The sequence below is a fragment of the Drosophila mojavensis genome, unplaced genomic scaffold (genome assembly GCF_018153725.1).
Source record: "Drosophila mojavensis isolate 15081-1352.22 unplaced genomic scaffold, ASM1815372v1 contig_108, whole genome shotgun sequence".
NCBI lineage: Eukaryota > Metazoa > Arthropoda > Insecta > Diptera > Drosophilidae > Drosophila > Drosophila mojavensis.
In genome coordinates, this window is record NW_025318636.1 from 2,059,935 (window position 1) to 2,132,023 (window position 72,089).

Consider the following 72,089-nt stretch of genomic DNA (forward strand, 5'->3'; position numbering starts at 1 on the left):
CAGTCTCTATATATATAAAACAAAGTAGAATTTGTTACAAAACTTATAATTCGAGATCTGCTGCACCAATTTTCATGGTTTTTGATTTTATTGGATTTGTCTCTGCCCCGAATTGGAAACAGGCATTGTATTTTTGAGTGCTCGCTAGAAAAGTAGGGAACGCAATGGCTCTGGTGGCGGGACCACTAATGGCAATGCCACTTTACCACTAAGGCAGCACAAACCGGGCGTTTCACCAGCAAACTTCAATGCGCCACAATGCTGGCAAACAACGTCCATTGGACCAATGCAAACTAAACGATTCAAGCTATAGTCAATGGTGCAATCATATCGAAACGCTTCTCGATTCAAATCAATCCTTGAACCATTTCTTATTGCCATTTCACGGGCTGCCTCTCTTTGAGAAGCACGAATTAAGGCCCTTCTTTGCTGGGTACTAACGCGGAGCATTTCTCGGGCGATTTCTCGCTCTTCGTCAGATAATTGACTCGCGATATTCCGTTGCATTATGGGTCCGCCGGGAAAGATTAGATCTTCTAGGACGCGGCATTTTTATTAATAGTAATACTGCCCTCGCACAAAACCATATAAAACAATCGAGAAATATAAATATAAATAATTTACACAAATTTATGTTTGAGACAAACAAATACCTGAACTTTCGAGATATTTAGCTTTTGTACGCACGCGCACAATTATTATTTATATAGTTTAAAAGTCCAAAAATATAAAAAGCCAAAAATACACTTTTTAATAATTAACTTATTTTTCTTTTTAATTTCGAATTTTTTATTTATTTTTTGAACAGTCAGGTTTTAATCTTTTGATTTTTTTGAATTTTTGCAGATTTTTGATTTGAAATATTTTTCTTTTTGATTTGGAAAAAAATTTTTGTTTTTTTTTTTTTTTTTTTTTTTTTTATAGTCTTTTTTTTTTTTTTTTTTTTTTTTTATTTTGTTGAATAGTCTTTTTTTTTTGTTGAATAGTCAGGTCTGCTCGAGGCTGTGCCGTAGATTGACTGACTACATTTGTTTATTTACTTCTATACAGGACCGTAACTGTCACTGTTGTCAAGGCTACTGAGTATAAATGGATATTTGAATCTTTAGGGAAAAAACCGCGTTTTTCAAGGATTCGTCAAATTTTTTAAAGTTTTTTAAAGATCTACTGACCTACTCGTGGCGGAGACAAATCCAACAAATCAAAAACCATGAAAATTGGTCCAGCAGATCTCGAGTTATAAGTGCTAAGACACTTTTACACAACTCTCTTTTATATATAAGTTAACGATCGTGACGCCTTGTTACTCTAGTGGCATCCACGTCTAAGGGTTATACTTATCGTTATTTAGTTTCCCAGATTCGGATAAACCAAAAGAAAAACAATATCGGAATAGTTCGATTTAAATCGTTATAATTTCGCAATGAATTGTTAGTATTTGTTAAAAGTATCGTCTCGTCGAGTTCTCTTCTTCTCTTCCTTTTCGTTTTCCAGGTCGACGTCGACGTCACAGCAGCAGAGCGGCAACGGCCGCTGCCGCTGCCGAGACATGTTGGGAAGCAGAGGCGCCAAGTTGATGGTAGGGGAGAAGAGGAAGTGCTATGCATTGACTGGTGTGAACTTATATAGATTTACACAAATTTATGTTTCAGACAAACAAATACTATTGTATAATATGTGAGCAGGACCGAAAACTGTCACTGTTATCAAGCCTACTGAGTATCAATGGAAATTTGAATCTTTAGGGAAAAAACACGTTTTTCAAGTATTTTTAAGATCTACTATCCTACTCGTGGCGGAGACAAATCCAACAAATCAAAAACCATGAAAATTGGTCCAGCAGATCTCGAGTTATACATAAGTGGAGGAGCACTTTTAAACAACTCTCTTTTATATATATAGATATATGAGAGATTAAAAAAAAAAAGAAAATTCATTCACAATTAGCTATAGTGGCATCTGACTTGAACTTGAATGTTTTTATTCGATAAAAACATAACGGGATGATTTATCGAATTTTAAAAGCAAACTCGACATTCGCGCTGTATATACGGTCATTTAAAAAAAATTCAAGTCTCTGGCTTATATCTTCGGAAATCGACGCGTTTAAACATACGGACAGACGGACAGAGCTAAATCGACTCAGCTCGTCGCCCTGATCAAGAATATATATACCTAATAGGGTCTGCCACGCCTCCTTCTGCCTGTTACATACATTTAACAAAACCATTATACCCTGATTTCCCATTTCAGGGTATAAAAAGAAATGAGTTAACAAGAGACAATAAGAAATATAGGACGAATCAATGTCACCGCGAATCAATTTGTGCAGAAAAACAATTCCTAAAATTGTTCAGCGATTGATAACGATGGAAGATCAATGAGCTGGAGCCTACTATGGTAAGACGGTAATCGTACATACGTCTTTCACAAAAGTGATGGTGAGGGGGTGGATATAGAAGTGGGGGGTTAACTTTAACAAAACCGAAATTGAATAAATTGCAAATAGGCATACATGAAAAATTTTGAGACTCTAGCAATAAAGGTGTAGAAGATATAATTTTATAACTGGTTTTCGATAAGGTTTTTATCGATAAAAAAATCGGGATGAGTTATCTATATTTAATGATAAACTCGATATCCGCGCTGTAAATACGGACATTTAACAAAAAAACCGACGCGTTCATACATACGGACAGACGGACAGGCGGACAGACGGACAGACAGACGGACAGGGCCAAATCGACTCACGTCTGCCACGCCTCCTTCTCCCTGTTACATACATTTCAACAAAACCTGATTTCCCATTGAAAATGGGTTTAGGGTATAAAAAGGAAAAAGAAAGATGGATCCAAGTGGCTACCCTGAAGTACACAAGACGAAACAAAGATAAGTTTAGAAATAGCGGTTCTCAGCAAAACTCTTTGGGTTCTACCCATTAAATAGGATGAAATCCAAGACACAAGTCTAGGCGAAAAACCTAAGCGTTTAAGATTTAGATTTAGTATGTGATGATATACTGAGTCAAATGCTTTACTGAAGTCAGATAAATAACATCAGTTTGCATTTTTTTAGAAAAGCCGTCATTAACAGGCGAAGTAAATTCAAGTAAATTAGAGAACGTTGATCGATTTTGAACAAAACCATGTTGAGATGGTTGAATAATCGATTTGCAAAAATGCTGCAAGGCCGACGTTATAATCTTCTCAAATAACTTCGGAATAGCAGATAATTTCGCAATGCCTCTATAATTGGAAATATCAGATCTTCCACCTTTTTATACCCTGAACCCATTTTCAATGGGAAATCAGGGTATAATGGATTTGTTGAAATGTATGTAACAGGTAGAAGGAGGCGTGGCAGACCCCACAAAGTATATATATTCTTGATCAGGGCGACGAGCTGAGTCGATTTAGCTCTGTCCGTCTGTCCGTCTGTCCGTCTGTCCGTATGTTTGAACGCGTCGATCTTTGAAGATATAAGAGCTAGAGACAATTTTTTTCCCAGGTCCGTGTATACCACGCGCATATCGCGTTTTGCTTTAAATATCGATAACTTTTCCCGTTATTTTATTATCGATTAAAAACATTCTCGAAAACTAGTAATAAATTTATATCTCCTACATCTTTAAAGCTAGAGTCTCCAAATATATACCTATATGCATATTATACAATTTCGGTTTTTGTCAAAATTTACCCCTCACCCCTAATTCACCCCCTCACCCGCTCATTTGTAAAGTAAAAGCAAAATACTAGAGACTTGTGGCAAATATTTGCATATCCATATTATAATCATAATCTGAAAGTTTCATGAAAATCGTATGCCTACAAGAAAAGTTATTAGACAATTAAGTTCTCATAGCAAGCACACACTGCAGACCATGCGCGTTTAGGCGTGGGTGCTTGTGTACGTGTATGTGTGTGTGTGTATGTGTGTGTATGCGTGTGTGTGCGTGTGTGTGTGCGTGTGTCTTCTGTAAACAGAAAGAAGCAAAAAATGATTGAAATATCTATTGCTCGAAGGGTTCAGGGGATCTCGTAGTCGAGTAGTCTTGACTACAGCTTTCTTACTTGTTATTTCATATTCTTTGCTCTTTTTACTATTTCTTGCAATATTGGTAATGTTTTACTTTTTCTTTACTAATACTTTTACCTTAAGATTTATTATAATTGTAATTATATTAACTATAGTTAAGCTCTTTTAATATCTAATTTTAATTTTTCCATTTTACACTGTCTTTTCATAGTTTCAATAGTATCACTGACCACATTTGTCTGTGAAGTGGGGCATAGCCGGCCGGCAAATAAAATACCCCCATCGGGTTGGTGATACTATTGTTATAATGTGTTGTACTTTTTATAGGCTATTTTAATTTTAGTTGACTCTAGTTTTGTCAATATCTTTATATAAATAAATAAATTTGCCAAAGCACAAGTCTCTAGTATTTGAAATACGCCTTTTACAAATTTGATGGTGAGGAGGTGAATTAGAGGTGGGGGGTAAATTTTGAAAAAAAGCGAAATTGTATAAAATGCATCTTATACATATAAAGTTAGGAGAGTCTAACTTTAAAGATGTAGGAGATATAAATTTATTACTGGTTTTAGATAATGTTTTTTATCGATAGCAAGTTATTTAAACCAAACTCGATATGCGCGTGCTATACACGAACCTAGGAAAAACAAGTAAGAAGGCTCCAGTCGAGACTGCTCGACTAGGAGATACCCTGAACCCTCCAAGCTGATATTCTAATCATTCTGCACTTCTTCTATGTACACATACATACACATGCACTTATAAGCACGCCCTCTGCTAACTGCGCAGTAAGCAGCGGCTGCGCTTGGGCTGCGCTGCAATGTGTGCAATATTATGACAATTTATTTGTGGAATAATTTCTTTTGTAGACATACAATCTTAATGAAACTTTCAGAGTGTAATCATATGGTTAAAATGTGTTCATGCACATGCATGAACATAGAAATATGATAAGTAGGGGAACGTACGCGCTATGCACTCGACAGCTAGCATAAAATAAATAACATATGTTTCAAGTGTGAACTGTCAAACTGGGCATAAATTATGACCCTGACCCTTAGCGATTAGAATACGGTAGAGGCGAGCGCTGAGCATTACAAACTCAGCGATAGCATAAGAATAGCTAATAAACCAATGCGGAGTCTTACAAACTACGCGATAAGTTAATAATATGTAATAGACCAATGCTGAGCCTTACACACTCAGCAATAGAAGCACTAGATTTAATGGTTGAAATTATACATGAGTCTGGGTATAAAAACCCGGGCCCAGCAGAATAAAGAATCAATACGAAACTAAACACCAACATAGTAAAGTGTATTCGTTCAAATGTGTGTACATTTCAAAGCACAAGTCTCTAGTACTTGAAATGGTGGCGAAGGGGGCGTGGTATCCAAAATCTGTAAATTACAAAATCTTTGCGTCCATTAACTCTATATACAACGCAAATTTGAAGTCTCCAGGTTTAAAAGTGTTCAAACTAGGCTGAAAAAAACCAAGTCGATTTTTCGATTATTCTCGATAAAAAAAGTTATCGGATGAGTTATCGAAAAAATAAAGCAAACTCGTACTGCCTATGGTATACACGAATATGCATGCCAAATTTCAGCTCTCTAGCTTGTGAGGAGCAATATAGGTATGCACGTATGAGTGTATATGAACGTACGTATTTGCTCTGCGTTTATATGCATATACGTGCATATACATGTTACTCCACACAGCGACGCGAATACTGTAGGAGCGACCCTCGCACTGGAAAGGGGGTCAAAGTCCTGTTAGAGGCGGTCTCTTTCGCTCCTACAGATTCAGCAATGGGTTCGCGTCGCGCGCACGACGATCATCGGGGACCGTTAGCCGAGGTGCCGTTCGGACCGGGTGATAGCAGTGAACATTTTCACTCGCATGGCAACAACGGTACTTCGGCCAATGGGAGGCTGCCACGCAATTTGGCGGGAAAGTGGCGTCACCCAGATCACGCCACTTTACCGTTTTTATGGGCACGAGCAACAGAAAGGCCCCGCTCCAGAGCCGAACAGGCCCCGTTACCACACGAAGCAGAGCCTGTGGCTGGGGTATAAAAGGTAAATCAGGACTCCCAGGACATCGTGGAAACAGCAAGGACATTGTGGGAACAGCAAGGACATCCAGAGGGAATACCTAAATTCACAAGTGACTAATTAATATCGCAGGGGCTTCAACAAATAAATTTGTTTGCACGAATCCACAGTCAGCTGAAACTAGCCCAGCTTAGACTCGGGATAAACCGAAGGTTCGTTACAAGCTCTTATATCTTCTGAGATCCTTTTGCTCATACGGACGGACAGACGGACAGGGCTATATCGACTCAGCTCGTCGTCCTGATCAAGAATATATATACTTTATGGGGTCTGCGATGATTCCTTCTGCCTGTTACATACATTTCAACAAAACCATTATACTCTGATTTCCCATTGAAAATGGGTTCAGGGTATAAAAATTTCTCTAGCTCTTATATCTTCTGAGATCGACGCGTTCAAACATACGGACAGACGAACGGACGGGTGGACAGACGGACAGGGCCAAATCAACTCAGCTCGTCGCCCTGATCAAGAATATATATACTTTGTGGGGTCTGCCACGCCTCTTTCGGCCTATTACAACAAAACCATTATACCCTGATTTCCAGAGCTCGCAAATGAGAGTTGATCGTTTTTCGTATATGCTCTGCTTCGTATCATAACCGAAAAGCTTATGCAGACACGATCTCGTTCTGAGCGACACTCCTTATTTTCTTTTGAATCTGTTTCGGTCAGACGCATTGCAATGACTCATTCGTGTGACGCTCGCAAATAAGTGTCGCGTAAAAACTAATACGATTTTCGGTTACACAAAGACTCTCAGCAAAACATAGTTTGACTAAAAAACTCAACAAAAATGACCTTTGCCTTCGTGTGCATGTAAATACATGCATACATACATACATAAAAGAACGCAACAATCGTGTGTAATTACCCATACAAACTTAACTGACAGTTTGCTTCATTTGATTCAAGCAAACGATCAGTGTTTGACTTGAGCTCACAGGGCGTGAGCAGACTTAAGCCAGACGCGACAAAAACAGTTTCTGCCTGAGTTTTTTTGATTGTGTCAGTGAAAGACACTTATTTGCAGACAACGAAAAAGTGTTAACAGTTATTTGCAAGTAAGAAAGCTCTGGTCGAGACTGCTCGACTACGAGATCCCCTGAACCCTTCGAGCAATAGCTATTTCAATCATTTTTCGCGTCTATCTGCTGGCACAAGTTACACATACACACGCATACACACACACACAGAAATACGCACACACGCATAAACACGCATTGGCTGCAGTGGTGGCTTACTATGGGAACTTAATTGTATAATAACTTTAGTGTAAAGCGTTTTGCACACTTTTTTTCGGGAGTTATTAAATAAAGGCGTGCCTCTTCAATTAAAACCCAAAATCGTTCACACCATTAAAAGTTGAGGTAGGCACACGCCAATGTTCATCTCCCATGCATACAAACAAAGATATACACACACGCACATGTAAAGGCACACAGGCATACAAATGTTTCTACAAGTTATATCCCATAATTGTGAGCAGCGCATCCCATGCGTACACACAATCAATTGTATATACATACATACATACATACATATGTATGTGAGCACTCCACAAGATCGACCAAATGCAAATGCCTGGGCTTTAAAATTGCTACAGGCAGCAAGAGCCTCGCACACAGGCATACAAATGCTCATAGTACATGTAGCAAGGGACGATTTGAAGAGTTAGGTATACTCTTCACACAGAAGGGAAGAAACGGGAGTGTAACGCGACAAAGTATGAATTTTCGTGAGCTGCTGCTTGTGCTCACATGCATACATACATATACATATTAGAGAGAGCAGAAAGCAGAGAGAGACACACAGAGAACAAGAAAAAATTGAGCATATTGGCTTCTTTTGTTCAACATTTGACCATCTCGGTCGAGCGCATGAAGCGAAATGATTGTGCTTTCGTATCATTCACTCATTCAGTCTCAATTCGAATGCACTATATTTTTCTAGGCTATGAGTGCGGCCATGCAGCTCTCTAGTACATACCTACATATGTTTCCATAGACTGTAAGTGTGTGTGTGCTTGCCCGTAACGAAATCATATTGTTTATGCGCATCAACGCTTCAGTCCTTTCCCACGAATTACCATCGATATGCTTGTTTGCATGAGCGTTGCAAACGATTTTAAGATTTAGATATACACTTCACTCAAAAGGAAAGAGCTGGGATCGTCGCGAACAAATTTCGATAGAGTAAGAGAGAATAGGACAAATAGCGCATAGCTGTGCTTCCTATAAGAATGCAACCATTTCGTTTGAGCGCTTGCAGCGCTCTTACATTGTCGTGCAGTATTTTCACTGCTCGAGCCTCCAGGGAAGTATAATGGTCCATTAATTTAATATTAACATGTGTTACTTGGTTAGTACAACTATTAACGCTATTAATAAAATTATGTTAATAGCATAATTCCAGCTAGATCTCCTACTGGTTATTGGTACTTAGCGTCCCGTTGAGTACTTCGTGTCTCAATCCTTTGGTCAATTGCCACTTGCCTTTACTGGTATTGACACTCTATATCATACAATTAATACGAAAGACACAGCCATCTTCCTAGTAATGACGAGGAACTTACAAGCAGGGCGGCGCCATCACTACAACAATAACCATAATTATGACTTACCAAATCAACCTAATGTTTTGGATAAGAAACGATTGAAACTAATTTTTGCAAGCAATATTATTACATTTTTATTTGAACAAGTGTGATGGTGTGACAAAGAAATTTGGTAATGATTATTTTGTTTACCATTGCTTTCCTCGAAAATTAAGCTAGTAAGTAGATAATGAAAGTTGGTTTAAATTGTATTGCTCATGATTCCGTCAGGTTCCTCCGCAAGGTAAACTTTGTATCGAATTGGATTGAAATTGTCCACAAGACTTCAGCTCAGTAAATACTTCCGTGAAGAATGCTGGCTCTGCATTTATTTTCAGCATCTTATTACTTAGCCTGTTTACAATGAATAAACATCTGAAAAAACATACACAGATTTATAAATAAAATAGTTATTCATTATACCCCGAACCCATGGCAAATGGGAGATCAGGGTATAACGGTTTTGTTTAAAAGTATGTAACAGGCGTGGCAGACCCCACAAATATATATTCTTGATCAGGGCGACGAGCTGATTCGATTTGGCCCTCCATCTCAGAAGATATAAGAGCTACAGACTTCAAATCTTTTAAAATGTCCGTATATGCAGCGCGGATATCGAGTTTATCACCAACAAGTAAGAAAGCTCTAGTCGAGACAACTCGACTACGAGATCCCCTGAACCCTTGGAGTAATAGCTATTTCAATAATTTTTCGCGTCTTTCAGCTTACACAAGAAACACGCACATACACACACACACGAACGCACGCACACACACACAGGCATACATACACACACATACATACACACAAACACACACACACACACACACACATACACAAACAATTACATACATATACACACACAAGCATAAACACGCATGGCCGGCAGTGAGCGCTTACTATGAGAACTTAATTGCTTAATAACTTTTTTGTGGACGTACGATCATCATGAAACTTTCAGATTATGATTATGACATGGATATGCATGTAATTGCCAAAGCACAAGTCTCTAGTATTTGAAATACGCTTTTAAAAAAGTGAGGGTGAGGGGGTGAATTTAAGGGGGTAAATTTTAACAAAAACCGAAATTGTATAAATTGCATATAAGCATACATTAAAAATTTGGAGACTCTAGCAATAAAGGTGTAGAAGATATAATTTTATAACTGGTTTTCGATAAGGTTTTTATCGATAAAAAAAGATCGGGATGAGTTATCGATTTTTAATGATAAACTTGATATGCGCGCTGTAATTACGAACATTGTAAAAAAATTTGAAGTCTCTAGCTCTTATATCTTCTGAAATCGACGCGTTCATACATACGGACAGACGGACAGACGGACAGACGGACGGACGGACAGACGGACAGACGGACAGACAGACGGACAGGGCCAAATCAACTCAGCTCGTCGCCCTGATCAAGAATATATATACTTTGTGGGGTCTGCCACGCTTCCTTCTGCCTGTTACATACATTTCAACAAAACCATTATACCCTGATTTCCCATTGAAAATGGGTTCAGGGTATAAAAATGATAACTCATCCCTTTATATTTTTATCGATAAAAAACCTTATTGAAAATCTGTTATAATATTATATCTCCTACATTTTTAGAGCTAGAGCTTCCAAATTTTAAATATATACTTATATGCATTTTATACAATTTCGACTTTTGTTAAAATTTATCCCCACCCCTATATCCACCCCCTCACCCTTACTTTTGTAAAAGGCGTATTTCAAATACTAGAGACTTGTGCTTTGGCAAATGCTTGCACGTCCATGTTATTTTCATAATCTGAAAGTTTCATGGAAAAAGTACATCCACAAGAAAAGTTATTAAGCAATTAAGTTCCCACAGTAAGTCACCACTGCAGCCAATGCGTGTTTATGCGTGCGTGCGTATTTATGTGTGTGTGTGCGTGTGCATATGCGAATAATTATAGAAATATCAGTTGCTCGAAGAGCTCAAGGGATCTCGTAGTCAAGCAGTCTCAAATAGAGCTTTCATACTTGTTTTTTTTTTTTTTTTTTTTTTTTATCGAAACAACAGAAAACCGGGGCAATTTCGTGTCAGGTCAGGACACCGGGACATAACCTCCAAAAGCAGGACGTGTTATGATATTGCATTTATGTATGTCCCCGAAATTCAACTAAGGGCAATCCTTTTTTCTATGTTATGCATGTTGGTATTGGAAGTTATATAAGAGCGTGTATGTATTTGCCAAAGCACAAGTGTGTAGCATTTGAAATACGCCTTTTACAAATGTGAGGGTGAGGGGGTGAATTAGGGGTGGGGGGTAAATTTTGACAAAAACCGAAATTGTATAAAATACATATAAGTATACATATAATTTTTTAAATTTGGAGAATCTACCTTTAAAGATGTAAAAGATATAAATTTATTACTGGTCGATACTACTATCGATAATGTATTTAATCGATAACAAAAAAACGGGGCTAGTTATCGGACCTAGGAAAAAAAATTTCAAGTCTCTAGCTCTTATATCTTCTGAGATCGACGCGTTCAAACACACGGACAGACGGACGGACGGACAGGGCTATATATACTATATTCTATATACTTTATGGGGTCTGCCACGCCTCCTTCTGCCTATCACATACATTTAACAAAACCATTATACCCTGATTTCCCATTGAAAATCGGTTCAGGGTATAACAAGTAAGAACGTTGCAGTCGGGCGATACCGATTGCAGAATCCTCATTCAGAGCCCAAACGCTGTCAACCAGAGTATATAGTGCAATTTTCAAGTCTAGTGCGCAACGAAAAACAGGGCTTGATCCCATTAAAATTGGAAAATCATCGATAGTTATTGCAATCATCATTGCATCATTGCAGCTAGGATCTTCAAATTATCATTTATACAATTTTGATTTTTATTACATATATTTATATACAAATCTTGGATACAGGCTTCTAGCTAGCAGCAGTTCAGCGCGATTTTTCTTTACATGTGCATACACTCATCGTGTGCTCTATGCGTACAGACAGAAGCGTGCCTTTTCGCACATTCTCAGAATTTAGATTGATTTCTGGCCTTTCTAGCCGTTGCGATAGTTTTTCAGATGACGCCCTGTTATTAAGCTATTCTATTTTAGCAACTGGCTGATCAAGCAAAGCAGTAGCGCGGGTGATAAGGCGAAGTGCACTTGTCACTTTAGTTAGTCAGCTATTTAAATATAAGCGCGCCTCTTCAATTAAAAACAAAAATCGTTCACACCATTAAAAGCTGAGGTAGGCACACGCCAATGTTCATCTCCCATGCATACAAACAAAGATATACACACACGCACTTGTAAAGGCACACAGGCACACAAATGTGACAAATGTGTGTGTATGTGAGCACTTCACAAGATCGACCAAATGCAAATGCTGGACTGTAAAATTGCTACAGGCAGCAAGAGCTCATGAGCTCATATGCTCATAGTACATGTCGCATACTGTAAGTGTGTGTGTGCATGCTCGTCGCGAAAACATTTTCATTATGCGCACCAACGCTTTCATACCCTTCCCACAAATAATAACGAAAACGCATGGCAAACGGTTTAAAAAGTTCGGTATACTCTTCACACAGAAGGGAAGGCAAGGGTTCTCGCTGCGAAGAAATTTCAATTTTTGTGAGCGCTGCTTGTGCTCAAATGCATACATACATATACATATTCAGCGCAAAGGGATCTTTTGTTCAACAATCGACCATCTCGGTCGAGCGCATGAAGCGAAATGATTGTGCTTTCGTATTTTTTTGTAGCCCGAACCCAAAAAGTGAGGAGCCGAGCAAATACGAAGTGTCTGGGAGATAACTCCCGAAAAAAAGTGTGCAAAACGCTTTACACTACTTGTCCGTTCTATGTGTTCTCTGGTTAGTGGTTCTTACAAATGAATAAATTTTCAATAATTTCGATCATACATCCAGCAAAAAATGATTCGTGCAATTTTGTCTAAGAATCCAATACAATAGTAATCGGATATTTATGTGATGGTTGTATATCTAATAAAATATATATTGTATTACATATGGATAAAATTGGATGCATCATCCTCAGAAGCGGTGGGCAAAAATCTAGTAGTACTAGCAGCAGCAGTGGAAGACTTAGAATTAACAAAGTGCGCCACAGTAGAACGCTAAGCAGAGGCGCCATCTTAAATGTACATAATATAATAAAAAACACACTTGCACATACTGTAAGTGTGTGTGTGCATCAGTTTTCTGCTTAATTGATGGCTTTAAAAATTTATCCATACATTCTTCTTACGAAGAACCACCAAATATCATTGAAATATAGCTTAAAACGCTAATCACAATATAATAATATTATTAACTTAATGTTTATATATACATATATATGTTATGTTATACATGTATATTCCGGAAAATGCTTATATGCGTCTCTTCGCGCCATCTAGTAGTAAATTATCGATGGATGAAAAAGACCATCGATATATCTTGAGAGCCCAAATCCATCGATACTATCAATAGCCTCCATCGAGGGATTTGCAGCCCTACTCAAAACCTGTATACCGAGATCTCCTGAACCCTACGAGCAATAGCTATTTCAATCACACATACACGCATACACACACACACACACATACACGCACGCAAGCACCCACGCCTAAGCAAATATGGGCTGCAGTGTGCGCTTACTATGGGAACTTAATTGTTTAATAACTTTTTTTGTGGATGTACTCTCTTCATGAAACTTTCAGCTCAAAAGGTGTAGGAGATATAAATAAAAACCCAGCTTTCGATAAGGGTTTTAGTCGATAATAAAATATCGGGAGTAGTTATCGATATTTAGAAAAAAAAAACTCGATATGCGCGTGATATACACGAACCGAGATCGACGCGTTCACACTGTAACGAACCTTCGGTTTATCCGTAGGCTAAGTTGGAGTAGTTTCAGCTGACTGTGGATTCGTGCCAACAAATTTATTCGTAAAGTATATTTTCTTGAAAAGGTTTTATAAATTTTACACTTCACTTAGAATATAACTTATAAGATGCTTCGCTTTCGTAAAGTACACCTGCTGAGTACTGGTTCAGCGTACTCCGGCTGGGAGAATGTTGTGCTAAGACACGCTAGTTTCACTTGAGCGATTCGGAAAATGCCTGGATCTGGATCAGTGAAATCCGGCAGATCGCTCGGCTATAAGGACCTCCCCACTCGCTCACAGCACAACACTTCTCTTGCGCACGGCTACGTGAACTTACTTAGATATGCAGGCCTCGCTTAAGCTGCTGCTGTTGTCCATTTCCGCACCAATGTCCTTGTTGGTGCCGCTGACGATCCTGGTTGCCTCTTTAGTCGTCGCAAGGATTTCCACTAGATGTCCTTGTTGTTCCCACGATGTCCTGGGAGCCCTTTGAAGTCCTTTTTTGCCTCTCGCGTTGACTTTCACGGATGACTTTCAGATGCCGACTATGTTCGGACCTTGACCCCTTTCCAGCCGCGGGGGTCGCTCCTACAGTACTTGCGTCGCTGTGTGGAGCAACATGTATATGCACGTATATGCATATAAACGCACAGCAACTACGTACGTTCATATACATAAATACGTGCTTACCAATATTGCTCCTCCCAATACATACGGACGGACGGACAGACAGACAGACAGACGGACACGCCACGCCTCCTTCTGCCTGTTACATACATTTCAACAAAACCATTATACCCTGATTTCCCATTGAAAATGGGTTCAGGGTATAAAAAGGGGGGATGAGCGAACAAAACTAGAATAAGTAAATCAAAATTGAGTGAAATAAAACGAGAGAAAGTATAATAAAATAAAGTAAAATGAAATAAGATTTAAAAGGGGATGAACGAACAAAACTAGAATAAGTGAATAAAAATAGAATAAGATAAAATAGACTAAGAATCTGAAAGAAAGTGAAATCAAATAGATTACGATAAAACAAGTAAGAAAGCTCTTGTCGAAACTGCTCGACTATGAGATCCCTTGAACCCTTCGAGCAATGGCTATTTCAGTAATTTTTCGCGTCTTTCTGCTTACACAAGAAACACGCACACACACACACACACACACACACACACACACACACGCATACGAGTTCGAGTTGCGTTTTCGTGGAGTGCGGTCGATGTTATTGTGATCCATCGTTGACTATAGCTTGTTCCGAGTTTTTCCCTGCGAAAGTGGAAATATCTAAAGAAAACGTGTATGCTGTGGGCGCAACGTACCCAGCGACCTCGAAAGCTACCAGAGACTTACTGCGCGGCGGTTCGTGGAGCACCCTGGTGGTAGAATCCAGAGGTGCAAGAGAGGGGGGCAATAGCGTCATTGTTTTGGCGTCAGGGCTTTTCTCTTTCCTTTTCTTTTTCAAGCGCGAAAAGTTTTCAGTAGGCGTCACACTTGCGCAATTAATAAAAATCAGGTGCATTCACTCTTACAGCTGTTGGTAGTGCTAGACATTTCAGCGGACAATCAGCTGCTCACTAACTTTGGTGAGTTGCTAAGTCTTAGCAAAGACAGCAACCTAACATCTGGAGTGAAGACGCAGTTACTAAAAGTAGTGCATACTTTCGGGCTCTTGCTGTAGTTAAGCTGAGTTTAAGATAGGTCTGTAAACTCAAATTATATTAGTAGCCATTGCCCACTACAGGCTTCACGTCGTGGTAGTCGGAGCAAAAAATGGATGCCAGGATGGAGGACGAGCTGCACGTTTTCGCGCGTCGTTCCTCGTTGCAGCGATCACCGCAACAACAACAGAGGGCGCTGCCGCAGCCGTCGACCTTTAATCAGTCTTCAGTGGCTGAGTGCCAGGCACCCAACTCACTAAAAGAAGCGTTAGCCCAAAGGAGTTACTCTAGAGGGCTTGACTGCCTTATTTGGAGATCAGCGGCATATTAATGCCCTAATGAGAGAGGAGCTGGCTAGGTTGGTCAATCTCCATAAGACGGCCGAAAAGCTCTGCAACCGACCGGTTCAAAACTGCGAGGTGCAGACCATGCCGCTCCAGAAAGTAGTGGATAAAGCGAGCACTAGTGCGATCTCAGGTAGCAATACGTTTAAGGCATTAGGAAGAGAGCTACCTTTTGTTGCAACTGAGCAGAAAGCCGGAGCATAGTGCTGAGGCCCTTCACGAAGCTGTAGGCAAGGCCTTGGGTGACCGAGCGATAGTTAAAACACTTACCGAATCGGCTCAAATTTAGATTCGTGACCTAGATGAGTTAGCGAGCAAAGAGGAGATCTTGGAGTCAATTAGGGCGGCGTTGAAGGATAGCTCACTCCCCATTGGGGCTATCAAATCGCTTCGACCGGCTTTTGGTGGACAGCAAAGATCTACAGTTGCTCTTCCAAGTGGAAAAGCCAAAACTCTGCTCGAGCTGTCCAAAATCAGAAATGGTATTCATATCCGAAACGTGGATCAGCCTAAACGCTGTTTTAAGTGCCTTGATTACGGTCATATGGCAGCAAACTGTGGCAGCGACTGTGACCTAAAAGGCGCCTGTTTCAGGTGTGGAGAGATGGGTCACAGTGCAAAAGCATGTACTAAGCCACCAAAATGTAGCCTCTGCATCCGGAAAGGTGAAAAGCAGACGGACCACTCAGCAGGCAGCTTCAAGTGCCCATCCTACCGCGAGCTTAACTTAAATCGTTGTGTTGCTGCCCAAGATCTTCTAGAGCAGACCATAAGGGAAAAATGTATAAATGGCCTGGCAACTTCCGCCATCCAAGGCACCAGATGGAGGCACGGGACGAAGCAATACTGCATCATCGCGACCCTGGACGTTAAGAACGCCTTCAACACAGCTAGTTGGGATATGATACTGAATGCGCTGTCACAATATAATATCCCTAAATATCTAAAAGAAATAATAAAGAGCTACTTCAGGGGAAGAACACTGGTATACAACACGAGTGAGGGTCCCCAAACTCATACAGTGTCAGCTGGAGTACCCCAAGACTCAGTGCTGGGGCCTCTCCTATGGAATATATAAGGATAGGCAGCGTCAACATCGCGTCAAAGAGGGCGATTAAGTATCTTGGCGTCATGTTAGACACAAGATTAACTTTCCGCGAGCACTTAGAATATGCATAAAAAGGCAGCTGATTCTTGTAGAGCTCTCTCAAGAATTATGCTTAACACGCGGGGACCTAAACAGCAACGACGTCTTCTTCTAATGAGCGTCATTAGGTCTGTCATCCTCTATGCTGCGCCAATATGGTCAAGAGCGATGGCAACGACGAGCTAAAGCCGGAATATTTGCGCAATCAGAGTCAACTGCGCTTTCAGGACTATCTCCGATGATGCGGCGCTTGTCATAGCCGGAATGGTGCCACTGGAGTACCTGGTCGCCGAAGCCGTGGAGCGGAATTCGCACGCGCCTGTGCGACACAACGCTATCAGGGCGAACAGCATTGCACGATGGCAAAGAAAGTGGAATAGCTCAGCTAAAGGCCGGTGGACGCACAAGCTCATCCCGGAGCTTGAACCATGGATTAACCGCAAACACGGCGAGGTTAACTTCTATCTTTCGCAGATCCTCTCAGGCCATGGATGCTTTCGGAGCTAATTGAAGCGCTTTGGTCACGAGGAAACTGACGAGTGCCACTAGTGCGGGCGAGGGCATGTGGAAGACGCCAACCTTTTCGTATATGGACGGTTCCTGGAGGAGAGGCGTCGTCTAGAAGAGGCACTGGGCCACTCCATCAGAGCGGACAACATAGTCAACGCCAATCGGAGGAAGCTTGGGAACTAACAAGCATCTTCGCGGCCACAGTGATGATGGAGCTGCGCAGAGTCGAGCGGATAAGAAGGCGAGCTGTACCAGCCTAAGGTAGCGCATAGTGCTTGCGAAGCAATGCTTTACGGCCGTCCCGCAAGCATCGCGCGCTATCCGAGCCACCACTCAACTTGCAACTTGTAATATAATAAGACTGTCAATAAACGAATATAAAAACAAGTAAGAACGTTGCAGTCGAGCGATACCGACTGCGGAATACTCATTCACATCCCATCAACAATTAAGTAGTTAAGTTTCGCTCTAATACTGTAGAATATACAGGTTTTTCCGATTTGCCACGCCCCAACTGGGCGTAGACACCTCATTTTTGGTCAGTTTTTAGAAAGAGATAACGGTACCCTAACTGCAAAGTTTGAATGCTTACCCTCAAAAAATGTGAAAATTACAGGGTATTTTTCGATATACCACGCCCCTAAAGAGGCGTAAAAATTATTTTTGGGGAATCGATAGAGGAGGCTACCAGTAACTCAACTATCCAAATTTGAAGCTTCTAGCTATTATACTTTAGGAGATATAAACTTTTGCGGTTTGCCACGCCCCCTGTGGGCGGACATATATCCGACAAAACTTTTTGGTCTTGGGTGATCAGTCCGAGTATATATACAAAATTTGAGGTCTCTGCCATCAATAATGTCCAAAATATAGGAGAATTTAAAAAATCACAATATCTTCAGGTCCGATTTGCCACGCCCCCAATGGGCGACTTATAATTTTATCTTTAGACTTTATAGAATCATACCATTAGCTGACGTGCAAAATTTCAGCATTCTAGGTTTACAACTTTAGGAGATACCGTTTTATCCGATTTGCCACGCCCCCAATGGGTTTAGATATATCCGCCATAGCTCGTGATCTTGGGTGGTCAACGCGGACCAACATACCAAATTTCAGCTTTCTAGCTCTTTAACTAACATGATTTCTGGTATATCGGAAAATGCATTTTCCGATTTGCCACGCCCCTAGTGGGCGGATCGGGAAAATTTTAACACTTTATAAATCGGAGATATACACGAGTATGTGTTCCAAATTTCAAGTCTCTAGCTTCAATAGCGCCGAAATAGATTGCGTTCATACGGACAGACAGACAGACGGACGGACGGACAGACGCACGGACAGCAAGACGGACATTGCACAAAACCAATATACTGATTCACTTTCGTGAATGAGTATAAAACACACGCATACACACACACACTCACACACACACACACACACACACACACACACACACACACACACACACACACACACACACGCATACATACACAAAAACATACACAGACACATACATACATACATACACACAGAAGCACCCACGTATAAACACTCATGGTGCAGTGTGCGCTTACTATGAGAACTTAATTGTCTGACAACGATTTTTGTGGATATACGATCTTCATAAGATCGTAGTTATAACCATAATATGCGCGTACTTGCCAAAGCACAAGTTTCTAGTATTTGAAATACGCCTTTTACAAACATGCGGTGATGGGGGTGGATATAGGGGTGGGGGTAAATTTTAACAAAAACTGAAACTACATAAAATACATATAAGTCTACATTTAAAATTTGGAAGCTCCAGCTCTAAAGGTGTAGGAGATATAATTAAATAACTAGCTTTCGATAAGGCTTTAATCGATAATAAAATATCGGGAGTAGATATCGATATTTACAGAAAATCTCGATATGCGCGTGATATACACGGACCTAGGAAAAAAAATTTCAAGTCGCGAAAACGTTTTCATGAGTATCAACGCTTTCATACCCTTCCCACGAATAACCATACAAACGCTGACATTTTGTTTGCATGTGCGTGACAAACGCTTTTATGGTTTACGTATACCCTTCACTTCAAAGGGAAAGAGCTGTGATCATTGCGAACAATATTCAAGTTTTGTGCGCTGCTGAGTTCGGTGATTTTAGCGACCATAGAGAGAGATAGAGAGAGTGAGAGAGAGTAGGACAAATAGCGCATAGCTGTGCTTCATATAAGAATGTGATTATTTCGTTTGAGCGCTCGCAACGAACTGACTTTGTAGTGTTGTATTTTCACTGCTCGAGCCTTAAGAAACGGAGCCGAGCAAATACGAAGTTGAGTAGTACCTAATGCACATTTTTTCGGTGGTGAAAAAGTTTGTTCTACATGTCTCATCCATGTGTTCTTTGGTCAGTGCTCTTATATCTTCTGAGATCGACGCGTTTATACATACGGACGGACGGACAGACAGACGGACAGGGTCAAATCAACTCAGCTGTGGAGTCTGCCACGCCTCCTTCTGCCTGTTACGTACATTTCTACAAACCCATTATACCCTGATTTCCCATTGAAAATGGGTTCAGGGTATAAAAATTGGGATCCACTCAGCTCGTCGCCCTGATCAAGAATATATATAGAGTAGAATCCGGTTATAACGACTCCGCGTAAAGTTTCCAATCGGTTATGTTGACGAAAATTCGATGTCTTGGTCGGTCCCCATACAAACTTAAACAAAAGAGCCTCCGCTTAGTACGTCTCCGCTTTTAACGACAATCCGCTTGCCGACGATTTTTTCGAGTCAATTTTTTTTGAGTCAATCACCGGTTATAACGACGTGATAAACTAATATTGCGAAATAATGACAACAAATTTCGGAATAAAAAGACTCTGTTAGAAGTGTATACATGTATGTATTGATCAGTGTTCAGTACCCTTGCTTGTGTGCGTAGCAACGCCACAAATGCTGCTAAGACAGAGAGAGGGAGAGAGACAAAGTACAATGCCGACGTCACAAAAATGTTTCTAAACCATGTTATGGAAAAATGTTTATAAAAAATGGTTGTTTTGCATTTTAATTGTTTTATAGTAAAAGCTATTACGAACATGGCAACCGTAAAAAAAATGAAAAAAAAAAAAAAAATATTTTTTACACAGATCACGCCACTTTACCGTTTTATGGGCACGAGCAACAGAAAGGCCCCGCTCCAGAGCCGAACAGGCCCCGTTACCACACGAGGCAGGGCCTGTGGCTGGGGTATAAAAGGCCACCAGCAGCTCCATACGAGGCTGTCGAAACTATAGTGAAGAAAAGATATAAAGTGAAAGTCGAAGTGCGTGAAGAAAGCGCCAAAGTCAAGTGAAAGTCAACGCGAGTGGTAAATCAGGACTCCCAGGACATCGTGGGAACAGCAAGGACATCCAGAGGGAATCCTTGCGGATCATCAGCGGCACCGATCAGGTCATCGGTGCATATCAGCGGCTTAAGTGACGCCTGCACCTCTGAGTAAGTTCACGTAGCCGTGCGCAAGAGAAGTGTTTGTGAGTGAAACGTAGGTAGTGCTGTGCTGTGAACGAGTGGGATAGTAGGAGAGGCCTGTATAGCTGAGCGAACCGCCAGAGTTTACAGATCGAAATCCTGGCGTTTCCCGAATTGTCCCGGTGAACTAGCGTGTTTAGCACAACACTCTCCCAGCCGGAGTGCGTTGAACCAGCGCTCAGTAGGTGTGCTTCGCTAAAGCCAACCAGCGAACCAGCATAAATTTATGTGACGTGTACATTTCAAACTTATTAAGAGAATATACATTTACGCTATAAAACCTAAATTCACAAGTGACTAATTAATATCGCAGGGGCTTCAACAAATAAATTTGTTGGCACGAATCCACAGTCAGCTGAAACTAGCCCAGCTTAGACTCGGGATAAACCGACGGTTCGTTACAGTAGTTTGTTAGATTTCTGTAAAAAGTGTTTGTAAATCTAACTATAACTATGGCTTTGAATTTAAAGATTCAAGGCCAGATTTGCCATCGCATTGGATCATTACAACCTATTGAAGATGCACAGCACAAATTCTTGCAAATATACTTCATGGGCAATATGGAAGAACAACTTGACCGGCGTCAAGAAATCAGCACAGCTATGAAAAGAGCAATTCTCCAAGATTTGCAGCAAATGCTTCACGAACATCATGCATTGGTCAAGCTGTTCAAGACTGCTTTAGAGCGCATGCCAAGAGATGACTATAAAGTAGTAATCAGAGCAGATAAAAGACCAGCTGGAACACATGAACGCACATTTAATGCTCCAACAATTGATGAACTGGCAATCCTGATTGTTGGTGAAAGCACGCGATATTTTGCTTACACGACTGGGCAACTACAAAGAATATCTGAAACGCACCGTTCATATGACGCTTTACAGTACCCACTGATGTTTTGGCAAGGAAACGATGAATATCACTTTAATATCAAAACGATTAATCCATTGAATGGTAAAATCAATCATTGTTTTCATTTTAACTTTATATACATTTCATTCTGTTTGCTTTTGGTACACAAAAAAAGCTATCACTCTTAATTTAGTAGAGAGTAGCTGTAAGAGCCGTAAGCCTATTAGGGGTTCTGAAATACAATTTTTACGATCAACAAATCACAGGGCCAATCTTTGACTATTTGTGGCCTCAATCTAGAAAATGCGTGTTTTTCTCATGGTCAATTGTACGTGGCATGCTCACGTGTTGGCAAACCATCCGCATTATTTGTTCTTGCACCTGACCAAAAAACGAAGAATGTCGTTTACCACAAGGTGCTTGAATGAAAATCCTTTTAATAAATTAATCAGAGTGTATCCCAACCTGAACAACATAGCTTTCAACAATTTTTATACTCATTCACGAAAGTGAATCAGTATATTGGTTTTGTGCAATGTCCGTCTTGCTGTCCGTCCGTCTGTCCGTCTGTCCGTCCGTCCGTCTGTCCGTCTGTCCGTCTGTCCGTATGAACGCAATCTATTTCGGCGCTATTGAAGCTAGAGACTTGAAATTTGGAACACATACTCGTGTATATCTCCGATTTATAAAGTGTTAAAATTTTTCCGATCCGCCCACTAGGGGCGTGGCAAATCGGAAAATGCATTTTCCGATATACCAGAAATCATGTTTGTTGAAGAGCTAGAAAGCTGAAATTCGGTATGTAGGTCCGCGTTGACCACCCAAGATCACGAGCTATGGCGGATATATCTACGCCCATTGGGGGCGTGGCAAATCGGTTAAAACTGTATCTCCTAAAGTTGTAAACCTAGAATGCTGAAATTTTGCACGTCAGCTAATGGTATGATTCTATAAAGTCTGAAGATAAATTACAAGTCTACGCCCATTGGGGGCGTGGCAAATCGGACCTGAAGATATAGTGATTTTTTAAATTCTCCTATATTTTGGACACTATTGATGGCAGAGACCTCAAATTTTGTATATATACTCGGACTGATCACCCAAGACCAAAAAGTTTGGTCGGATATATGTCCGCCCACAGGGGGCGTGGCAAACCGCAAAAGTTTATATCTCCTAAAGTATAATAGCTAGAAACTTCAAATTTGGATAGTTGAGTTACTGGTAGCCTCCTCTATCGATTCCCCAAAAATAATTTGTACGCCTCTTTAGGGGCGTGGCATATCGAAAAATACCCTGTAATTTTCACATTTTTTGAGGGTAAGCATTCAAACTTTGCAGTTAGGGTACCGTTATCTCTTTCTAAAAACTGACCAAAAATGAGGTGTCTACGCCCAGTTGGGGCGTGGCAAATCGGAAAACCATGTATATTCTACAGTATTAGAGCGAAACTTAACTACGAAATTGTTAATGGGATGTGAATGAGTATTCCGCAGTCGGTAACGCCCGACTGCAACGTTCTTACTTGTTTACCTAGAAATAATGGATAGGGCAATGCAACGTTTGCCGGGCCAGCTAGCATATAATAAAAAACAAAATTGTATAAATTATATATATATATAATAAAATATATATATAATAAAAATCAAAATTATATAAATATGTATGTAATTTGAATGCAATAGCTATCTATGATTTTCCAATTTTAATGGCATCATGCCGTGTTTTTTGTTGCGCACTAGACTTGAAAATTGCACTATATACTCTGGTTGACAGCGTTTGGGCTGTGAATGAGTCTTCTGCAATCGGTATCGCCCGACTGCAACGTTCTTACTTGTTTTATTTTTATACCCTGAACCTTGTTTTAAAACAAAGTTTGTGGGCTCTGGCCTCGAATCCGAGACAACACTTAACTCTTCAAAAGTCTAATGGCAAAATTGAAATTCATTGCTGCAGCGCCATCTAGCAAATCTTAAGTAAATTAGCATTTGATTCGCAATGTGATTTCAAGAATATGCTGGAATAAATTTGAATTTATGTGTGCACACGTTTAGGAAAACTATAGTAGCTGCGCGTTTGTTAATTGTGCCAAACATTTTATTATATACGGACAGATGGACGGACAGGGCTTCGACTTTGCTCGTCGCCCTGATCAAGAATATATACATACTCTGCGGGGTCTGCCACGCCTCCTTCCGCCTGTTACATACATCCAAAAACCAACCAACCAACCAACATACATCCAAAAACAAACCAAACCATTATACCCTGATTTCCCATTTTCAATGCGTTCAGGGTATAATTATTGATAGAATTAAGCGTATTTCAAGTATTGTTTTAAAATCAACTTTAAACTTACCTGTCCCAAAAAGTTTCTTTTGAATCCTCAACGAGAAATGGTTTCAGGGGATAGCTTATTTCATTACCCATGTATGAATAAGATAAATACAAACAGGTAAGCACAGAAGCTTGAAGATCAGATTCCTTCGTTTCTTCTCCATTTACAAGTTCACGTACTAACATGTAAACAAATACAACATTTGCTGGATTGATAAATGCCACGTCCTTGAAAAAAAAAAAAAAAATAATTTGTTAGTGTACGTATTATGAAATAAGCGTTAGTATTTCTAGTGAAAAAGTTCGTGCATTTAATATTACCACTAACCAGGCAACAGATAGGTACGTAGAACAAATTTTTTCCACGCCGTAAAATGTGTCTTGTAGGTCCCAACCTGCTTTGTATTCGGTCGACTCGGTAATTTAATACCCTGAACCCATTTTGTATGGGAAATCACGGTATAATGGTTTTGTTGAAATGTATGTAACAGGCAGAAGGAGGCGTGGCAGATCACACAAAGTATATATATATCTATTCTTGATCATGGCGACGAGCTGAGTCGATTTTACCCTGTCCGTCTGTCTGTCCGTCCGTCCGTCCGTATGTATGAACGCGTCGATCTCAGAAGATATAAGAGCTAGAGACTTGAAATTTCCTAGGTCCGAGTATATCACGCGCTAAACAATAGATGGTACTATCGATTCTATCGATGGTTTTCTAAAACGGCGATACGTTGATAGCATTTTGCGACTATCGATAGTCTGACATATTCAAACAAGTAAGAAAACTCTAGTCGAGAGTGCTCGACTAGATACTACCACTGACCAGAGAACACATAGACTAGACATGTAGTACAAAGTCTTTCAACACCGAAAAATCTGTCTCCTAGGGTCTATCAATTTCGTATTTGCTCGGCTCTTCACTTTTTAGGTTCGGGCTACGAAAATATGCGAAAGTACAATCATTCCGCTTCATGCGCTCGACCGAGATGGTCAAATGTTGAATGAAAGATGCCTCTATGCTCAATTTTTGTTCTTGCTCTCTCGCTCTCTCTGCTCTCTGCTCTCTCAATATGTATATGTATGTATGCATGTGAGCACAAGCAGCAGCTCACGAAAATTGAAATTTCTGCGCGTTAGACTGCCGTTTTTTCCCTTACGTGAAGTGTATTCCGAACGCTTCAAGTCATTTGCCATGCGTTTTCGTTATTATTTATGGAAAGGGTATGAAAGCGTTGGTGCGCATAATGAAAATCTTTTCGCGATTAGCATGCATACACACTCTCGCTTGCTACATGTACTATGAGCATTTGTATGCCTGTGTGCGAAGCTCTTGCCGCCTGTAGGAATTTTACAGTCCCCAGCATTTGCATTTGGTCGATCTTGTGAAGTCCTCATATACATATGTATGTATGTATGTATATACATTTGATTGTGTGTACGCATGGGATGTGCTGTTCACAATTATGGGATATCACTTGTAGAAGCATTTGTATGCCTATGTGCCTTTACATGTGCGTGTGTGTACATATGTGTTTGTTTGTATGCATGGGAGATGAACATTGGCGTGTGCCTACCTCAACTTTTAATGGTGTGATCGATTTTGGGTTTTAATTGAAGAGGCGCGCTTATATTTAAATAGCGGACTAACTAAAGTGACAAGTGCACTTCCCATTACTTTTTATACTTTTTCTTACTTGCATGCACCTGTATATGTATGTACATATATAAACGGGTAAGGGATCGAAAATTTTATCCCATTTTTCCCACTGAGCTTAATCAGGTACTACATTTCTTTAAAACATTTCGCACACTGTCATACATTTGGTCATACATGTACTAAGCGTGCAAGTGTGTGTGTGCATGCTCGTCGCGAAATCAAATTCTTTGTGCGCATCAAAACTTTCATACCCTTCCCACGAATATCCATCGAAACGCTACATTTGCTTGTATGGGCGTGGCAAACGCTTTTAAAATTTCGGTGTAACCTTCACTCAAAAGGGGGATCGTCGCGAACAAATTTCATTTTTGTGCGATGCTGTGCTGATGATTTGAGAGCCCATAGAGAGAGAGAGAGAGGACAAAAAACGCAAAGCGGGACCATTTCCCAATACTCTGTGGCACTGTGGCCGGCGAGTATCTCATACACATATGTATGTACGTATATCTGTGTGGTATAGTGACTGGGTAACTCGCGCTTATCTTTAAGCACCTGATTTTATTTCAATGACTGTGGGTTTGCCTATCATAATGCATTTTTAGAGAAATGTACCTGATTAAACTCAGTGGGAAAAATGGCAAATGTTGGACTGTAAAATTGCTACAGGCACGGCACGAGCTTCGCACACAGGCATACAAATGCTCATAGTACATGTAGCAAGCGAGAGTGTGTGTGCATGCTCATCGCGAAAACATTTTCATTATGCGCACCAACGCTTTCATACCCTTCCCACATACCCTTCCCACTGCTTGAAGAGTTCGGAATACTCTTCACACGTAAGGGAAGAAACGGCAGTCTAACGCGAAGAAATTTTAATTTTCGTGAGCTGCTGCTTGTGCTCATGTGCGAGAAAGCAAAAACAAAAATTGGGCATAGAGGCATCTTTTATTCATTTGACCATCTCGGTCGAGCGCATAAAGCGGAATGATTGTGCTTTCGCATATTTTCGTAGCCCGAACCTAAAAAGTGAAGAGCCGAGCAAATGCGAAATTGATAGGCCTTAGGAGACAGATTTTTCGGTGTTGAAAAACTTTGTACTACATGTCTATGTGTTCTCTGGTCAGTGATACTACCCTGAACCCAACTAATAAAAATGCCCATTTAGGATGGCTAAAATTTCAATTTCGATGTATTTCAAAATACAAATGAAATACAAAAGTCACTTAATAAAATATAAAACAAGTAAGAAGGCTCCAGTCGAGACTGCTCGACTAGGAGATACCCTGAACCCTCTAAGCTGATATTCTAATCATTCTGCACTCCTTCATTCATACGCACGCATAAGCCTGCGCTCTGCTAACTGCGCAGTAAGCAGCGACTGCGCTTGGGCTGCGCTGCAGTGTGGCCAATATAATGAGAATTTATTTGTTTAATAATTTCTTTTATAGACATACGATCTTAATGAAACTTTCAGAGTGTAATCATATGGTGAATATGTGTGTACATTCCAAAGCACAAGTCTCTAGTACTTTAAATGCGTTTTTTACAAATTGGGGGTGAAGGGGGCGTGGTATCCAAAATCTGTAAACTACAAAATCTTTGTATCCATTAACTTTATATACAACGCAAATTTGAAGACTCCAGGTCTAAAAGTGTTCAAATTAGGCTAAAAAAAAACAAAATCAATTTTTCGATTATTCTCGATAAAAAAGTTATCGGGCAATTTATCGAAAAAATAAAGCAAACTCGTACTGCGTATGGTACACACGAGTATGCATGCCAAATTTCAGCTCTCTAGCTCTTATAACTTCTGAGATCGACGCACTCATACGGACGGACGGACGGACGGACGGACGGACAGACGGACAGGGCTATATCGACTCAGCTCGTCGCGCTGATCAAGAATATATATACTTTGTGGGGTCTGCCACGCCTCCTTCTGCCCGTTACATACTTTTTCACAAAACCATTATACCCTGATTTCCCATTTTCAATGGGTTCAGGGTATAAATATTTTGAAACAATTAAAACAAGTAAGAACGATGTAGGCGGGCGTTACCGACTGCTTAATACTCATTCACATCCCATCAACAATATAGTAGTTAAGTTTCGCTCTAATACTGTAGAATATACAGGTTTTTCCGATTTACCACGCCCCTATTGGGCGCAGACACCTCATTAAGTAAGTAAGTTCTTAAAACGTGATAACGGTACACTAACTGCAAACTTTGAATGCCTACCCTCAAAAAATGTGAAAATTACAGGATATTTTTCAATATGCCACGCCCCTAAAGCGGCGTAAAAATTATTTTTGGGGAATCGATAGAGGAGGTTACTGGTAACTTAACTATCTAAATTTGAAGCTTCTAGCTATTATACTTTAGGAGATATAAACTTTTGCGGTTTGCCACGCCCCCTGTGGGCAAACATATATCCGACAAAACTTTTTGGTCTTGGGTGATCAGCCCGAGTATATATACAAAATTTGAGCTCTCTGGCATCAATAGTGTCCAAAATCTAGCAGACTTTAAAAAATCCCTATATCTTCATGTCTGATTTGCCACGCCCCTAATGGGCGTAGACTAATAAATTGTCTTTTGACTTTATAGAATCATAACATTAGCAGACGTGCAAGATTTCACGCCCCCAATGGGCGGAGATATATCCGCCATAGCTCGTGATCTTGGGTGGTCGACGCGGACCTACATACCAAATTTCAGCTTTCTAGCTCTTCAACAAACGTGATTTCTGGTATATCGGAAAATGTATTTTCCGATTTGCCGCGCCCCTAGTGGGGGATCGGGAAAATTTTAACACTTTATCAATCGGAGATATACACGAGTATGAATTCCAAATTTAAATTCTCTAGCTTCAATAGCGCCGAAATAGATTGCGTTCATACGGACAGGCGGACGGACAGCAAGACGGACATTGCACAAAACCAATATACTGATTCACTTTCGGAAATCAGGGCCTAATGGTGTTGTGAAAAAGTATGTAACGGGCAGAGGGAGTCATCGCAGATCCCATAAAGTAAATATATTCTTGATCAGCACAACGAGCTGAGTCGATTTAGCCCTGTCCGTCTGCTCGTCCGTCCGTCCGTATGCGTCGATCTCAGAAGTTACAAAAGCTAGAGTTATCATCCGATAACTTTTTTATCGAGAATAATCGAAAAATTGATTTTGTTTTGTCAGCCTCATTGGAATACTATTAGACCTGGAGACTTCAGATCTACTGTGTATATACATATGATGAATACAAACATTTTATAATTTACAGATTTTGGATACCACGTCCCCTTCGCCCCCAGCTTGTAAAAAACGAGGCTAGTGAAGAGGACACGGGTTGCATACTTGACAATGCCTTGAAATGATTGGAATAAAAAAGAAAAAACAAATAAACAATAAAAAAAATTTGTCTTGTATTCTGTAATTTTTTTTTTTAATTTTCAGCCTTTTTTTCGTATTTTCCTGACATATTTGCCTTTTTTCCAAAAAAAATTTGGCATCACTGATACATATACACATTTGAGAGAGCAGAAAGCATCGAGAGAGAGAGAGAGAGAGAGAGAAAGGGAAACATTGAGCATAGTGGAACCTTTTGTTCAACAGTCGACTATCTCGGTCGAGCGCAAGAAACGAAATGATTGTGCTTTCGTATATTTTCGTAGCCCGAACCTAAGAAGAAACGAGCAAATACGAAGTTGTGTGGGACGCAACGCTCGAAAAAAAGTGTGCAAAACGCTTTACACTACGTGTCTGGTCTATGTGCTCTGTGGTTAGTGGTATAATGGTATAATTGTGAGAGGATGTAACAGGCAGAAGAAATCATCGCAGACCCCATAAACTATATACACTTGCTCGCAGAACTCTGCGTACACTTGCAAACAAACCCCTATTTTTAAGTTTACATGTATATTGTATTTAATATAGAAGATTTAAGGCAATACTTCTTTTTGTATAACAATTTTCATTTATTTATTAACATAGTTATGTTTTCATTTTATTATTAAAACTAAACCTAATATTTAAAAAAATTATAAACAAAACACATTACCAAAAAATGACACCTCAGAAGTCTGCGTACATTTTAAGTTTGCTGCGTACACCGATCACGATCACCGTTAGTTTTTGCATGTTTCTTTAATTCCTCTTCGCTGATTTGCGTAATTTGCTATCACTTTGAAAATAAATTTGGCACACGTTTCATCATGGAGTAAAAAGGGAATGAAATATCGGTAGAAGTTCGTAAGCTTATATTAAAATATAGGTTAGAAGGCAATTCCTTCCGAGAAATTGGTCTATTAGTAGGCAGAACTCATTCTTCGTGCCAAAGAGTCTACGACAATTATGTCTCATCGGGCTCTATATTGTCAAAGCCTCGTTCAGGCCGCCCACCATTGCTCACGGAACGAGAGAAAAAACGTATTGTCCAATTGGTACCTCAAAATCCAATGATATCTGCTCCCCAAGGACGTCTGGAAGTGGCAGAACGTTTCTCCAAAACTGTTTCTGAGGAAACCGTTCGACGCACTTGGAAAAAAGCGGGCTATCATGGCCGCGTTGCACGTAGGAAGCCACATGTATCAGAGGTGAACAGGAAAAAGCGTATGGACTTCGCCAATGAGCACGTTTCCAAGCCTTCTAGCTTCTGGAAAAGGGTAATTTTCTCAGATGAGAACAAGTTTTGCGTATTTGGCATAAAAGGGAATAAATAGTATGGAGAAAAATCGGAACAGCCATGGATAAGGAAAATTTATTGCCAACAGTAAAGCATGGTGGAGGTGGTGTAATGGTGTGGGGATGTATGGCGGCCAGTGGCGTGGGAAATCTCTCTTTTATAGAATCAACAATGGACCATAAGGATTATATAAAAGTTCTTAGTGAGAATCTGCATCAGAGTGCCCAGAAATTGCACCTGGAGGGCGAATTTTGCTTCCAACAGGACAATGATCCGAAGCATACAGCCCACAATGTAGAGCTCTGGCTACTTTACAATGTAAAAAGCCAACTCCGAACGCCCCCCAGTCCCCAGACCTCAATCCTATTGAGCATCTATGGGACTTACTCGAGCGTAGGATTCGGCAGCGCACCATAAGGTCTAAGAACATGCTGAAGGAGGTCATGATGGAAGAATGGGGCAAAATAACTGCAGAGGACACTAAAAAGCTGTTTGAGTCAATGCCTCGCCGTCTGGCTGAGTTGTTAAAACGAAAAGGGTATCCTACAAGATACTAACTCGACGAAAACCATGCATCTCAGATGGCAATAAAAAGAAACGTTTAGACTACGCTCAAAAATATTTTAGCAAGTCACCTGCCTACTGTTGCGCACTAGAATTGAAAATTGCACTATATACTCTGGTTGACAGCGTATGGGCTGTGAATGAGTATTCCGCAGTCGGTAACGCCCGACTGCAACGTTCTTACTTGTTTTTATTACATATTGGATACCGGCTTCAAGATAGGAGCAGATCAGTGCGATTTTCCTATACATGTGCACACACTCATCGAGTATTCTATTCGTACAGACAAAGCGCTCCTTTTAGCGTATTCTAAGAATTTCGATTGATTTCTGGATTTTCTATCCGTTATTGTAGTTTTGTCTGATGACGCTCTATTATTAAGCTATTCTATTTTAGCTACTAGCTGATCAACCAAAGCAGTTGTATGTTAGAGTAGCGGAGGTTCGAAACCTCTTCGAGTTATATTCTCTTTGCATACATATTTCGTTTTTTATAAAATAAAATATTTTATTTGGAAAGTGCGAGCGAGAACACATAGACTAGACATGTAGAACAAATTTTTCTACAGCAGAAAATGGTCGACCACTATACTTCGTATTTGCTCGGCTCGGTCGCTGGGGGTTCGAGCAGTGAAAATATTGCGCGACAAAGTCAGATATTTTATTGGGAAAGTGAGCGAGCGAGAACACATAGACTAGACATGTAGAACAAATTTTTCTACAGCAGAAAATGTTAAGTTGGTCGACCACTATACTTCGTATTTGCTCGGCTCGGTCGCTGGGGGTTCGAGCAGTGAAAATATTGAGCGACAAAGTCAGTGCGCTGCAAGCGCTCAAACGAAATGGTCCCATTCTTATATGAAGCACAGCTATGCGCTATTTGTCCTACTCTCTCACTCTCTCTATGGTCGCTAAAATCACCGAACTCAGCAGCGCACAAAAATTGAAATTTGTTCATGACGATCCCAGCTCTTTCCTATTGAGTGAGTGGTATACCTAAATCATAAAAGCGTTTATCAGGCTCATGCAAACAAAATGTAGCGTTTCGATGGATATTCGTGGGAAGGGTATGAAAGCGTTGATACGCATAAAGAATATGAATTCGCGACAGGCAAGCACACACACACTTGTAGTCTCTTGAAACATGTGTGAGCATTTGTGGCCTGTGTGCGTAACATTTGCTGCCTGAGCAAATTGTAATACCCAAAATTTACCGTTAATTGGCCTTTGAGGGAGCACATACATTTGCATACATATGTGTATGTATGTATGAGATGGGATGATAATTGTCTGGCGATTCAGTAGTTTGTCAATTTTGTATGGTTTGAATTGTAGAGTGAGTGTCAAATGAGCCTTTATGACTTATAGAAATGTGCTTTGGAATGTACATATATTTGAACATTATGATTATGTTTTGGAAGTTTCATTAAGATTCTAAGTCTAGAAATTAAATTATTCAACAAATAAATTATTATAAGGTTGGCCATTCTGCAGCGCAGCCCAAGCGCAGTCAGCAGAGCGCGTTCTAATACGTGCGTGTGTATGTATGTGTGCCGAAAAGAAGTGCAGAGTGATTAGAATATCAGATTAGAGGGTTCAGGGTATCTCCTAGTCGAGCAGTCTCGACTAGAGCCTTCTTACTTATTATTAGTTGGGTTCAGGGTAGTATCTAGTCGAGCACTGTCGACTAAAGTTTTCTTACTTATTAATGTAGATTTATATGTTCTTTATGGAATTTCGATTTTTGTCAAAATGTACCCCCCATTCTGTCACCTTTGAAAAAGGCGTATTTCAAATACTAGAGACTTGTGCTTTGGCAAATGCATGCATATCCATGTTATAATCATAATCTAGAAGTTTTATGAAGATCATATGTCCACAAGAAAAGTTATTAAGCATTTAAGTTCTCATAGTAAGCGCACACTGCAGCACATGCGTGTTTATGCGTGTCTGCTTGCGAGTGTGCGTGAATGTGTGTGTGTTACTTGTTTTAATTTTGCTATATTTTGGACACTAATAATGCTAGAGACCTCAAATTTGGTATATATACTCGGTCCGCACACAGTGAGCGTGCCAAACCGCAAACGTTTATGTCTCCTAAAGTATAATAGTTGATAGTTGAGTTACTAGTAATCTCCTCTATCGATAAAAAAAATACCCTGTAATTTTCACGTTTTTGGAGTGTAAGTATTAAAAATTTTGCAGTTAGGGTACCTTTAGCTCGTCCTAAAAACTGACTAAAAATTATGTGTTTACGCCTAGTAGGGGCGCATTTTCTACAGTATGAGAGCGAAACTTTACTACTAAATTGCTGATGGGATGTGAATGAGTATTCCGTAGTCTTTAACGCCCGGCTGCAACGTTCTTACTTGTTTATAGAATCGTAACATAAACTCACATGCAAAATATCAACGTTCCAGATTTAAACAGTTTTACTGATTTTGCTACACATTTAATGGACGTAGATATAATGCGTATTAAATTAAATCAAATTCAATTTTAAAATGCGTTGATATGAATTTGTTGCATATTGCAATATAAATTAAAGGAATTTGTGTGGAAAAAATTCTAATAACCCCAATAGAGCAACTTTAGTGTCTATCAGAAACTAAACGGAGCTTGATAATTAATACTAAAATGTAGGTTAGTACTTCCCAAGTTGTTGCCGGAATTGTACAAGAAAACATTATGTATAATCACACTACAACTCTTAGAAATTATTATACTTCTCAACTAACAAATTATTAACAGTTGTAAAGAGAGCATTTATTTACCTGCCAGCCTTGCAGCAATAAACTTCGGTCTACCGCTCTTAGCCACATAACAGCGTCCCCAGGATCAAAATTGTTTAATCTATGGCACCGGTAATGTAGAAAAAGACCTAGACATTTTAACAGCTCTGAAGTCGATGCCTAAAAATTTAATCTTAATATAGAAAAAAATTGAATGTAATATCTATATTTACTAATCACCTGAATAACAGTTTTACGTGGAATATAATTCTGATTGGTGTTTTTAATTTGAATTGATGATATTTGCAACTGCTGAGGCCGAGTCAAAGCTAGAGGTTGCTTTTGAATCAACTTATTATGATTTGTTATTGAGTTTGTATTATTAACTCTTCCCTGTTCTTTTGCTGTTGTTAGTTTTTGCGCTTTAGTAGATGGAAAAAATGGAAGCTCCTGAATGATCTGACTTTGATTACAGTGGGTTTGTTGATGCTCTTCAATATGATTACAATGTAACTGAATGTTTTTGTTTTTATCCGATGAAGACGAATAAGAAGCTTCCAAAAGCTGAGCCTTAAAGCATGTAGAGGGTAAGTTCGCACACTTATTCTTATTCTCTACTTTTTTTTTATTGTGAGATGTAGATAGTTTTTTCCAAGATAGAGCATTTATAAAGAGTGAATGTTTTTTCAAGTTTTTTTCAATAGAACTTTTTTCTAATATAATAGTTGAATTCTCGTTATGAGAATCCAAATCATTGTTAATTGTATCCTTTGATGAATATGTCAAGCTGTTAAAGTTGTGCGAGTTCATCTGTGTGTGCATATTAAATTGTAGGCTCCCACAAGTATTTTGATGTCCAGAGCCATTCCTTGATATTTGATGTGAATAAACTTTTCTATTTTCTCTATTTTTAGCGTTATTTAACTGCTCATAAGAAAAATTATTCAGTTGAGAGTCCACTGATCCAGAATTGTCGTTTGATTTTTGATTTGGAATGTCCGTAGATTGGTTATATGGAAAATTTGGCTGTGATGAGTATACCGGATGCCTATCACGTGGATTGAAACTTAAAACGGTGCCCATTATAGCTAAAATATAAGTACTTGTCTATAAGAATTTTTAGAAAAATATCTTAGAGTTCTCGAAAATATATTAAGTTGAAAAATGTATAACATGGCGTATAAAAACAAGTAATTAATTTTTTATGACTTTGAAAAAAAGTAAATCTTACCTGAATTTTAGTTAAAATACACTCACTTTATTGATTATCTCTTAAGTGGAAAGCGATAAAAGAAACAAACTTATAAAGATTCTAATTAAAAAAATAAAGCGAAATCGTTGATAATTTAATAATATTTTGTCTTTGCACTCAATATAAAATACATAATCGTTTTTTACATGTCTATGGAAAAACTTTTGACTGAAAATAGTCAGAAATATTTCCAAAATCGATTTATACGCGAATTACATACAATCAACCCCCTTAGTTAAAACAACTGAGCATGCTCGGAAAATTTTTATCACCCTTATTTTTGTTACAGTTGCTACAAACTAACCAAAAATGATTTATTTGTATAAAATACTATTATTATTACATATTATTATATTATGTACAGTCATATTTATCTTATGAAAATTAATATAACCACATATAACTAAATAATAATTTGGAAGTAGCTGATGTGATCTTTAATATAAATAGATTAAAAACAAGTAAGAAAGCTCTAGTCGAGACTGCTCGACTACGAGATCCCCTGAACCCTTCGAGCAATAGCTATTTCAATCATTTTTCGCATCTATCTGCTTACACAAGACACACGCATACACACACACATACACAAACACACACATATACGCACACAAACACCCAAGCCTCAACACACATGTGCGCTTACTATGAAACCTAATTGTTTAATAACTTTTCTTGTGGATGTACATAAATATGCCAATTATTGCCAAAGGTGATGGTGAGGGGGTGAATATAGGGGTGGGTGGGGGTAAATTGTAATAAAAACCGAAACTATATAAAATTCATATAAGTCTACATTTAAAATTTGGAAGCTCTAGCTCTAATGGTGTGGGAGATATAATTAAATAACTAGCTTTCGATAAAGCTTTAATCGATAATAAAATATCGGGAGTAGTTATGTAGTTATCGATATTTAGAGAAAAACTCGATATGCGCGTGATATACACGGATCAAGGAATAAAATTTCAAGTCTCTAGCTCTTATATCTTCCGAGATCGACGCGTGTCCGTCTGTCTGTCTGTCCGTCCGTCCGCCCGTATGTATGAAAGCGTCGATCTCAGAAGATATAAGAGCTAGAGACTTCAATATTTTTTAAATGTCCGTATTTACAGCGCGGATATCAAGTTTATCATTAAAAATCGATAACTCATCCCGATCATTTTTATCGATAAAAAAACCTTATCGAAAACCAGTTATAAAACAAGTAAAAAGACTCTAGTCGAGACTGCTCGACTAGGATATACCCTGAACCCTCTAATCTGATATTCTAATCAGTCTGCACTTCTTTTCGACACACATACATACACACGCACGTATTAGAATGCGCTCTGCTAACTGCGCTTGGGCTGCGCTGCAGTGTAGGTAACATTATAAGAATTTATTTGTTGAATAATTTAATTTCTATACGTACAATCTTAATGAAACTTTCAGGGCGTAATCATATGGTAAAAATGTATGTACATTCCAAAGCACACGTCTCTAGTACTTGAAATACGCCTTTAACAAAGGTGAGGGTGAGGGGGTGGATATAGGGGTGGGGGGTAAAATACAACAAAAATCGAAATTATATAAAATACATATAAGTCTACATTAAAAATTTGGAAGCTCTAGCTTCAAAGGTGTAGGAGATATAATTAAATAACTAGCTTTCGATAGGGGTTTTAATCGATAATAAAATATCGGGAGTAATTATCGATATATAAAGAAAAACTTGATATGCGCGTGATATACACGGACCTAGGAAAAAAAATTTCAAGTCTCTAGCTCTTATATCTTCTGGGATCGACGCGTTCATACATACGGACGGACGGACGGACAGACAGACGGACAGGGCCAAATCGACTCAGCTCGTCGCCCTGATCAAGAATATGTATACTTTGTGGGGTCTGCCACGCCTCCTTCTGCCTGTTACATACTTTTAACAAAACCATTATACCCTGATTTCCCATTTTCAATGGGTTCAGGGTATAATTATATCTCCTACACCGTTATTGCTAGAGTCTCCAAATTTTTATACTCATTCACGAAAGTGAATTAGTATATTGGTTTTGTGCAATGTCCGTCTTGCTGTCCGTCCGTCTGTTCGTCTGTCCGTATGAACGCAATCTATTTCGGCGCTATTGAAGCTAGAGACTTGAAGTTTGGAACACAGACTCGTGTATATCTCCGATTTATAAAGTGTTAAAATTTTCCCGATCGCCTACTAGGGGCGTGGCAAATCGGAAAATGCATTTTCCGATATGCCAGAAATCATGTTAGTTGAAGAGCTAGAAAGCTGAAATTTGGTATGTAGGTCCGCGTCGACCACCCAAGATCACGAGCTATGGCGGATATATCTCCGCCCATTGAGGGCGTGGCAAATCGGATAAAACTGTATCTCCAAGAGTTCTACAGCTAGAGCGCTGAAATTTTGCTCGTCTGATTCTGTAAAGTCTAAAGATAAAACATAAGTCTACGCCCATTAGGGGCGTGGCAAAACGGAACTAAAGATCTAGTGATTTTTATACCCTGAACCCATTGAAAATGGGAAATCAGGGTATAATGGTTTTGTTAAAAGTATGTAACAGGCAGAAGGAGGCGTGGCAGACCCCACAAAGTATATATATTCTTGATCAGGGTGACGAGCTGAATCGATTTGGCCCTGTCCGTCTGTCTGTCCGTCCGTCCGTATGTATGAACGCGTCGATCGCAGAAGATATAACAGCTAGAGACTTGAAATTTTTTTTCCTATGTCAGTGTATATCACGCGAATATCGAGTTTTTCTCTATATATCGATAACTAATCCCGATATTTTATTATCGATCAATAACCTTATCGAAAGATAGTTATTTAATTATACCTCCCACACCTTTAGAGCTAGAGCTTGCAAATTTTAAATGTAGACTTATATGTATTTTATATAATTTCGATTTTTGTTGTAATTCACCCCCCCAACCCTATATCCACCCCCTCACCCACACCTTTGTAAAAGGCGTATTTCAAGTACTTGAGACATGTGCTTTGGAATGTACATACATATTCACCATATGATTACGCTCTGAAAGTTCAATTAAGAGTGTATGATTAGAATATAAGATTAGAGGGTTCAGGGTATCTCCTAGTCGAGCAGTCTCGACTAGAGTCTTCTTACTTGTTTAAATTCTGCTATATTTTGGACACTAATGATGCCAGAGAAATTTTTATACTCATTCACGAAAGTGAATCAGTATATTGGTTTTGTGCAATGTCCGTCTTGCTGTCCGTCCGTCTGTCCGTCTGTCCGTCCGTCCGTCCGTCTGTCCGTCTGTCCGTCTGTCCGTCTGTCCGTATGAACGCAATCTATTTCGGCCCTATTGAAGCTAGAGACTTGAAATTTGGAACACATACTCGTGTATATCTCCGATTTATAAAGTGTTAAAGTTTTCCCGATCCGCCCACTAGGGGCGTGGCAAATCGGAAAATGCATTTTGCGATATACCAGAAATCATGTTAGTTAAAGAGCTAGAAAGCTGAAATTTGGTATGTAGGTCCGCGTTGACCACCCAAGATCACGAGCTATGGCGGATATATCTACGCCCATTGGGGGCGTGGCAAATCGGATAAAACTGTATCTCCTAAAGTTGTAAACCTAGAATGCTGAAATTTTGCACGTCAGCTAATGGTATGATTCTATAAAGTCTAAAGATAAAATTATAAGTCTACGCCCATTGGGGGCGTGGTAAATCGGACCTGAAGATATAGTGATTTTTTAAATTCTCCTATATTTTGGACACTATTGATGGCAGAGACCTAAAATTTTGTATATATACTCGGACTAATCACCCAAGACCAAAAAGTTTTGTTGGATATATGTCCGCCCTCAGGGGGCGTGGCAAACCGCAAAAGTTTATATCTCCTAAAGTATAATAGCTAGAAGCTTTAAATTTGGATAGTTGAGTTACTGGTAGCCTCCTCTATCGATTCTCCAAAAATAATTTTTACGCCTCTTTAGGGGCGTGGCATATCGAAAAATACCCTGTAATTTTCACATTTTTTGAGGGTAAGCATTCAAACTTTGCAGTTAGGGTACCGTTATCTCTTTCTAAAAACTGACCAAAAATGAGGTATCTACGCCCAGTTGGGGCGTGGCAAATCGGAAAAACCTGTATATTCTAGAGTATTAGAGCGAAACTTAACTACTTAATTGTTGATGGGATGTGAATGAGTATTCCGCAGTCGATAACGCCCGACTGCAACGTTCTTATTTGTTATATATACTCTGGCTGATCGCCCAAGACCAAAAAGTTTTGTCGGATATATGTTCGCCCACAGGGGGCGTGGCAAACCGCAAAAGTTTATATCTCCTTAAGTATAATAGCTAGAAGCTTTCAGTTACGTACCGTTATCTCGTTCTAAAAACTGACCAAAAATGAGGTGTCTACGCCCAGTAGGGGCGTGGCAAATCGTAAAAAACTGTGTTTTCTACAGTATTAGAGCGAAACTTAACTACTAAATTGCTGATGGGATGTGCAAGAGTATTCCGCAGTCGGCAACGCCCGACTACAACGTTCTTACTTGTTTGTGTATGCTTTTATGCAATTTATACAATTTCAGTTTGTGTTAAAATTTACCCCCAGCCCCTATATCCACCCCCTCACCGTCACATTTGGAAAAGGCGTATTTCAAATACTAGAGACTTGTGCTTTGGCAAATGCATGCATATCCATGTTGTAATCATAATCTGAAAGTTTCATGAAGATCGTATGTCCACAAAAAAAGTTATTAAACAATTAAATTCTCATAATAAGCGCACACTGCAGCCCATGCGTGTCATTATCCTCGTGACAAAGCGCTTCAAATAGCTCCGAAAGCATTCATGGCCGGGGGGGATCTGCGAAAGATAGAAGTTAACCTCGCCGTGTTTGCGGTTAACCCATGGTTCGAGCTCCGGGATGAGCTTGTGCGTCCACCGCCCTTTAGCTCAGCTATTCTACTTCCTTTGCCATCGTGCAATGCTGTTCGCCCTGATAGCGTTGTGTCGCACAGGCGCGTCCGAATTCCGCTCCACGGCTTCGGCGACCAGGTACTCCAGTGGCACCATTCCGGCTATGACAAGCGCCGCATCATCGGAGATAGTCCTGAAAGCGCAGCTGACTCTGATTGCGCTCAGTCTGTAGATCGCGCAAATGTCCCGTCTGTAGCTCGTCGTTGCCATCGCTCTTGACCATATTGGCGCAGCATAGAGGATGACAGACCTAATGACGCTCATTAGAAGAAGACGTCGTTGCTGTTTAGGTCCCCGCGTGTTAAGCATAATTCTTGAGAGAGCACTACAAGAATCAGCTGCCTTTTTATGCACATATTCTAAGTGCTCGCGGAAAGTTAATCTTGTGTCTAACATGACGCCAAGATACTTAATCGCCCTCTTTGACGCGATGGTGACGCTGCCTATCCTTATATATTCCATAGGAGAGGCCCCAGCACTGAGTCTTGGGGTACTCCAGCTGACACTGTATGAGTTTGGGGACCCTCACTCGTGTTGTATACCAGTGTTCTTCCTCTGAAGTAGCTCTTTATGATCTCTTTTAGATATTTAGGGATATTATATTGTGACAGCGCATTCAGTATCATATCCCAACTAGCTGTGTTGAAGGCGTTCTTAACGTCCAGGGTCGCGATGATGCAGTATTGCTTCGTCCCGTGCCTCCATCTGGTGCCTTGGATGGCGGAAGTTGCCAAGCCAACAACTTTTTCTAGAGCATCTGTTGTTGACCGGGCCTTCCGGATTTGATGATAGGCTTCCGCCGCTAGCAATAGCAGTCTCCAGTCTAGAGCAGGTCAATTTCTCAAATACCTTTCCTATGGTGTCTAAGAGGCAGATCGGTCTGTATGAAGATGGCTCGGTCTGTATGAAGATGCGTAGCAATACCAGGTTCTAGGTCTTCCACTTTGCAAGGAAAAGCCGCGGGATCAAAGGTATCCAGCCGATACGATTCCCTCCACAAGGTTGACGCCCTGGCAGGTGGCTCACCTATTGTGAACAGAACAGTGCAACATCTAGTGTCGCGAAAATCTCCAGTAAGATACGACCTCTGGCAATTGTTGTGTGGCGACCCCATTCTAACGCCCATGAGTTAAAATCTCCTGCTATAATGGCCTTCCGACCCCTAGCATCCTCGGCAAGCTCGTTAAGCGCCGTTGTGAAATCACTGAGCTGCATGCTGGGGGCCAGGTAGCAGCTGTAGAGCCATAGGCTACCGTATTGGCCACGTACGAACCCATTAAATGACTTAACATTCGAAAGAACATTCGTTGTGTTGCCACATACCCACAACACCGCTTTGCCAATAGCATATGTTGCCCATGTCCTAGGGCAGCTGGTTCTACAGTGGTGAGGCTCATTGAGAAATGCTACGTCTATACATTTTTCCCTAATGGTCTGCTCTAGAAGATCTTTGACAGCAACACAATGATTTAAGTTGAGCTGAAGGAACCTTAACATTTCATTTTACGAGCAGCCTCACGGTAGGATGGGCACTTGAAGCTGCCTGCTGAGTGGTCCGTCTGCTTTTCACCTTTCCGGATGCAGAGGCTACATTTTGGTGGCTTAGTGCATGCTTTTGCACTGTGACCCATCTCTCCACACCTGAAACAGGCGCCCTTTAGGTCACAGTCGCTGCCGCAGCTTGCTGCCATATGACCATGCGTTTGTGTGTGTATGCGTGTGTGTGCGTGTGTGCATGTGTGTTTTTTTTAATATTATTTTATGTGTTTAGGTGGCTAAGGATAGCGCGTGTGTGCGTGTTTCTTGTGTAAGCTGAAAGACGTGAAAAATTATTGAAATAACTTTTGCTCCAAGGGTTCAGAAGATCTCGTAGTCGAGCAGTCTCGACTAAAGCTTTCTTACTAGTTACAGTAAAATTTAATAAATACCCAATTCTACTTATTAAATTTTTTGTTTCACGAAAAAAACGTTAAAAAACAATTACAAAATTGCTTTAAATTTTAAAAAGCATGCTGTGCCAATAATTTAGTTTGTCCCTGTATTTGTGCCTAAAAGAAGTGCAGAGTGATAAGAATATCAGATTGGAGGGTTCAGGGTATCCCCTAGTCGAGCAGTCTCGACTACAGACTTCTTACCTGTTCTTAGTCGAATAATTTTGTAAGTTAAAATTTTTTTCTTCTTAAATAGCCCTCGAATACATATACGCATATACATACATATATAAGTCTGCACGAATAGCATCAAGACTTCCAGCCCTATACACGCTCATTTGTGTGTGTGTATGTTTGGACTTATAAATGGGAACTCCAGCATATTCTAAGAATCTCAGGTGCGATTGATTTGTCTTTGCATTGTTTTTAAATTTCCTGCCGCTACACTAGCTTTTCTTTGCTATGTGGCGTCATAACAATAATGTGATTTCGTGTGAATTACTGTCGTTCTAAACGACGCTGTGGTGCTGTGGCAGAAGCGCCGGCGATCTTTATTTTAGTTATTTGTACATGAACATGCCAAGCCAAAGGGTGCGAGCTCAAATCAATTTCCACCCCCTCACCCACATATTTGCAAAAGACGTATTTCAAATACTAGAGGCTTGTACTTTGACAAATGCATGCATATTATGTATAATCATAATCTAAAAGTTTAATGAAGAAAGTACATCCAAAAACAAGTAAGAAAGCTCTAGTCGAGAGTGCCCGACTACGAGATCCCCTGAACCCTTCGAGCAATAGCTGTTTCAATAATTTTTCGCGTATTTCTGCTTACACAAGACACACACACGCGCTCACACACACACACACACTCACACACACGCTTACACACACAGGTATATACTCACACATCATACGCACACACACACACAGAGATACGCACGCACGTATAAACACGCATTGGCTGCAGTGGTGGCTTACTAAGGGAACTTAATTGTTCAATAACTTTTCTTGTGGATGTAGTTTCTTCATGAAACTTTTAGATTATGATTATATCATATATACATATGTATGTATTTGCCAAAGCACAAGTCTCTAGTATTTGAAATACGCCTTTTACAAATGTGAGGGTGAGGGGGTGAATTAGGGGTGGGGGTAAATTGTAAAATCGAAATTGTATAAAGTGCATATAAGTATATGTTGAAGCAATAGTATTCTCTTTATCCATTGTTGAAGCATCAGCGAGTTTCGGCGACCGACAAGTTCCAAACGTTACTGACCTCTTTGTCTCAAATATTTCTTGGGCTTGCCACCGAACCACACTCAGCGACAGCTGCAAACGCTGTCGCCCAGCTACAACGGGACATTTCTATGCTACAAATCATATTCGACCAATTACAATGCACCAAACGGCTGACGCAATATTCTTATGAAATTACAACAGTCACGAAATAGCAAACAGCTCCTATTTCACATACTGACCACCAAATACTCTCAATAACTTAACTATGCTCAGATTTCTTCATACTTGTTCACATTATCATAACCTTAACTTGTTCTACATTAAATTATCTCATGTGCCACACGCCACGATCAGAACATTTCACCATCTCTTATTCCATTACTGTCTCTTGCAACAGTGTCTTCTTCATTTACTTCATTACTATCTCTTGCAACAGTGTCTTCTTCATTTACTTCATTACTTTCTCTTGCAACAGTGTCTTCTTCATTTACTTCATTACTGTCTCTTGCAACAGTGTCTTCTTCATTTACTTCATTACTGTCTCTTGCAACAGTTTCACTCTCAATCAATCCATTACTGTCTCTTTCAACAGCTTCTTTTTCAATAATATTCAAATCCTCGTCGCAACTTTCCATTTCAATTGGTACATACCCCTCCGGTAACTTCTTTATATCATCATGAGCATACTTGTACTTTCTATTATTCGTCAATGACTTGAGAATGTACCTATCTCCGTCTAACAGTTCAAATATCTGCAACGGCCCTCTAAACTTGGGACTTAATTTCGTCTGATGCCTTTCTTCATTCCTCAACAACACAAAGTCGCCTATTTTATATCTAACTACTTTAGCTTTGGTTTTATCAAATCGCGCTTTATTGTAAGCTCCTGCTGCTGAAATATTTTCCGCTGCCCGTGCTCTTGATTCTACCAAATCGACCTCATGTGTCGTGTCGCACAGTGGGAGCAACCCCAACGGACGAGCAACCTTACCAATAAACAATTCTAAAGGACTTGCCTTTGTTACACGACTTGCTGTACAATTTAAGGCTAACTGAACCTCTCCTAACGCGTCCTGCCAAGATCGATTGCTAGTCTCAACTGCAGTTAACAGATTTTTCAAGGTGTTCATAGTCCGTTCAACTTGCCCGTTTGCTCTACTCGCACCCGTCGCAATTAAATGCAAGCATATTTTCTGTTTAGAACAAAACTCGCTAAACTTTGTGCTGGCGAAACACCTACCCTGGTCTGCAATTATGCGGTTTGGTACTCCAAACAATGATACAGCTGATGTCACAGCACTTATGCAGCTCTCAGCATCAATCTTGACCGTGTGTGTTAAATAGACAAATTTAGTGAAAGCATCTATTTGGACAATAACGTACTCCTTTTGATCAGACTTCCCACTTAGTTTTCCTGTTATCTCTATCTGTATTGTGTGCCACGGTGTGTCAACCTTTGGTATAGGATGAAGTCTAACCTGAGTTTTGCCTGAAGACGACTTTGAAATCTTGCAAGTAATACAGTTTTCAAACCAGTAATAGTCATAGGCCTTATCCAACGTCTTCTCCCAGCCTAAATGCATGATTGATTCATGAATCTGATTTATTACAGACCATCTGAACGCTCTAGGGACAATTGGCAAGGATCGAGTTCTACCATTTCTCTGGATTTTGCGATATAATATTCCCCCTCTTAACTCATAAGTTTTTATCAAGTCCTCGGGCAAAGAATTCTCTTTCAACTCTTTCACGATATTACTGATATCAACATCTTTGCGCTGTTCAGCCATTAGACAATCACTAGATATTTCTGAAAGATTAACTCGCTTTTCCTGGATCTTATAAATATTAATCGCATTAGTGGATGGAATATGTAAATATGCCCACCACCTTTGTGCTCTGGGAGATAGGTCGCGTTTAGTTCTTGATGCTTTGAGTGAGTTACAATCAGTAAAAACGACGAACTCTCTGCCCGTCAAATAATGTCGGAAATGCTTTATGGCCATGACAACCGCAAGGGTTTCTAATTCGTAAGAATGGTATCGTGACTCAGCAGGTGAAGTTGCCTTACTGAAAAACTCAACGACATGAGGCTTATTGTTGATTCTATGTAATAGAATGGCTCCGTATCCTAGAGCACTTGCATCCGTATGCAACTCAATTGGGTATTGGGGGTCAAAGATTACTAAGACTGGCTTCTGCGTAAGCAAGGAAACAACTTTTTGTCTTATTTGTTCATGCTCTGGCTTCCAGACAAACTCATTCTTTTCCGACGTCAAAATATATAATGGCTTCATCAAACACGAAAATCCTTGTATAAATTGCCGAAAATATGATGCTAATCCGATAAATTGTCTTAAAGCCGAAACCGACTTTGGAGGTGGTAGAGCAGTTAGTGCTGAGGTTTTAAGTGGATTTGGGCGTATTTGGCCTGCGCTTACTTCATATCCTAAATATTGAACCGTCGACTTCAAGAAGGAACACTTTTTAATATTGAACGAAAACCCGGCTTTAGTAAGAAGATCCAGAGTGATCTGTAGTCTTTCCAAGGCTTCACTTATCGTTGCACCCACAATTAATACGTCGTCCATATAAACTACAACAAATGTATTTGCAAGTTCTCCAAGTGTTTGCATAACTGTACGCTGAAAGACTGAAGGCGCGTTTTTAAGACCAAACGGCATTGACAAATACTCGTACTGGCCATCAGGGGTGACAAAAGCTGTAAACTCGATCGAATCTTCATGCATAGGGATTTGGTAATATCCGCTTGCCATATCTAAACATGTGAAATATTTCGCTCCATGAAGTCTTGCTATCTGATCTGCTATGAGGGGCAAAGGGTACCTATCTGAAACAGTATTAGCATTTAATTCGCGGTAATCGACGCACAGTCGATGGGAGCCATCTTTTTTGTTTACTAACATCATAGGACTTGCAAATGGTGAGCAACTTGGTCTGATAACTTTGCATTCCACCAACTCTCTAATCTTGTCTCGTACCAACTCTCTTTCATTTGGACTAAGTCTGTACGGTCTTCTTTGCACAGTTTTTCTAGGGTCTATTAATTTAATTTTCATGTCTCCTGTATTAACTCTCGAAAAAGGAATCCCTTTAATAAAAGATTTTGAATATTTTTCCAATATGGAGGTTAGCGTATCTTTATCTTCGTCAACGAGATCGGTATTCAATTCAACAAATATATTATCATTTGAGCAACGGTTTACAATTTTCGATCTGATAACTTCAAATTTTCCGGGAGACATAATGATATGAAACCCATTAGACAATATTTCTCGACCAATCACGACATCATTTTTCAAGTTTTCATCCCCCAAAACATGGAATAGTATCTCAATGCAATAATTGTTAATTCTTACATTACTAAGTATTTGCAATGTACTACAAATACTACCATTGCCAATACCCTTTAGCATAACTACATTGTTAATTCTTTTACCAACTAACTTAGAACTTATCTTTTCTTTGACCAATGAGCATTCCGCCCCAGAGTCGAACGTTGTTATGAAAGTTTCTCCTTGATGAACCATCTCTCCTTTGGGCTCGACGACTTCGCAAAGATGCACTCGTTTCTCCTGATGCGCACCCTTGTCCTTTTCCGTTTTAGGCTTACTGCAGTAGGTTGAAATGTGGCCAGCCTCACCACACTTGTAGCAAGTCACACTTGATGGATGATGATGACCAGATGCGCTCTTGCCATTACGCTCTGCAACATGGGGAGGAAAATTGGGCTGCAATCTAGCTCTACACTCAGCGATCTTGTGCCCCATTCTTCCACAGTGATGGCATCTTATTATTGACAGTTTCTGCCGCTTCATATCCAGTGGAGCCGAGTCATCTTGTGGGGCTTTCTTGCGTTTATTGAATGTAAAAGCTTTAAGTTCGGATTGCAGCTCATTCCTAGTGCGCAAGTTCGATGTGAAAGTCAATCGCTGCAACCTGGGTTCAACGTGGGCCAAGTGAGCAAGCGTCACAGAAGTAGCGCACCATGCTGCTGCGTCGGCGCCAGCAACTTCTGCGTTGAATTTTGGCAACGCTATTGTCTTATTATTTTTTGTTTCAGCTGCCGTTGATTGCAACGCTTTTACAAGCTCGATTAAATTTTTATTTTGTTGCTCCATTAATATTCGCCATGGCTCATTCGAAGTGTTAGATAGTGAGCCAGATCCCACTTCTGATGTTGAAGCACTAGTATTCTCTTTATCCATTGTTGAAGCATCAGCGAGTTTCGGCGACCGACAAGTTCCAAACGTTACTGACCTCTTTGTCTCAACTATTTCTTGTGCATGCCACCGAACCACACTCAGCGACAGCTGCAAACGCTGTCGCCCAGCTACAACGGGACATTTCTATGCTACAAATCATATTCGACCAATTACAATGCACCAAACGGCTGACGCAATATTCTTATGAAATTACAACAGTCGCGAAATAGCAAACAGCTCCTATTTCACATACTGACCACCAAATATTCTCAATAACTTAACTATGCAAGTTGCGCGCATGTGTGACCAAAACAACCACCATACTCTGTCATAGAGCATTCTTTGTTCAAGGGCATCGAACACACAGGCTCAACTCACACACACACAAGTGCGAAGGCATGCAAAAAGGGAAATAGGCAAGTAGGTAGAAAGCGCAATTACAGTGCGCGCTTCGACATATACATAAAAAAATTGGAGACTCTAGCTTAAAAGATGTAGGAGATATAAATTTATTACTGGTTTTCGATAGTGTTTTTAATCGATAACAAAATAACGGGGCAATTTATCGATATTTAAAGCAAAACTCGATATGCGCGTGCTATACACGGACCTAGGAAAAATTTCAAGTCCCTAGCTCTTATATCTTCTGAGATCGAAGCGTTCAAACATACGGACAGACGGACGGACGGACAGACGGACAGGGCTAAATCAACTCAGCTCGTCGCCCTGATCAAGAATATATATACTTTATGGGGTCTGCCACGCCTCCTTCTGCCTGTTACATACATTTAACAAAACCATTATACCGTGATTTCCCATTGAAAATGGGTTCAAGGTATAAAAAGTTATTAAACAATTAAGTTCTCATGGGGTGCTTGTGTGCGTGTGTGTGGTTTTTTTAAGACTCATTCACGAAGTGAAAGAGTACATTGGTTTTGTGCAATGTCCGTCCGTCTGTTCGTCTGTCCGTATGAACGCAATCTATTTCGGCGCTATTGAAGTAGAGAATTGAAATTTGGAACACATACTCGTGTATATCTCCGATTTGTAAAGTGTTAAAATTTTCGATCCGCCCACTAGGGGTGTGGCAAATCGGAAAATACATTTTCCGATATACCAGAAATCACGTTTGTTGAAGAGCTAGAAAGCTGAAATTTGGTATGTAGGTCCGCGTTGACCACCCAAGATCACGAGCTATGGCGGATATATCTAAACCCATTGGGGGCGTGGCAAATCGGATCAAACGGTATCTCCTAAAGCTGTAAACCTAGAATGCTGAAATTTTGCACGTCAGCTAATGGTATGATTCTATAAAGTCTAAAGATAAAATTATAAGTCTACGCCCATTGGAGGCGTGGCAAATCGGACCTGAAGATATAGTGATTTTTCGAATTCGGCTATATTTTTGACACTATTGATGCTGAAATTTGGTATATATACGCGGGTTGACCACCGAAGTCCAACGAGCTAGATAGCTAGGTAGATATATGTCCGGCCATAGGGGGCGTAGCAAACCGCAAAAGTTTATATCTCCTACAGTCTAAGAGCAAGAAGCTTCAAATTTGGATAGTTTAGTTACTGGTAGCGTCCTCTATCGATGCCCCAAAAATAATTTTTACGCCTCTTTAGGGGCGTGGCATATCGGAAAATATCCTGTAATTTTCACATTTTTTCAGCGTAAGAAATTTTGCATTTAGGTTACCGGTTGCTCGTTCTAAAAACTGGCCAAAAATGAGGAGTCTACGGCCACTAGAGGCATGGCAATCGCCATTTATAGTGCCCATATTGCGGCATTTATATGCGTTTGCCATCTATTTATATAATTCTACACTTAAATTGGCTTAATAGGCATTGATAGCACGGAAGGAAACATTTTTATAAACTTAATAAAATTTAAAAAAGCTAAAATAACAAAAAAATTTTGCAATTTACAAAAACGAGTTTTCCACGGGATTTGAACTTGCACCCAAGCCGAATAGCATGTTCATGTAAAAATATCTAAAATAAAGATCGCTGGCGCTTCAGCCTACAGCACCACAGCGTCGTTTCGATCAACAGTAGTTAAAGCAAAATCACATTATTGTTATGACGCCACATAGCAAAGAAAAGCCAGTGTAGCGGCTGGAAATTCAAAAACAATGCAAAGACAAATCAATCGCAACGAGATTCTTAGAATATGCTAGAGTACGCATTTATGTTTACATACATACATACACACACAAATGAGCGCGTGTATAAGGCTGGAGAGCTTGATGCTATGCGTGCAGACTTACATATATAAATATGTATGTATTTGCGTATATGTATTTGAGGGCTATTTAAGAAGAAACAAATTTAAACTTATAACAAGTAAGAACGTTGCAGTCGGGCGTTACCGACTGCGGAATATTCATTCACATCCCATCAACAATTCAGTAGTTAAGTTTCGCTCTAATACTGTAGAATATACAGGTTTTTCCGATTTGCCACGCCCCAACTGGGCGTAGACACCTCATTTTTGGTCAGTTTTTAGAAGGAGATAACGGTACCCTAACTGCAAAGTTTGAATGCTTACCCTCAAAAAATGTGAAAATTACAGGGTATTTTTCGATATGCCACGCCCCTAAAGAGGCGTAAAAATTATTTTTGGGGAATCGATAGAGGAGGCTACCAGTAACTCAATATTCGATTCAGAGGTTTATTAGAGACTAAAACATACAAATGAATATATGCTGCAGTGCAGGAAGCCGAAAATGAACTTAAAGCATACACGAATGAATCTCCGTTACAATTAACAGAACTTAACATGAGAATAATGTTAGACAAAGAAATAGACACAGCGGTGCTTACATACATAATTTTAACACTCCTTCTCAACGCGATGTCTATTTTACAAAAATGTTTCATTTTAAACCTAACATTTCAGTAAATTTCTCATGTTTGACTTTACATAAATTCTTCGTCAATACATCTGCTTTCATTTCATCTGTGGGAATGTACTTTATATCAATAACTTTATTTTTGTACATTTCCCTTACAAAATGGTATTTTATTTCAATATGCTTGCTACGTGAATGATATTTTGCATCTTTAGCAAGGCATTGTGCGCTCTGATTATCACTGTAAATCAGAACCTTTGTCATCGGCCCGAGCCCCATTTCGTTGACCAGTTTTCTAACGTATACCGCCTTTGCTGTAGAAAGTGCCACGTACTCGGCCTCTGTGCTACTGAGGGCGACCAAATTCTGCTTCTTGGACTCCCAAGAGACTGCTGCTCCAGCAAGGTAGAATGACCAACCCGTAAACGACTTCCGATCGTTACTGTCGCCAGCCCAGTCCGCATCAACAAAACAGTGTATAGGCACACCCGTTTTGTTATAGTGTAGTCTCAACTCTGAGGTACCTTTTAGATATCTCAACACCCGCTTGGCAGCCACCTCATGCTCCTTGTGCGGATCTGCATTTCTCTGCGCCAGCTTAGCCACAGAGTGTATTATATCTGGCCGTGTAGTCAACGCCAAATACAATAACGAACCAATGAGCGATTGATAGCGAGTTTTATCCACCTGGCCGCAGTCAACATCATCGCACCTCGTCTGGAACCCAATTTCCAACGGAGTCGCGCTTGGCTTGCAGTCTTGCATGCCGTAATCCTTCAGCAGATCTTCAATGTACTGCCTATGGCCTATGGAGAGACTACCAGTCTTGCCATCTCGCTCAATCTCCATCCCCAGAAAGTAGTGTAGCTCACCACCATCGACCACGTCGAATTTGCTTGATATGAGCTGCTTAATGTGGGCCACATCTTCTTCTCTGGTACATGCAAGTATAAAATCGTCAACATATACAACAATAATATTCAAATACCCTTTGATCTTGCTTGTATAAATGCACGGTTCACTTGCACATGGGACGAAACCAATCTCCAATAGAGTGCTCTCCAGCTTTTGGTTCCACTCCCGACCGCTCTGTTTCAAGCCGTACAACGACTTCTTCAGCTTCAGTACGCGCTTGGGATGAGTAGCGTCGACAAAGCCCTCTGGTTGTCGCATATACACGTCATCGTGTAGCTCGCTGTTCAGGTATGCTGCAGAAACATCCATCTGATGCAGATGCATCTCGTGCTCGACAGCCAACGCAATCACCAATCTGATTGAGGAGTAACGTGCCACTGGAGAGAACGTTTCCATGTAGTTAACTCCGTATTGCTGTCCGCACCCTTTTGCGACCAATCTAGCTTTAAATCGCTGAACGTACTCATCATACTCATCACGCTTGGTGGTAAAAACCCATTTACAACCAATAGCCTTTTTGCCTGCTGGAAGATCGACCAGACTCCATGTCTCAGTGTTCTTCAGGCTATCATACTCCTTCTGCATCGCCGATCTCCAGTTTTCAGATTGCTCTGACTAAAATGCGTCCCTAACACATGTGGGAACAACAACATTTCGAGCATCCAGTACATTCAGAACATTGTACTCTTTTCGTGGACGACCTTTACGCCCAGTGCGAACAATTCGTGGTCTCCCTGGACCTCTTTTACCTGTCACCTGCTCATCCTCAGCATCTTCTTCGTCACCACTTTGACACTGCCCATCAACTGTTGGACTTTGCTGCTGCTCATCAGGATCGTGACTTTCTTCATCTTGCTCGCAATCAACTTTTTCATCTGGCTCAAGGATTAGCACATCTGACTTACGTGATGATCCTTGATCGTGCTCCAATCCCGTCCTGAACTTGTGCTCTAAAAACACAACGTCTCGGGATAACACAACGCTTCTTTTGACAGGGTTGTACAGACGATAAGCTTTGGCAGTCTCAAAATAACCTACCAGCATATGCTGCTCGCCTTTTGCTGAAAACTTGTTTTTATGCTTTTTATTTAATACAATAGCCTCCATACCAAATACTTTTAAATGGGATACGCTCGGTTTTTTCCCATACCAATCCTCATATGGAGTTTTGCCAATCAAAGCTGCAGTTTCAGCCCTATTGCGAAGATACGCAGCCGTCATTATCGCCTCGCCCCAAAAAGATTCACTAACTCCAGCATGCACCATCATACTTCGCGCCATTTCCACCAGTGTTCTGTTGGCGCGCTCCGCCACACCATTTTGTTGTGGAGTGTGGGGAACAGTTAGTTGTCTTTTTATACCATGGCTCGATAAGAATTTTTCAAATGTACCGCTCAGGTACTCACGCCCGTTGTCGCTTCTTATAGCCTTTATGCGTTTGCCAGTCTGATTTTCAGCCAACTTCTTAAAGTCTTTGAATTTCTCAAATACATCACATTTATTCTTTAACATGTACACCGACATATAGCGCGATTTATCGTCAATAAACGTTGCAAAATAGCGCGCTCCACCTTGTGATGCCGTACGCATGGGTCCACATATGTCTGTATGAACTAAAGCTAGTAATTCTTTTGAGCGATTTTCTGACACTTTGGGAAACTTTTTCACGCAAATCTTACTTTTTGCACACGTTTCGCACACAAAGTCATTTGTATTACACACACTAGCCGGAAGTCCATGAACCATGCCCTGTTTGATCATTTTATTTAGGCTATCAAAATTCAGATGCCCGAACCGATCATGCCATTTCACCAATTGATTCACATTTGCATTTACATTAGCTGCAACTACTGTGTTCATGCTACTTTCAAACAAAAACAAATCATTATGTTTTTCTGCAACTAGCCAGTTTTCATTGTTACTGTCTTTAACAAACACTTTGTTTTTCACAAAAATTACTTTTAACCCTTTTTCAGTTGCCTTTGACACAGATATAAAATTGCATTGTAAGTCTCTCGCATATAAAACGTCGCGCAATTCGATCGTATTATTTCTCCACTTAAGCAACACTGTCCCGCAACACTCGGTTTCTATGTAATTGTCGCCTGCTAGTTTTATTTTCTCTTTGTGCTCACGCATATGTATAAACATTGATTTGTCCGCGCACAAATGAGCTGTAGCACCACTGTCCACGCACCAGACAGTTTTTGTCAACTGGATTTTTCCAGAAAAAGAGAACACCGAAAAAGCCTTTTTACCGCTCTTTTCGATCGCTTTTTCGCTCTCGTTGTGTTTAACACCCTTTTTCTCTTTTAATCTGCACTTCGCCGCGAAATGCCCGTTTTGCCCGCAAAGCCAACACTTCATGTCTTTCGGGTCTTTCTTTGTCTTGTTTCGTTTACCGTTTGTTGGACGCGACGAAAAAATTGTATTCTCGCTTTTTTCACCCTCGTCGCCTACGTTGCGCCTCTCTCCTTCTTCCATCAATTTGATTTTTAGAGCGTTAAATGAAGGCAATGCGTCTCGTGTCTCGATAGCGACTACGAAATTGTCCAACCCTTCATGTAAACTTGCTAGTAATATTATTACAAGCATTTCATCAGCCACCTGCACTTGTATTTCTCTTAATTTTTCTACGACATTAGAAAAATTAGCCAAATGCTCACGAACACTGTCTGTAGCTGACATTTTCATATACAACAATTGCTTGAACAACTGTACTTTACGCGCGGGTCCCGACGGCATATAAACCTCGGATAACTTTGTCCACGCTTCTCTCGCGGTTCCACAGTGCTTTATATAGTTTATCTCCGACGCTTTTACAGATAACAAAATGCTAGCTAGAGCCTTCTCATCTTTGCTATCAAACGACGCTTTCTGTTCCACGGTATCGTTCTCATTTTTCACTAACCGTCCACATGTCACCGACCACAAGTCAGAATGAATTAACAGACTTTTCATCTGCACTGACCACGAACTATAGTTTTCACTATCTAGTTTCTCAATTGCAAACATTGAACTCATTTTGCACACATTAGTTTGGCACACGCTTTAACTAATAAATCGAGTCTCGTATTTGATTTTTTCAATCACCAGCACAGCTTTCACTTTCCGCTGCCTGGGCCCATAACCTATTCGATTCAGAGGTTTATTAGAGACTAAAACATACAAATGAATATATGCTGCAGCGCAGGCAGCCGAAAATGAACTTAAAGCATACACGAATGAATCTCCGTTACAATTAACAGAACTTAACATGAGAATAATGTTAGACAAAGAAATAGACACAGCGGTGCTTACATACATAATTTTAACACTCAACTATTTAAATTTGAAGCTTCTAGCTATTATACTTAAGGAGATATAAACTTTTGCGGTTTGCCACGCCCCCTGTGGGCGGACATATATCCGACAAAACTTTTTGGTCTTGGGTGATCAGTCCGAGTATATATACAAAATTTGAGATCTCTGGCATCAATAGTGTCCTAAAAGTAGCAGAATTTGAAAAATCACTATATCTTCAGGTCCGATTTGCCACGCCCCGAATGGGCGTAGATATATCCGCCATAGCTCGTGATCTTGGGTGGTCAACGCGGACTTACATACCAAATTTCAGCTTTCTAGCTCTTCAACAAACATGATTTCTGGTATATCGGAAAATGCATTTTCCGATTTGCCACGCCCCTAGTGGGCGGATCAGGAAAATTTTAACACTTTATAAGTCGGAGATATACACGAGTATGTGTTCCAAATTTCAAGTCTCTAGCTTCAATAGCGCCGAAATAGATTGCGTTCATACGGACAGACGGACAGCAAGACGGACATTGCACAAAACCAATATACTGATTCACTTTCGTGAATGAGTATAAAAACGACGAAGAAAAAGAAGAGGATTAAGTGCCATTCATTCAAGCTCGCACCTTCCCAATAAAATATCTATTTTATAAAAAACGAAATATGTATGAAAACAAAAATAAACACCGAAGAGGTTCGAACTTTCTAGTCTAACATTACTTGCGTCGCCTTTAGCACCCGCGCCACTGCCTTACTTGACCAGACAGTTGCTAAAATAGAATAGCTTAATAATAATAATAATGGGAGCTGAAATTTGGTATGTATACCATACCACTAACCAGAGAACACATAGACCGGACAAGTAGTGCAAAGCGTTTTGCACACTTTTATTCGGGAGTTATCTCCCAGACACTTCGTATTTGCTCGGCTCTTCAATTTTTGGGTTCGGGCTACGAAAATATACGAAAGCACAATCATTTCGCTTCATGCGCTCGACCGAGATGGTCGACTGTTGAACAAAAGATCCCTCTGCGCTGAATGTTTCCCTTGCTCTCTCTCTCTCACGATGCTCTCTGCTCTCTCAAATATGTATATGTATGTATGCATGTGAGCACAAGCAGCGCTCACAAATTGAAATTTCTTCGCAGCGAGAGCCCATGCCTACCCTTATGTGTGAAGAGTATACCGAACTTTTCAAACCGTTTGCCATGCGTTTTCGTTATTATTTGTGGGAAGGGTATGAAAGCGTTGATCTTAATGAAACTTTCAGAACATAATCATAATGTTCAAATGTATGTACATTCCAAAGCACAAGTCTCTAGTACTTAAAATACGTCTTTTACAAAGGTGAGGGTATGGGGGTGGATATAAGGGAGGGGGGAAAATTACAACCAAAATCGAAATTATATAAAATATATATAAGTCTACATTTAAAATTTGGAAGCTCTAGCTCTAAAGGTGTAGGAGATATAATTAAATAACTAGCATTCGATAAGGTTTTTGATCGATAATAAAATATCGGGAGTAGTTATCGATATTTAAAGAAAAACTTGATATGCGCGTGATATACACGGACCTAGGAAAAAAAATTTCAAGTCTCTAGCTCTTATATATTCTGAAATCGACGCGTTCATACATACGGACGGACGGACGGACAGACAGACGGACAGGGCCAAATCGACTCAGCTCGTCGCCCTGATCAAGAATATATATATACTTTGTGGGGTCTGCAACGCCTCCTTCTGCCTGTTACATACTTTTAACAAAACCATTATACCCTGATTTCCCATTTTCAATGGGTTCAGGGTATAAAAATTTGAACCATTTGCATTTTGAAAATGCAAAATAAAAAAAAAACAAGTAAGAAGACTCTAGTCGAGACTGCTCGACTAGGAGATACCCTGAACCCTCTAATCTGATATTCTAATCAGTCTGCACTTCTTTTCGACACACATACATACACACACACGTATTAGAATTAGCTCTGCTAACTGCGCTTGGGCTGCGCTGTAGTGTAGGTAACATTATAAGAATTTATTTGTTGAATAATTTAATTTCTAGACGTACAATCTTAATAAAAGTTTCAGGGCGTAATTATATGGTGAAAATGTATGTACATTCCAAAGCACATGTCTCTAGTACTTGAAATACGCCTTTTACAAAGGTGAGGGTGAGGGGGTGGATATAGGGGTGGGGGGTAAATTACAACAAAAATCGAAATTATATAAAAATACATATAAGTCTACATTTAAAATTTGCAAGCTCTAGCTCTAAAGGTGTAGGAGATATAATTGAATAACTAGCTTTCGATAAGGTTTTTGATCGATAATAAAATATCGGGAGTAGTGATCGATATATAAAGAAAAACTTGATATGCGCGTGATATACACGGACCTAGGAAAAAAAATTTCAAGTCTCTAGCTCTTATATCTTCTGAAATCGACGCGTTCATACATACGGACGGACGGACGGACGGACGGACGGACGGACGGACAGACAGACGGACAGGGCCAAATCGACTTAGCTCGTCGCCCTGATCAAGAATATATATACTTTGTGGGGTCTGCCACGCCTCCTTCTGCCTGTTACATACTTTTAACAAAACCATTATACCCTGATTTCCCATTTTCAATGGGTTCAGGGTATAAAAAGCCCATCTGAATGTAAATGCAAAATAGTTTTTTAAAAAGGCCATCGAAATGCAAAATGCAAAATACCTATTTTGCATTTACATTTTAAATGCTTCAATTTCAAATAATTAACAGCTCTGGCTGTGAATGAGTCTTCTGCGATCGGTATCGCCCGACTGCAACGTTCTTACTTGTTTTTTCGGTTGAAAATGTATATATATAAATTATAAATACATATATATTATAGTAGTATTTCATGGATATACGCACATTTATAAACATGATTATCTATAATAATATATGAATGTACTTATATATGTCGAAGCAAGTAGTATTAATATGTTGCCGCGCACTGTAATTGTGCTTACTACCTACTCGCATATTTTCCCTTTTCTGTGTGCCTTATGCGTGTGATTGTAGTGTCGGTGTATAATGAGATTGTATGTGTGTGGTTGTAGTTTTCGGCTAAGTTCCAGGAATTGATTTCATCATATTGCATTAGCCAATATTTGCATGTTGTCGCTTAAGAAGTACCGTTTTAGCGGGGCGACAGCGTTGTGTCGCTGTCGCCGAGTGAGGTTCGAGAGTAGGCACAAAGAATAATTGAGAGACACAAGTTAGTTGCGTCTAGAATTCAAGTGCGATCGAAACTCGCTGCGCGAAACGATGACCGATAATAATACTGTTCCGACATCAGAAGTGGGATCTGGCCCTCTACCTTCAACAGTAGATGCGTCATGGAAAGCCATAATGGAAATGCAAAATAAAAATGTAATTGAACTGGTGCGGGCTCTACAGTGCAACTACCTAAATTTAAGCCAGACAAGTCGGGCGCCAACGCATCATCGTGGTGTAATACCGTTGACATTATTCTAAAAGAAAATGAGTTAAAGGGAAGTGCGTTGGTCGTGACCTTAACCTCAGCATTAGAGGGAAGTGCTTCGCAATGGCTTTCGCAAGTGTGTTACGCAGAAATTACCTGGCCCGAGTTTAAAGAATTGTTCATACAGCGCTTTGACACTGTAGAAACGCCAGCCGCGATGTTTTTAAATATGCTGTCAAATCGACCGACTGACGGCGAGTGTCTTGCAGTCCATGCAAGCCGTATGGTTACGGAACTGACAACGAAATGGCGCCAAATGGAAACTGAAGAGATTGCCGTGTCTGTCACTCTTGCGTTGCTAGCAAGTTTTGATAGCCGATTGCACCGTTTAAGTTTCACGTCGAATATTCAAACAAGAGGCGAGCTGCAGTCTGAATTAAAAGCATTCACTTTTAATAAACGGAAGAGTGGCTTTATGGAGCATCAATCCGAAACTTTTTCTAAACGGCAAAAACAGTCATCGATAGAGTGTCACTTTTGCGGTAAAATGGGCCATAAAATGATTGAATGTAAACTCAAGAAACAGCAAAACCATTTTCCGAGTGCTAATGAACGACGTATCAGACAAGAGGATCATCACCGCGCACAATCGAGTGTGACATGCTACAAGTGCCGAGTATTGGGCCACATATCTACCCAATGCCCAAGGAAGGAAGCTAACACAAACAAGATCTTCAACCAGGAAAAGCGAGTGGAACAGTGCAGCGTTGCGACACCACAGGGGTATATGAACTAGACGTCTGCATGAATACATTCATAACAAAGCCACATTGAGTATATTCGAATTGAGTAGAATATGAGTGAGTAAAAAGGACAGAATGAGACGAATGTGTATACTACTGTTTCGCAAGACGAACATGTTGTGTCTCATGCCGAATGACTGAGTATAACGAAAGAAGAGCAAAATGAAATGAAAACTTCGAAAACATTCGAACTACTAAAGTAGTGTTGATATTTGCAGATTTAATATTTATTTGGTTTAAATATATAAAATTATGTTTTTAAATTCTAATCTTATTAATTAATTATTTGTAACAAATATATAAGTTAAAAATTCCACAACAAAAAATACATTGCACACATATTTCTTTCATTTTTCCTCTTTCTTTTAACAGATAACACACACAGCAGAAAACAGCTGACAATATTCGAATGTATTCAATATACAACATTTAATAGTCTCTGCTGCTCACTCACTCACTTCGTTTCTTTTCGGGTATATTTTTGTGCAGCCGAGAGAAACACGACTTCAGTCACTCACTCATTCTCATTTTGTTTTGTACAAGTATTCACTCAATTCAATGATGACTTTGTACATTTGAATGTGCTTTTTTTGCCATTCATGCAGACGTCTAATATGAACCATAGACGCCATATTTTTGAAATCACCTTCGATTCTGGAGCAGAGTGTTCGCTAATGAAAGAAAAGATATGTAACAAATTTTCTGGCAAAAGATCGAATAATGTTGTTATGCTAAAGGGCTTACATCTGTGTGAAGTGGTTATGATAGTACGTAATACCGACCAAATGCAAATGCTGGGCTGCTTTAAAATTGCTACAGGCAGCAAGAGCTTCGCACACTGTCATACAAATGCTCATGTACTAAGTGTGCAAGTGTGTGTGGGCAAGCCCGTCGCGAAATCATATTTATGCGCATCAACACTTTCATACCCTTCTCATAAATAATCATTGAAACGCTTACAGTTTTTTTGCATGAGCGTGGCATGCTTTTAAGATTTCGGTATGCTCTTAACCACTAACTAGAGAACACATAGACTAGACACAAAATCAGTGCGCTGCGACTACTGCCACGAAATATACACATTATCAAATGAAGCACGGTTAACTATAAACGCGATTCCAAAATCGTTAACACCACTCTAAGTTGAGGGAGGCACACGCCAATGTTCATCTCCCATGCATACAAACAAAGATATAAACACACGCACTTGTAAAGGCACACAGGCATAATTTGTATTTGTATTTGTATTACAAATGTTTCGACAAGTTATATCCCATAATTGTCAGCAGCGCATCGCATACGTATGTACACACAATCAAATGTATATACATACATACGTACATATGTATGTGAGCACTTCACAAGATCGACCTAATGCAAATGCTGGACTGTAAAATTGCTACAGGCAGCCAGAGCTTCACACACAAGCATACAAATGTTCATAGTACATGTAGCAAGGGACAGTGTGTGTGTGCTCGACACGAAAACATTTTCATTATGCGCACTAACGCTTTCATACCCTTCCCACAAATAATGACGAAAACGTAAATATTTTGTACGAAAACGTAAACGTAAATATTTTGCTTGGTCTGTCACGATATATCGATGGTTTTTTCATCCATCGATAATTTACTACTAGATGGCGCGAAGAGACGCATGTAAGCATTTTCCGGAATATACATATGTATAAACATTAAGTTGATAATATTATTATTATACCCTGAACCCATTTTCAATGGGAAATCAGGGTATAATGGTTTTGTTGAAATGTATGTAACAGGCAGAAGGAGGCGTGGCGACCCCACAAAGTATATATATTCTTGATCAGGGCGACGAGCTGAGTCGATTTGGCCCTGTCCGTCTGTCTGTCCGTCCGTCCGTCCGTCTGTCCGTATGTATGAACGCGTCGATTTCGGAAGATATAAGAGCTAGAGACTTCAAATTTTTTTTAAATGTCCGTAATTACAGCGCGCATATCAAGTTTAGCATTAAAAATCGATAACTCATCCCGATCTTTTTTTATCGATAAAAAACCTTATCGAAACCACTGACCAGAGAACACATAGACTAGACATGTAGAACAAACTTTTTCAACACCGAAAAAATGCGCTGAGCGGACCGGACAACTTCGTATTTGGTCGGCTCGGTCTTCTGAGGCTCAAGCAGTGAAAATAAGGCAAGACAAAATCAGTGTGCTGCGACTGCTGCCACGAATTGCACGCATTACTAAATGAAGCATGGCTATGCGCTCTTTTTCCTTACTCACCTCTCTCCCTCTCTTTATGCTCTCTCACTCGCTCTCTATATGGTCTCTCAAATAGCAGCAGCGCACGAAAGTGAATATTGTTCGCGACGATCCCAGCTCTTTCCTCTTGAGTGAAGGGTATACTGAAATTTGTAAAGCATTTGTCACGCTCATGCAAACAAAATGTAAGCGTTTCGATGGTTATTCGTGGGAAGGGTATGAAAGCGTTGATACGCATAAACAATATTATTTCGCGACGGGCAAGTACACACACACTTGTAGTCCCTTGCTACATGTGTGAGCATTTGTGACCTGCGTGCGTTACTCTTGCTGCTTGTAGCAATTTTTAAAGCACAGCATTTGCATTTGGTCGGTCTTACGGACTGTCATAACCACTTTAAACAGATGTACTATGTATGAACATACATACATATGTACATAAGTACATTTATATATTATTATTGCTAATCATGTTTAAAAATGTGTTTATATCCGTAAATAATTATATATAATTAAAATTATTTTATACACATTTTTAACCGAAAAAATTATTGTAAAACACTACTAACTTTATTAAATGCTTTGCAATATATGAAATACACATGTCATATTATACTCAAGCTTTACTCATTATTGTCAAAAATTTCTAATTAAGTCATAATGGCCCATTTGATAGTCACCCTACGATTCAAATCATACAAAATTTACAAACTACTAAATCCGTAGACAATTAGCTTGTCATCCCATACAAGCATACACATACACAAATGTATGTATGCATGTGCTCACTTCACAAGGCAGACCAACGGCAAATTTTGGGCTGATAATAGACGAAAATACTGAGAAAGAATTGAGTTTCGCGACGCACGCACACAAAAGCACATACACGTAGCAAGGATGTAAATGTGTGTGTGCATGCTCGTCGCGAAAATGTATTCTTTCTGTGCAGAACAGGCTGTGCAAATTGTAAAGCCCAAAATTTGCCGTTGGTCTGCCTTGTGAAGTGAGCACATGCATACATACATTTGTGTATGTGTATGCTTGTATGGGATGGCAAGCTAATTGTCTACGGATTTAGTAGTTTGTAAATTTTGTATGATTTGATTCGTAGGGTGACTATCAAAAGGGCCATTATGACTTAATTAGAAATTTTTGACAATAATGAGTAAAGCTTGAGTATAATATGACATGTGTATTTCATATATTGCAAAGCATTTAATAAAGTTAGTAGTGTTTTACGATAATTTTTTCGGTTAAAAATGTGTATAAAATAATTTTAATTATATATAATTATTTACGGATATAAACACATGTATAAACATGATTAGCAATAATAATATATAAATGTACTTATGTACATATGTATGTATGTTCATACATAGTACATCTGTTTAAAGTGGTTATGACAGTCCGTGAGACCGACCAAATGCAAATGCTGTGCTTTAAAATTGCTACAAGCAGCAAGAGTAACGCACGCAGGTCACAAATGCTCACACATGTAGCAAGGGACTACAAGTGTGTGTGTACTTGCCCGTCGCGAAATAATATTGTTTATGCGTATCAACGCTTTCATACCCTTCCCACGAATAACCATCGAAACGCTTACATTTTGTTTGCATGAGCGTGACAAATGCTTTACAAATTTCAGTATACCCTTCACTCAAGAGGAAAGAGCTGGGATCGTCGCGAACAATATTCAATTTCTGTGCGCTGCTGCTATTTGAGAGACCATATAGAGAGAGAGAGAGAGAGAGAGAGCATAAAGAGAGGGAGAGAGTGAGTAAGGGAAAAAGAGCGCATAGCCGTGCTTCATTTAGTAATGCGTGCATTTCGTGGCAGCAGTCGCAGCACACTGATTTTGTCTTGCCTTATTTTCACTGCTTGAGCCTCAGAAGACCGAGCCGACCAAATACGAAGTTGTCTGGTCCGCTCAGCGCATTTTTTCGGTGTTGAAAAAGTTTGTTCTACATGTCTAGTCTATGTGTTCTCTGGTCAGTGTCGAAACCCAGTTATAAAATTATATCTCCTACACCTTTAGAGCTAGAGCTTCCAAATTTTAAATGTAGACTTTTATGTATTTTGTATAATTTCGATTTTTCTTGTAATTTACCCCCACCTTTATATACACCCCCTCTCACTCACCTTTTTAAAAGGCGTATTTCAAGTACTAGAGACTTGTGCTTTAGAATTTACACACATTTGAACATTATGATTATGTTCTAATAGTTTTATTAAGATTGTACGTCTAGAAATTAAATTATTCAAGAAATAAATTCTTATAATGTTGCCCACACTTAGCAAAGCGCGTTCTAATACGTGCGTGTGTATGTATGTATGCCGAAAAGAAGTGCAGAGTAATTAGAATATCAGATTAGAGGGTTCAGGGTATCTCCTAGTCGAGCAGTCTCGACTAGAGTCTTCTTGTTTTTTTTTTTTTAATTACTTTATTTTTATAATTTTTGTATCAAGGCATCTCAAAATGAAATCATGTACCTTTACTGTATTAAGACCAATTTTAATTTTATATTGTTAAGACGAAACTACTTTAAATACCATATAATAATAATATAAACAGCTTGAAGCATATAAAAAAGAATTTAATTATTTGCATTTATTAACAATTATCCATATGTAATAAAATATATCAATATATATTTTATTATATATACAACCATCACACAAATATCCGATTACTTTTGTATTGTATTCTTATACAAAATTGCACGAATCATTTTATGGTGGATGTATGATTTAAATTATTGAAAATTTGTTCATTTCTAAGAACTTCAAATTTTCGATGGAACTATCGATAGTATCGATGGTTCATTCCATCGATGGATAAATCTAGCGAGGGGAACATCTATCCAGTGATGTCATTTCCGCTTTTTTGCCGTCAGATTTGGCTTTTTTAAAAGTGTGATTGCGGGAAAAATTTGAAAACAGCGGGCAGCGGGAATTCCAGCTTTTTTAGCAAATTCAAACCGCTTTTTTTTTTCAAAGTAAATTTTTTCTAAATTTTTACAGCTGTTTTAACGATTTATATGTTAATAATATATTTTACATAAAGTATCGATATTTACTTTAATCGACTAACCTTCTCTTAAAAATTCATACCGATATTGACGCGTTATCTTCTCTAACATTGTGAAATTCGTTTGCGTAGTAAATCATGCCGAAGGAAGTTTAAAAGCAAAAAGTGCGAGATGTGTGGTTACGGGCCACAGAATTCAAGGATTGGCTAAGGAAGGACCCCACAGACGCAACACGGGCGTATTGCAGTTATTGCAATTGCACATTAACTGCCAAATTAAGTGACTTGCAAGCGCATGCGGCTACAAAAAAAGCACGCAGGCTCAATGGAGGGCTATGTGCAAAAAAAACAAATTATCTTTTGTTCAATTGCCCACAAAGACAATTGAGCAGGAGGCAGTGCTTTGTCTATTTGTCAAGGATATGATTTATGCTTAATAAAAATACCTATAGTTTGGTATTCATATACATATGTAATTAAAATCAGCTTTTTTGTCAATCTTTTTCCCTTGAATCCAGCTTTTTTCCGTTTTTTTTTTTATTGTCCTTGATCCAGCTGTTTTTGCTCAGAAAAAAATGACATCACTGCATCTATCGTTGGTTTTGCAGCCCTACTGGTTAGTGGCTCTATTGAACCAGTAAATTTAGTGGAGGTAACATTTTTAGAAAACATCGAACAAAAATATCGATATTTATCGTTTTATTTGAAACATCGATGTAACATCGATCGTTGTGCCACTAACCAGAGAACACATAGACTAGACATGTAGAACAAACTTTTTCAACACCGAAAAAAATCAGTGCGCTGCGACTGCTGCCACAAAATGTACACATTATCAAATGAATCACGGTTATGCGCTCATTTTTCCTTCCTCACTCTCTCCCTCTCTTTATGCTCTCTCTCTCTATGGTCTCTCTAGCTCTATGGTCTGTCAAATAGCAGCAGCGCACAGAAATTGAATATTGTTCGCGACGATCCCAGCTCTTTCCTCTTAAGTAAAGGGTATACCGAAATCATAAAAGCATTTGTGACGCTCATGCAAACAAAATGTAAGCGTTTCGATGGTTATTCGTGGGAAGGGTGTGAAAGCGTTGATACCCATAAAGAAGAAGAGGCTTTACAATTTGCATTTTCGCATTTTCGGTGTTGAAAAAGTTTGTTCTACATGTCTAGTCTATGTGTTCTCTGGTTAATGGTTGTGCCCACCCTTATTTTTTCTATATATAATAAGTCAGCTATTATTTTATTATAATTTGAATTTCCAGACGATTTATTTGTTATGGTATTTATAGTGGTATTTTGTAAAATATTAAATAGTATTTTATAGTATATTTTTGAGACCAAATTGGTATTTTTCGTTTGGTCCGGCACGGTCACCCTGCCCAGCACTACTATAGTACACATAATCATAGTTCGGGATAGCTTATTTACTTTGGAAAATATGTCCTCGGAACTAATAGCAACAGTTTTTGTTGCAATATCATTAAGGTCAATTATATCAATGAGCTCCTACTCTGGATTTAATAAGCCGCCGATGTTTGGTGATTATGAAGCTCAGCGACACTGGCAGGAAGTTACATTTAATTTAGAAGTAAAATTGTGGTATACTAATAGTACGCGCAATGACCTACAGTATTGGGGATTAGATTATCCACCCCTTACAGCATATCACAGTTATTTACTTGGCCATGTAGCAGAGAAACTTAATAAAAGCTTTGTTGAATTATACAAGAGTAGAGGTCTTGAATCAAAGGAGCACAAGAGTTATATGCGCTTTACAGTTTTAGCAGCGGACGCTTTCATTTTTATTCCTGCTATATTGGCTTTGTCTATTTTTATGGATCGCACTTTTAAAAAAAACTTGAGGCAACAAATGCAACTACTCTTCGCAATATATCCAGGCCAAATATTAATCGACAATGGACACTTTCAGTACAATAACATATCCCTTGGACTCGCATCTGTAGCTGTCGCTGCTTTGCTGTGTGATCAAAATTACTTTGCAGCTTTTACCTTTACGTTGGCTTTGAATTATAAACAAATGGAGCTATACCATGCCTTGCCGTTCTTTGCTTACCTCCTGAGCAAATCTCTTTCTGAAAAAAGGTATTTTATTAGAATTAAGTAAATAATTTTAGTGTTTGATCAATCACTCCTTTTTATACCCTGCAGCCATTGAAAATGTGGAATTAGGGTATTATTGGTGTGTTAAGTGTAAGTATGCGTGTCAGATAGCAAAAGTACATATGTACATATATTTTTGATCAGGAGCTGAGTCGATTTAGCCCGTTCATCTGTCTGATTTATGACAGTCAATCTATTTTTATGGGAGATCTAGTCTGTTGCCAAAAGTCTATAACCATACCCGGGTTTTCATTACTAATTGAAAAACTTATAACAATTATTTTCAAAATTATATGTCGCCCCAAAGAAGGAGATAGAGTAAAATAACCACATCATGGAAATATTTTAAAACTTTGGTGAAGATAGTAATTTTATAAAGAATATAGAAAAATATAGAGAGCTCAAATATAATGCAGTATTATACCACAAACCAGACGACACATAGACTAAACATGTAAAACAAACTTTTTCAACACCGAAAAATCTGTCTAGTAGGCCCAAACAACTTCGTATTTGCTCGGCTTTTCACTTTTTTTTTCGGGCTACGAAAATATACGAAACCACAATCATTTCGCTTCATGCGCTCGACCGAGATGGTCAAATGTTGAATAAAAGATGCCTCCATGCTCAATATTTTTCTTGCTCTCACTCTCTGCTCTCTCAAATACCCAGTGGCGACGAGCCCCAGTGGTGGAAATGCCCATTATTTTGTCCATTACTCATGGATTACTTGTCGCCTATATGCATGAAAAGATCGAATACAAACTCCATTACTTTCTTAACAAATGGTCGCGTTTTCTACCGGGTACATGAAATAATTAAATTTTGTAATGCAGAAAGTAATGAAGTGACAAAGTCTCATTCGGTTCTCCATTACCCAAGTGTATACTTTTTATACCCTGAATCCATTGAAAGTATATATATTCTTGATCAGGGCGACGAGCTGAGTTGATTTGGCCCTGTCTGTCTGTCCGTATGTTTGAATGCGTCGATTTCCGAAGATATGAGAGCTAGAGACTTCAAATTTTTTTTTAAATGACCGTATATACAGCGCGGACGTCGAGTTTGCTTTTAAAATTCGATAAATCATCCCGTTATGTTTTTATCGAATAAAAACATTCAAGTTCAAGTCAGCGGCCACTATAGCTAATTGTGATTGATTTTTCATTTTTTTAAATTTCTCAAATATTCAATATAATATGTAGATCATATGCTGAAAGTTTCAACAGCTGTTAGTTTGGTTTAGTACATACATACATTCAAACTTCTAGAACATTCTTTGTATCACATCAGCTGTTAGTTTGGTTTAGTTTTGGTAGATGGCGCTGCAGCAGTGAATCTATTTGAGTTTTGAGAGCTCAGCTTCCAAAAGTGAGGTGGCGTAGTGAGTAGCGGCATGACGCTCGATCGAGAACTCCCGGTTCGAGTCCTGATCGGTGCAACTGATGTTAATTTTTTTAATTGTTTCAAAATATTTTTATATTTTGATAAATGAGTTTTCTATTTAATTTATATTTTTAAATACACCGAAATTGAAATTTTAACCATACTAAATGTGCGTTTTTAATAGTTTGGTTTTTCTAGCAGATTCTTAGATTCACATCAGCAGTTAGTTTGGGTTAGTTTTGCTAGATGGCGCTGCAGCAGTGAATCTATTTCAGTTTTGCCAGCGCAGCTTTCGAAAGTGAGGTGGTGTAGTGAGTAGGTGTGTGGCGCTCGATCGAGAAGTCGCGGGTTCGAAATTCGAATCCCGAGCGGTGCAACTTAAGTTTTTTTTTTAGTTGTTTGAACATATTTATATATTTTATTAAGTGAGTTTTGTATTTAATTTATATTTTTAAATACATCGAAATTGAAATTTTAGCCATACTAAATGGGCATTTTTATACCCTGAACCCATTTTCAATGGGAAATCAGGGTATAATGGTTTTGTTTAAATGTATGTAACAGGCAGAAGGAGGCGTGGCAGACCCCACAAAGTATATATATTCTTGATCAGGGCGACGAGCTGAGTTGATTTGGCCCTGTCCGTCTGTCTCTCCGTCCGTCTGTCAATATCAAGTTTATCATTAAAAATCGATTACTCATCCCGATCTTTTTTTATCGATAAAAAACCTTATCGAAAACCAGTTATAAAATTATATCTCCTACACCTTTATTGCTAGAGTCTCCAAATTTGTTATGTATGCTTATATGCAATTTATGCAATTTCGGTTTTTGTTAAAATTTTCCCCCCACCCCTATATCCACCCCCTCACCAACATGTTTGTAAAAAGGGTATTTCAAATACTAGAGACTTGTGCTGTGGCAAATACATGCATAATCATAATCTAAAAGTTTCATGAAGATCGTATGTCCACAAAAAAAGTTATTAAGCAATTAAGTTCTCATAGTAAGCGCTCACTGCCGCCCATGCGTTTTATGCGTGGGTGCTTGTGTGTGTATGTGTGTGTTTATGTGTTGGTGTATGTGTATGTGTGTGTATGTGTGTGTGTATGCGTGTGTGTGTATGTATGCCTGTGTGTGCGTGTGTGTGTGTGTGTGTTTCTTGTGTAAGCTGAAAGACGCGAAAAATTATTGAAATAGCTATTACTCCAAGGGTTCAGGGGATCTCGTAGTCGAGCAGTCTCGACTATAGCTTTCTTACTTGTTATTAGTTGGGTTCAGGGTAGTATCTAGTCGTGCACTCTCGACTAGAGTTTTCTTACTTGTTATCATTTAAATTTATAATAATTAAAATTTATTTTGCCCCATTAGCTAAATATTATTTACATTCTTAAAATCTAAATTCACTCAGTCTATATTTACAGAACTACACATTAATTTATTGTTTTCTTTTTTGTGGTCAAAATTTTTGCTTCGCCAGCCGACTTTTATGAACCCGCCAGCAGTTCCTAATAGCACTGACCAGAGAACACATAGACTAGACATGTAGAAAAAATTTTTATACAGCAGAAAATGTTAAGTTGGTCGACCACTACACTTCGTATTTGCTCGGCTCGGTCGCTGGAGGTTCGAGCAGTGAAAATATTGCACGACAAAGTCAGTGCGCTGCAAGCGCTCAAACGAAATGGTCCCATTCTTATATGAACCATAGCTATGCGCTATTTGTCCTACTCTCTCTCTCTATCCATCTCTATGGTCGCTCAAGTCACCGAACTCAGTAGCGCTCAAAAATTGAAATTTGTTCATGACGATCCCAGCTCTTTCCTATTGAGTGAGTGGTATACCTAAATCATAAAAGCGTTTATCAGGCTCATGCAAACAAAATGTAGCGTTTCGATGGATATTCGTGGGAAGGGTATGAAAGCGTTGATACGCATAAAGAATATGAATTCGCGACAGGCAAGCACACACACACTTGAAGTCTCTGGAAACATGTGTGAGCATTTGTGGCCTGTGTGCGTAACTCTTGCTGCCTGGGCAGATATTAAAGCCGAAAATTGGTCCCATTGAAAATGGGAAATCAGGGTATAATGGTTTTGTGAAAAAGTATGTAACGGGCAGAAGGAGTCATCACAGACCCCATAAAGTATATATATTCTTGATCAGCACGACGAGCTGAGTCGATATAGCCCTGTCCGTCTGTCCGTCCGTCCGTCCGTATGAGTGCGTCTATCTCAGAACTTATAACAGCTAGAGAGCTGAAATTTGCCATGCATACTCGTGTATACCATATGCAGTACGAGTTTACTTTATTTTTTCGATAACTCATCCGATAACTTTTTTATCGAAAATAATCGAAAAATTGGTTTTGTCTTTTCAGCCTAATTTGAACACTTTTAGACCAGGAGTCTAATTTGCGTTGTATATAAAGTTAATGGATACAAAGATTTTGTAATTTACAGATTTTGGATACCACGCCCTCTTCGCCCCCAATTTGTAAATTCAAGTACTAGAGACTTGTGCTTTGGAATGTACACACATTTTAAACATATGATTACGCTCTGAAAGTTTCATTAAGATCGTATGCCTACAAAAGAAATTATTCAACAAATAAATTTTCATAATATTGCCCACATTGCAGCGCAGCCCAAGCGCAGCCGCTGCTTACTGCGCAGTCAGCACAGCGCGTTCTAATACGTGTGTGTGTATGTATGTGTGTCGAAAAGAAGTGCAGACTGATTAGAATATCAGATTAGAGGGTTCAGGGTATCTCCTAGTCGAGCAGTCTCGACTGGAGCCTTCTTACTTGTTTGACTTAGAAATTGATAAATATTATGCCACACGGTATAATTCAAACTTGTCATCTTAGATTTTTGGCAAGGCTATTAGGCGCAAATCTTGATATGTTCTTTTTTATACCCTGAACCCATTGAAAATGGGAAATCAGGGTATAATGGTTTTGTTAAAAGTATGTAACAGTCAGAAGGAGGCGTGGCAGAGCCCACAAAGTATAGATATTCTTGATCAGGGTTACGAGATAAGTCGATTTGGCCTTGTCCGTCTGTCTGTCCGTCCGTCCGTCCGTCCGTCCGTCCGTCCGTATGTATAAACGCGTCGATCTCAGGAGATAGAGGTAGAGACTTGAAATTTTTTTTCCTAGGTCCGTGTATATCGCACGCCTATCGAGCTTTTCTCTATATATCGATAACTACTCCCGATATTTTATTATCGATCAAAAACCTTATCGAACGCTAGTTATTTAATTATATCTCCTACACCTTTACAGCTAGAGCTTAAAAATTTTAAATGTAGACTTTTATGTACTTTATATAATTTAGATTTTTGTTGTAATTTACCCCCCACCCATTTATCCACCCCCTCACCCTCACCTTTGTAAAAGGCGTATTTCAAGTACTGAAGACTTGTGCTTTAGAATGTACATATATTTTCATCATATGATTACGCTCTGAAAGATTGTACGTCTAGAAATTAAATTATTCAAGAAATAAATTCTTATAATGTTGCCTACACTGCAGCACAGCCCAAGCGCAGTCGCTGCTTACTGCACAGTTAGCAGAGCGCGTTCTAATACGTGCGTGTATATGTTTGCCGATTAGAATATCAGATTGGGGGGTTCAGGGTATCTCCTAGTCGAGCAGTCTCCACTAGAGTCTTACTTGTTATACTCATTCACGAAAGTGAATCAGTATATTGGTTTTGTGCAATGTCCGTCTTGCTGTCCGTCCGTCTGTCCGTCTGTCCGTCCGTCCGTCTGTCCGTCTGTCCGTATGAACGCAATCTATTTCGGCGCTATTGAAGCTAGAGACTTGAAATTTGGAACACATACTCTTGTATATATCCGATTTATAAAGTGTTAAAATTTTCCCGATCCGCCCACTAGGGGCGTGGCAAATCGGAAAATGCATTTTCCGATATACCAGAAATCATGTTAGTTAAAGAGCTAGAAAGCTGAAATTTGGTATGTAAAGATAATGTAAAGATAAAATTATAAGTCTATGCCCATTGGGGGCGTGGCAAATCGGACCTGAAGATATAGTGATTTTTTAAATTCTCCTATATTTTGGACACTATTGATGGCAGAGACTTCAAATTTTGTATATATACTCGGACTGATTACCCAAGACCAAAAAGTTTTGTCGGATATATGTCCGCCCACAGGGGGCGTGGCAAACCACAAAAGTTTATATCTCCTAAAGTATAATAGCTAGAAGCTTTAAATTTGGATAGTTGAGTTACTGGTAGCCTCCTCTATCGATTCCCCAAAAATAATTTTTACGCCTCTTTAGGGGCGTGGCATATCGAAAAATACCCTGTAATTTTCACATTTTTTGAGGTTAAGCATTCAAACTTTGCAGTTAGGGTACCGTTATCTCTTTCTAAAAACTGACCAAAAATGAGGTGTCTACGCCCAGTTGGGGCGTGGCAAATCGGAAAAACCTGTATATTCTACAGTATTAGAGCGAAACTTAGCTACTAAATTGTTGATGGGATGTGAATGAGTATTCCGCAGTCGGTAACGCCCGACTGCAACGTTCTTACTTGTTTTTTATATAAAAACATGTAATATTTCTGTAAATAATATTGTAATTTTTGAGTATTAAATTGTTATTTTTGAGAAAAAAAAAATTTGTTGTAATTTTTGAGAATTAAATTTTTTGGAAGTGATTCGGGCGGGCGGGTTGGATGCGGGTA

General features: G+C 39.4%; 2 protein-coding genes across 3 annotated transcripts in view; one reads left to right on the forward strand and one right to left on the reverse strand.

The window, feature by feature from the left end:
• Positions 1-8,814: 8,814 nt before the first annotated feature.
• Positions 8,815-35,126, reverse strand: LOC6578231 (cyclin-dependent kinase 5 activator 1). 2 transcript variants are annotated; one of them, XM_002004110.4, is made up of 5 exons: positions 34,886-35,126; positions 33,895-34,742; positions 33,697-33,834; positions 24,039-24,244; positions 8,815-9,123 (listed from the first exon to the last, which is right to left on the reverse strand). In XM_002004110.4, the coding sequence occupies exons 2-5, from the start codon at positions 34,735-34,737 to the stop codon at positions 8,976-8,978; spliced, it is 1,335 nt and encodes a 444-aa protein (XP_002004146.2). In that variant the 5' UTR covers positions 34,738-34,742; positions 34,886-35,126; the 3' UTR covers positions 8,815-8,975. The 2 variants fall into 2 exon arrangements, with proteins under 2 accessions (XP_002004146.2, XP_015021595.1); XM_015166109.3 differs by having other exon boundaries at positions 33,895-34,761.
• Positions 35,127-65,222: 30,096 nt separating this feature from the next.
• Positions 65,223-72,089, forward strand: part of LOC6578232 (probable dolichyl pyrophosphate Man9GlcNAc2 alpha-1,3-glucosyltransferase) — an 11,094-nt gene continuing 4,227 nt past the window's right edge. The window contains exon 1 of the mRNA XM_002004111.4: positions 65,223-65,972. Coding sequence (XP_002004147.1) covers positions 65,308-65,972 — 665 coding nt within the window. The 5' untranslated portion in view covers positions 65,223-65,307. The remainder of the gene's footprint in view (positions 65,973-72,089) is intronic.

What these genes read in the sequence shown, in the direction of transcription:
- LOC6578231 (XM_002004110.4), bottom strand. Translation starts at nt 34,737, where the DNA reads ATGGGCACCGTTTTAAGTTTCAATCCACGTGATAGGCATCCGGTATAC. An exon ending in CACGTAAAACTGTTATTCAG is followed by an intron (nt 33,835 to 33,894) that starts GTGATTAGTAAA and finishes TTAAATTTTTAG; the next exon opens with GCATCGACTTCAGAGCTGTT. An exon ending in AAAGAAACTTTTTGGGACAG is followed by an intron (nt 9,124 to 24,038) that starts GTAAGTTTAAAG and finishes ATGTTTTTTCAG; the next exon opens with ATGTTTATTCATTGTAAACA.